The 71,909-nt window shown below is 35.2% G+C and overlaps 6 protein-coding genes and 1 long non-coding RNA gene across 12 annotated transcripts; 5 read left to right on the forward strand and 2 right to left on the reverse strand.

The window, feature by feature from the left end:
- Window positions 1-2,808: 2,808 nt before the first annotated feature.
- On the forward strand, window positions 2,809-5,266 carry LOC145011091 (ACT domain-containing protein ACR9-like). Its single transcript, XM_078969720.1, has 6 exons — window positions 2,809-3,272; window positions 3,521-3,739; window positions 3,819-3,924; window positions 4,004-4,355; window positions 4,433-4,717; window positions 4,961-5,266. Exons 1-6 carry the CDS (start codon window positions 3,119-3,121, stop codon window positions 5,105-5,107), a joined length of 1,263 nt encoding a protein of 420 aa, XP_078825846.1. The 5' UTR covers window positions 2,809-3,118; the 3' UTR covers window positions 5,108-5,266.
- Window positions 5,267-6,350: 1,084 nt separating this feature from the next.
- On the forward strand, window positions 6,351-11,584 carry LOC145008286 (uncharacterized). Of its 3 annotated transcripts, none has more exons than XR_013663339.1 (5): window positions 6,351-6,464; window positions 7,098-10,729; window positions 10,807-10,950; window positions 11,161-11,285; window positions 11,387-11,584. XR_013663339.1 is itself a non-coding variant. In XM_078966910.1 (3 exons), the coding sequence occupies exon 2, from the start codon at window positions 7,250-7,252 to the stop codon at window positions 10,694-10,696; it is 3,447 nt and encodes a 1,148-aa protein (XP_078823036.1). In that variant the 5' UTR covers window positions 6,351-6,464; window positions 7,098-7,249; the 3' UTR covers window positions 10,697-10,729; window positions 10,807-11,116. The 3 variants fall into 3 exon arrangements, 1 of the variants encoding a protein (XP_078823036.1); XR_013663340.1 differs by having other exon boundaries at window positions 11,181-11,285; XM_078966910.1 differs by lacking the exons at window positions 11,161-11,285; window positions 11,387-11,584 and having other exon boundaries at window positions 10,807-11,116.
- An 11,049-nt stretch (window positions 11,585-22,633) lies between these two features.
- Window positions 22,634-29,926, forward strand: LOC145011863 (uncharacterized). 2 transcript variants are annotated; one of them, XM_078970613.1, is made up of 5 exons: window positions 22,634-22,763; window positions 23,599-27,688; window positions 28,500-28,935; window positions 29,053-29,121; window positions 29,496-29,926. In XM_078970613.1, exon 2 carries the CDS (start codon window positions 23,765-23,767, stop codon window positions 27,626-27,628), a length of 3,864 nt encoding a protein of 1,287 aa, XP_078826739.1. In that variant the 5' UTR covers window positions 22,634-22,763; window positions 23,599-23,764; the 3' UTR covers window positions 27,629-27,688; window positions 28,500-28,935; window positions 29,053-29,121; window positions 29,496-29,926. The 2 variants fall into 2 exon arrangements, with proteins under 2 accessions (XP_078826739.1, XP_078826738.1); XM_078970612.1 differs by having other exon boundaries at window positions 29,499-29,926.
- A 2,848-nt stretch (window positions 29,927-32,774) lies between these two features.
- Window positions 32,775-35,878, reverse strand: LOC145008466 (uncharacterized). 3 transcript variants are annotated; one of them, XR_013663465.1, is made up of 7 exons: window positions 35,670-35,878; window positions 35,466-35,602; window positions 35,081-35,376; window positions 34,920-35,008; window positions 33,384-33,906; window positions 33,259-33,294; window positions 32,775-33,131 (listed from the first exon to the last, which is right to left on the reverse strand). It is a non-coding gene; the product is annotated as an uncharacterized LOC145008466 (long non-coding RNA). The 3 variants fall into 3 exon arrangements; XR_013663464.1 differs by having other exon boundaries at window positions 35,466-35,878; XR_013663466.1 differs by having other exon boundaries at window positions 33,370-33,906; window positions 35,466-35,878.
- A 1,943-nt stretch (window positions 35,879-37,821) lies between these two features.
- Window positions 37,822-43,180, forward strand: LOC145010988 (uncharacterized). The gene is made up of 3 exons (XM_078969589.1): window positions 37,822-37,983; window positions 38,557-42,193; window positions 42,980-43,180. Exon 2 carries the CDS (start codon window positions 38,723-38,725, stop codon window positions 42,158-42,160), a length of 3,438 nt encoding a protein of 1,145 aa, XP_078825715.1. The 5' UTR covers window positions 37,822-37,983; window positions 38,557-38,722; the 3' UTR covers window positions 42,161-42,193; window positions 42,980-43,180.
- A 1,144-nt stretch (window positions 43,181-44,324) lies between these two features.
- Window positions 44,325-46,652, forward strand: LOC145010989 (uncharacterized). The gene is made up of 4 exons (XM_078969590.1): window positions 44,325-44,478; window positions 45,116-45,237; window positions 45,323-45,415; window positions 45,947-46,652. Exons 2-4 carry the CDS (start codon window positions 45,125-45,127, stop codon window positions 46,515-46,517), a joined length of 777 nt encoding a protein of 258 aa, XP_078825716.1. The 5' UTR covers window positions 44,325-44,478; window positions 45,116-45,124; the 3' UTR covers window positions 46,518-46,652.
- Window positions 46,653-56,202: 9,550 nt separating this feature from the next.
- Window positions 56,203-57,476, reverse strand: LOC145013096 (ER membrane protein complex subunit-like protein). Its single transcript, XM_078971896.1, has 2 exons — window positions 57,335-57,476; window positions 56,203-56,857 (listed from the first exon to the last, which is right to left on the reverse strand). The coding sequence occupies exon 2, from the start codon at window positions 56,855-56,857 to the stop codon at window positions 56,318-56,320; it is 540 nt and encodes a 179-aa protein (XP_078828022.1). The 5' UTR covers window positions 57,335-57,476; the 3' UTR covers window positions 56,203-56,317.
- Window positions 57,477-71,909: the final 14,433 nt, after the last annotated feature.

The raw sequence follows: 71,909 nt of genomic DNA on the forward strand, positions 1-71,909 counted from the left end.
GGTGTCACACTTGGGGCACTAGGCACTCAAGCTTCATGAAGACAAGCACTATCTAAGAGGTATGTATTCTATCTTGTTATATCTATTATTTTGTATGCTAGATTAGGATAATACCTTGGATGTTCGTATTTGCATGTATAATAGAGAAAACATAGATCCAAGGTATTTAGGGTTGCATGTACACTTAGGAGTGTTAGAATGGATTTTATCACGAGTGATAATTCTGGAAGGACCATATTGACATAATCTGTAAGGAGGCAACTCTTGTTCAGAAGTGATAGTCGAAATGGAATTTGGAAATGTTTCAAAGTTAGAATTTTCAATCTGTGTAAGATTAAGGAAACTTAATGCAAGAAGGATGGTTCCAAGGACTTGATCTCCTTTGGAATGCTCTGTAATGATTGTTGTTAAGTCTCTCTGACTTTGTGCATAATCATTACAAGAGGATCGATGCATATAAGTTTAGAATCTAACAGATTTCAGTAAATGACATGAATTCGGAATTCTTGCATTTGCAGTAAGGATTTGGGAGTGTGAAAAGAGAATCATTGAAGTTATGTTCAATTGATCTAGTTCACAAAGTAAAGATCATAGACAAACATAGTGTGCATACTTGGTGTATGGCATGACTAGTGTTTAGAAACACATAGTGTACATGCTTGGAGCATGGGACAACTATTGTTTTAAATTCAAGAATAAAGTTGATAGTTGAAACAGTATACAATGAATAATGTGTAATCATATGGTGATAAATAAAAAGTGTTTTATTTATATTCATAAGTTCTGAGACCATATTGGATTCAATTATTATTGTGTTTCACTTTGCATGTTTTGACTTCCCGAATAAACTAGGTTATTCTTCCGGAATGACTAAGTTATTCAAACCATCCACAGTCGGTCATATGTTGGAAGTAGATATGAATTAAGACTGTCATGGGTTGGCTTGTAGAGGTCTAAGTTGTTGGACAAATGGCTACAACACTCATGAGTGCTCATAAGTTCTGAGTATTGGATTCAACTCGCACTCATTGGAATCACTTCATGGATTTTATCACGAGTGATCATGAGATGATAATATCTTATATTCTTCAAACCTAGAGATATGAGTTGTTACTATGAGTTGGTTGTACATTGATTGCACGAAACTGCATTTGGTAACTCGGTGCTATAAAACGTGTCTTTGTGTATGATTCAACAAGTAGTAGAACAAGCCATATGAGTCGAAGTTTATCCATTCCTTTTACCTTCGGGATAAAAGTGATATCTGTGGGCCCCTCGATGATTTGATGATGACAAATGGAAGTGCTCGGCCGGGCCAGGACTGATTTGATTTGTTCAATTAGTCAGTCGTCATAAATCGGAAATCGGGAAACAACAAATGGACAGAGAGAATGATTATAATCCATGTCTCAGTCCATATGATATCTAGAATGGAGGAATATATGATCCCTTATCTAATGGACAAGTCATTGACAAGATCAGAGTTCATCTACAAGGTCAGAGTTCGACAAAAGCTTTTGAGAGCTACGATTGCCAGTTGGTTCCTGAAGTCATACGCAATAATAGTTTTAGACTTATCCAAGTGGGAGACTGTTGGATTAATGTCTAAGTCCATAACTATAATTGGTAAGACTTGACCCGACCCGGCATGGTCCATTTGGGTTGCATGGCATCATGCACTTGGATAGACTAAAATGAGAGAAATAACACTTAAGGTTTGTTAATATATTATAAGTTCTAATATATTAATAAGGTTATTTAATTAGTATTGATCAAGAATTAATTTGGAATTAATTAAGTGATCAAAAGAAGACTAATTAAATATATGGGTTGATTGTGTAAATCATTCATTCTTATATATGTGGGCTTGTGATCCAAGATTCCTTATGTTGGACTAAGTCCATGGGGTGACCCATGGATACTCCATGGAGGTTAAAATCCATGGACCATAAGGAATGGGTAAAGTCATGAGTTACATGGTGTAACCCTAATAGCCACCATATAAAAGAAACCCATGGCTAAAAGAAATCGACAATGTGTGTGTATGAGGGCTAGACGATTTCATGAAGTGTTCTAATTTCTCTCTAAGTTATTCCAAGTGCTTATGGTGTTGTGTGAACCATTTGAGGTGTCACACTTGGGGCACTAGGCACTCAAGCTTCATGAAGACAAGCACTATCTAAGAGGTATGTATTCTATCTTGTTATATCCATTATTTTGTATGCTAGATTAGGATAATACCTTGGATGTTCATATTTGCATGTATAATAGAGAAAACATAGATCCAAGGTATTTAGGGTTGCATGTACACTTAGGAGTGTTAGAATGCTCAAACCCAACACATGCTTGTATACAATAGTCTCTCTCTAAACTACTCATTTATACACAATGAGAAATCTCTCAACCTATAAAGAATACCAAACTAATATAGTAGTATTTATAGACAAGTTCAACCATAAAGCCTTCAAATGAGAAGTCTTCCACCTTCTCAAAGACCTTCGATACCGAATAAGGAAAAACCTTCTAAATCAACATTTCATAGAGAATTTTGCACCCCAACAATAATAAAACAAATTATAAAAAGAATAACAATAGACAAAAACCGATTTAAAAACAATATGGATGTGATATATCAATTTCTTTTTAAAATTGAATTGAAGTTGCAAATTTGTACAAACCATACCGACCATTGCTTTAATTTACTCTTGATAAAATTTAAAAAAACATAAATACTAGTATTATACAAATATGTAACTTTCGTTGATAAAAATAAAATAAATTTAACAATAATATTACGTGGGCAAAACATACGTATCCACAAATTCGTGACCCTCAACGGGCGAAGATAGGCTGCCGCCGTTCGAGCCCATCGTTTACATACCCCGTTTTTTTCTTTTCAATTTCCATTTAATGCAGATACAGAAGAAGACGGGGGTCGGAGAGCGGGAGAGAGCTCAGGGAGCCACAGGAAGGGGGGAAATCATGGCAATTCTCGCTATAAATCATGCCGGTAACACCCACTCTCCTCCTACGGCGGATCCCTTTTAGTCTCCGGCGACGTTAAATCGGAGGAGTAACCAATTTATAATATTAATATACACACGCATCGAGGGCCAGAATGGGGATGTCGTGGGAAGACGTGGTATTGATTGAGGAAAGTAAGAATTCCGGCCACCCAACCGTAGTGACGGTGAACTGCCCGGACAAGGCCGGACTCGGATGCGACCTGTTAAGAATTGTCCTCGAATTCGGACTGTATGTTACCCGTGGAGGTCAGCAATATCTCTTCGATAAGTTCATCGATTCTATTCTAGTATTCTACTGCTATTTTCGTCTTTAGGTGTTAAGATCTAGGTTCCTATTCAAATTCAATGCTAAATTTCACATCTACATATGAATCTTATAAACTAAATCCATAATTATTACGGATCGTACAAAATTAGGTGAAAGAGATAAATATGCAATTACATAAATACACTTGATGTCGATGATGAATGTTTCATTTGCTTTCTGCCACTAGATTTCTCTACCGATGGAAAATGGTGTTACGTAATTTTGTGGGTTGTCCCACGCCCAATCTCACTAAAAATCGATTGGGAGAGCTTGAAGAAACGTCTCGTATCTTGTTGTCCATCGTTTTTACCTGCATTTTACATCGATCAGTTCTCCGGTAGCTCAAAATCACCTCCACTCTACCTGTTGAAGGTTTTCTCGTTGGATCGAAAAGGGTTAATACACGGTTAGTACTTCAAATTTCAATCTATTTTCTCCCTGCTTGAATCTTCACCATCTTCTCATCCAAATTATAATCACTGTAGATGTCACAAAACTCCTATGCGAGCTTGAACTAACAATTCAACGATTAAAAGTGATGACAACACCAGATGGAAAAGTTGTGGATCTCTTTTTCATCACAGACAGCGTGTAAGTCCTTTTCTTCTTTTTGATTACAGTATACACTCATCGATATACCAAACTACTAATTTGTAATGATTCTCAATAGGAACTTATTGCACACAAAATTTGGACGTGAAGAAACATGTGAACACCTTAGTGTTGTGTTAGGAGAGTGTTGCATTAGCTGTGAACTTGAATTAGCGGGACCCGAATATGAATGTCAACAAGGGCTTTCCTCTATTCCTGAAACAATTGCAGAAAAATTATTCAGCTGTGAGTTTTCATCCATGGAAGATGGTTCACAAGCAATTATCTCTGATACATCAAGAATCAAGAAAGCTAGTGTAGTGATTGATAATTTATTGAGCCCAGTGCATTCCTTGCTTCAAATCCAATGCCATGATCAAAAAGGCCTCATCTATGACATTTTAAGAATTTCCAAAGATTGTGGTATCCAGGTATTGCTTTAATTTTACTAATCCATCATTTTTTATTCCATTCCAATTTTCCATAATAACTTTAAGTTCATATTCAGATTGCATATGGAAGAGTCTCTCCTAGTGTTAATGGAAACCGAAGTTTGGATTTATTTATCCAAAATGAAAATGGGAAAAAGATTGTTGATCATGAAAACCAAGTGGCTTTATGTTCCCGTTTAAAGGAGGAGATGTTACATCCATTAAGAGTCATCATCACCAACCGGGGCCCGGATACACAGCTTTTGGTTGCTAATCCCGTTGAGATATCCGGGAAGGGAAGACCTCGTGTTGTATATGATGTCACTTTGGCATTAAAAACACTCGATATATGCATCTTCTCAGTAAGTAGTTTCAAATCTCATTTCCACCACAAAAAGAAACCTTAATGATTTATGATTGAGTCAATGTCTGAATGTCGGACCGAGTCAGACCTAGCCTCTTATCAGAGTCAGTTAGAGGTGTATCACAGTCTGAATATAACCGAGTCAGAGTCAGAGTCATACTAGACCCAGTAAGAGGCATATCAAACAACCCCTGAAATATAGCTTATGAGATTAAATATGCTTTTGCATTGTTGTGTGTAGGCTGAGATTGGAAGACATTCGACATTAGATCGCGAGTGGGAAGTGTACAAATTCCTGTTGGATGAGAATCAAGGATTTTCTCTAACAAGCAAACAAGCCAAACAAAATATTGTTGATAAAGTTAGAAGAACCCTCATGGGATGGTAAAAATTAATTGTGTTTTGTTTTTTAAATCAAGAACATTGTGGTAGCATGTTTACTAATTTTAGTGTTTTTTTTTTGGTATTTAATTATTTATGTAAACAGTTGGTAGCAATAATAAGTATTTATGTTCTTGGAAGTATCAAGAACATTGTGTTGGTTCCATTTCAATGTATCAGATTTAGCTTTCTCGGTTTTGTACTTATCAAAATTCTATAGTTTTAAGTGGGATTTAGTTATGACTTGAAAATAAATGAAATTGAAAAATAAATTATCAGTTTATCACAATATGAAAAGGAAAGGAACACGTTCTTAAAAGATGTTTATCATGTAATTTAAGCTTACAAAATGACATTCTTGTTTGATAAGATTTAAAAACTTCTTTAGAGATTTTGGAAGGTATTCTCATGCTATTCAATTATTTATGTTGACAAACATTCATTTTGAGCTTATTTTGAATTAATTGGTCATGATTGATGAATCGTTTGCAACTAATTAATTATAATGTTTTTAGGTATTTCATCGGTTGTTTTGGTAAAAATTTGCCAACTTACATGATATGCTGGTGATTATTATTATTATTATTATAATTTTTATCCTAAACTTGAAAGTATTGAATCGTGGTAACTTTAATCTGGCTAATACTAAACAACAAATAATTAGATACTAAGTATCCCCAATTAGAATTGGATAACTAAATGATTAACAGTGAGCTCTTTTAGCGGCAAGAAATAACATCGAAAATCCTTGCTGTCATTATCAAACCTTAAACACAGATTGTTTTATCTCAAACTCCGAACATATCATTTTAGAATAGTTTGTAGGTGTATATTTTTTATTTTTTTTATTTTTTATTTTATTTGTGTTTCTCTCATCAAAAAACACTTTAAAATAGTGAAAATAATTCTTGATATGGCCTTGTGTTAAGTTCAATAATTAGGGTTCGAACAATTCAATTGCAAATTTGACTTTGTAAGGCAAATTATTTTATATTTAAGTTTTTTGAAATTGAATTTTGTATTTTATGACATTTTATCATATGCTTTGCATGCAGAATAAAAAAGATACACATAAACTTAGAAAGAACATGTTGGTTCAAATAAGATGATTTAAGACGTTAGTGCGATTGATAATTATCGAACTCTTTGATTGAATAGAATTGGATTACAAGTGTAGGGACTCAAATGTAAATTAATAAATATTATGGACTACAATGCACATAACCCTTTCTACTTACTAGTCTACCAGTAGCTCGTCCGTCCACTTCGATTATTATCCCCAATTCTTTCAAATATTAGGGTTTCCGCTTTCCACCTGGCCCTTCAATTTCAGTCGAAATTTACGTAAGAAACGACAGATCAAGGTTAGTTAATGATCACCTCAACAACATGATTACAATATTATGTCACGCGTTTTTATTTGATAAAAACGTCTGTCACTGTGCCCACTCGTTCGTTCCCATTGATTTACTTGTGAGCTGAATCTAAACTTTTGTTCTCGTTTTTTGAGTTGAACTTTTCAATATATCAACCCGTTAAATGACAATAGATTTGGATTCTGATACCATTTAACGTCAACATTTCACTTAGCTTGCGTTATTTTTCTTTGTAAGAATTAATGCAGTCACTAAAGATTGCTTGCCATTTCTGAACTGGAAAATAGTCGATTAAACCTGAAATAAGAAATTTACCTCCTGATTTAAATGATGCGAGCATTTGGTTTACTGATCTAATTGCATTCTCTTTGAGGAAGAAAATTTCTGCAAAAAGTGTGTTGTATTAGAGATCTAGATCACCATCTTTCTCTTTTTAGCACTTACATCTCTTCCTTGAGTTACAATTTACAACAATCTGTTTTTGTGTCAGTATATCCAGTTCCATTTTGAGAACCAACTCCTTAGTTGATTTCTGATTTGATGATTACTCGCTGCTTGGATTCTCCTCTGCTATATTATAGTTTCCTGAACATTTTACATTTAACTACTTTTGGTGCCCAGTGTCCAATATGGAGCCGAGACAGATGCAGAAGTCCTGGTTTATCCAAGTGGTTCAGAAGCAGAGGCGAATCTTCGTACCATGATACACCTAAGTTTTGTCTGAACGGTTTGAATATTTCACCTTGTTCTCTCGTTCTTTCTAAAATTCAGTCATGGTGAAATCCAAGAAAGCATCTTCTCCCCATTCTGCAGTAACCTCAATGCCTTCTTCCCAAGAAGTTGCACTTCGTGTGGCTTCTTGCAATCTTCGGGCAGACCTTTGCCTGGAGACGTTTGACCCTACTCTCCATATAATGATTGAGTTTTTAAAGAGTCATCCTATTCATAAACCCTTAACTAAATCAGTCAAGTTTCCTTTAAGCATCATTCATATGGCATACTGCACTGCTGTTTATAACTCTAAGGAAGAGTACATTGAGTTCAACATCAGTAAAGATCACACTACGAAACTCTGTAAGGCTGAGTTCCTGAAAGCCATTGGCCTTCCAGAGAGCAAGGAAAAAAAGACGTTATATGAACCCACAAACGAAGAACTCTTTGATGTATTTGATCAAATGGGTTATTTACCTCCAAGGCTTGAAATGACCCCAAACTTCAAGAAAGGTAAGCTTCCAGCCATGTGGCAATTTCTGGTGCACATCATTTTGCGATGCCTTACAGGAAAGACTGGAGGAACTGACACACTAAGTAGGGTTTTACTTGTCTTTCTTTTTGGTCTTTACACTGGGAAAGAAGTGGACTTTGGAACCACTATCTGGAAGGATTTTGCTAGTTATGTGTTTCCAAAGAAGAAGGATATTCCCTGTGCAAGGTTTTGGGCACTTGCACTCCAAAGGGGTTACAAGAAGCTGAAGTTCCCATTACCTGAAGGAGACGAGATGTTCTCTCCTCGCGCCTTATCAAGGTATGCTATCCCAGATCAATCTGAATTTGGGAAGGTTGCTCGTCTTCCCGAAGCAATGCTTCAGTTTATTGAAAAGAATTCCAAAGTTCTCATCAGACATATAAAGGAAACGGGTCCTCCAGAACCTGAACGCCCTACCCAATCCTCACAACATACTCCCAGTCCTACAAAACAAAAGAAAAATGCCTTGAAAGTAAAGAAGACTACTGGTAAAAGAAAAGGCGAGGCCATTCCTGCCCCTCAAGCCAAAAGAAAACCCCCAAAATCCATCCCAACCTCTCAAAAGGTGAATGATGTTGAAAAAAGATCTACCGTTGGGTCACAATCTCCCATCTCTTCATCCTCTCAAGAAGATAACGTCTCACAAAAACATTGGGATATAACACATACACAACCCCTTTACTCTCACAATGACAATGGGGGTGTTGAAAAAAGTCAAGATCATCCCCCAGGGACACACTCACATATCAAAGATCAAGGACCCCGAGGAAGACCAGCACACCGATCCTTGCAAAATGGGGGCTTTGGAGCAGCTAATGGTGAGGCAGAGGTGAGAACATCAGAGAATGAGAGTGTAAGGCAAACACGAGAGCAGAGTGAAAGAAAAATGTTAAGTGAGGCTGAGTCAAAGAAAGAAAAGGAGCGAAAGGAATTAGTGAGAATGTTGTGGGAGGAGCAACAAAAGAGGGAGGAGGAAGAGTGGGCCCGGACTTCTGCCAAACTTCTTGAGCAGGCCATGTCTTTGGGGGCCTTTACAAATACTGGTGAGGAATATGCTGAAGACATGGAAGAGGAGTTAATGTTCACTATGGATGATGGACTCATCCAAGACTCTGAATCACCATCCATCACAGAGCCAGTCAAACCTTGTAACTCTAAAGTATTCTTGGGAACTTCGGACACAGAAAGTGAACATATTGAGGAAGTTCCCAATGGAGAGATCAACACTCTTCCTACTAAATGGAAGAAGAAGAAGTCCAAATCTATCTCCAGGGTGGGATATAATTCCCTCAACCAGAAGCTATCTGAGGTTCTAGAGGCTGTGAAGAATATCCCTCAATCTGAGGAGGAATTTGTCAGCAAGGAAGAGTTTGGGGAAATGCAAAAGATTGTGACATCTTTAGCTCAGAGTGTTCCTAATCTTGAGGCAAGGGAAGAGACTCTTTGGGAATCAATTGTAAACTCTACTGTGGATGCTTTGAGGGACATGGAGCAGAAGAGGAATGCTGACACTTTTAAATATTTAGATCAAATGGATGAGATGGAGAAAACAGTGAAGGAAATTCAACAGTCGTATGATGACCTCACCAACACCATGGGCCACCAACATGGAGATGAGATTGTCCGTATAAGTGAGCAGCTCTGTGACTATCGCAACAAAAATATAATTCTTCAGGCTGTTTTGGTTAAAGTAATGCAGTTTGCACAGCAACTGCCAAGACCCTGCAACGTAAGATTTGATGAAGTCCACTTTGCCATGCAGAAAGTTCAAAATTCTGTGGATATACTTCCAAAGACTCTATGCAATGATGAGCTAAGCAAACAGGTTCAACAATCGTTCTTAAAAGTGTTTGAGCTTATAGAGGACTTAAAAGGTTCAAGGGTCGAGGATGAAGCTGGATTTTCCTCAACAAAATGGGGAGAAGATAATAACGTGGTGATAACAGAAACTTCTGAGGAAACACATCCTCCTCCTCCTCCTCAGATAGATGAGGTATCCAAACCTCGACCACCTTCAAAGATCACAATTCCTGAAACGAGTCTTTTGAAGACCTTTCCAGTGTCTGAGGAAGAGAAGAAGCAAACGGAGTTGGAACATGAACTCCTTGCCAAGCAGATACCTGAGGATCAGCAACATGCTTTATCCCCTTTGGTCTATGTTATCAGACAATTGAGGGATAATGAGCTTGTGCCCAAACAAACTACGGCTCCTCACTCCTCCGATGAATATCAGTGGGATATACCCATGTCTCCATATGCACGCTATTATTCAGTTTTCCCACCACTACATCCACACCTCTCAAGGGAAATGCAAATCCCAATTGAGCTGAACCGACTAGAGGAGTTTTTCAAGGCTCATGCTCAGCCCCCAAAAGATGTATGGTCTCTCCGGAGGATCATAAGAGTTGTGGGATGTAAGAAGAAGTCTTTTCAGAAGGAAGACTACTTCAGTTTCGAAGTGATGCGAAGCGATAACAAAAAATATTTCTTCTCTGAAGCCGATTTTCCTAACCTCAATCCTAACGACTTATACGTGATTGCCAAACACTTCCAGACCAAACTCCTCACTCATCAACCTTCCCGATTTCCCTTTCTCCAAATCCAGAGATTTCTAAGGTCTCTGACCTATGATCTTGGCAGCATTGATGCAGAACGGTTTGATAGCTTTGTGGATAATCCACCCGAAGAGATGAACCAATATCTTGAAGGAATTGAAAACAGACATCGAGGACCTACCGAGGATCCTGAACTGGGGATAATCTTCTCTAATGAAAAGGATAGTCCGAGGCTCTTTTTTAGATTAAAACAGAAGCATCGATGCACAACAGAGTTCCTTGAAAAGATGATAAATCTTACCTTAAGGTCCAATGCCTCTGCAGCTTTAAAGGTGAAGATCATTGAAGAACTAGAGTGGTGGGTAGCAGTTCGTAAGTGGATCAAGAGAGCAACAGACCTCGTGAAAAACAAGATCTGAACATGAATGTCTTTTTTGCATTGAAAACTCTCGGTAAGTAATTTAATTATATATATTATTAATTATATAGGTTATGAGATCAAATCAGTTTCTGACATTGTTGTGTGTAGGCTTGCTGAGATCGGAAGATATTGAACATGATATCGTGAGTTGGAAGTGTACAACAGATTCATGTTGATGAAGTTTGAAGAAGAGTGGTGAAATATGAAAGCTTCCCAAAAAACCACAACATTATGTTCTTCTCACAAATTACTGTGAGTATCAAAAATTCCCAAGAAATCACAACCCTTAGATATAATTATATTCATAGCCCTTTAAATTAAGTATTTTCAAAGTTATCGTTAAGTGTACTGTTTTTCTTGGAAGTTCATATCTGTACTTTTCAAAGCTGATTGTGAAGTCATATAAAAGTTGATGCTACATGTTTATTTGGGTTGTGAATTGTGATATACTGATATTGATAGGTATGGATGTAATTGATAAGGAAAAACTGCAAAGGATCATCATGTTTTGAAAATGAGGAAAGTCGCAGGTTGCAATCAAGAAGATGAAGAGAAATGTATTATGTATGAAATTGCACGAAGTTAAGGTATTTTATGTTTCTTTTTCATTAATATTTAATTCTGCTGTTTTCTCAAATTAATATAAAACAAAACATAATTAAAAGCTAATTCCCTGTTTTCCTCATAGTCCCTGTGGAAATTTGAATCATCTCAACATCATAAAGCTCAAGGAGATTCTCAGGGAATTCTTCATATTTGAATCCATGGTATTCTTTATATATTTATAATTAAAACTATGATGATTAAAAAATATTTTATCTTGAATCTTGTATTAAGATCCAGCATTCTTGTTTTTATAGTAGTCACGTATCAAGCTACGTCGTAATTTTTTTTTTTTTTTTTTTTTCTATATTTAATTTTTGTGTTTCTCTCGATAAAAACCCAATCAATGTGCTTCCCCAACCATATTATCACATGTAGATATTTTTATAGTATTTTTTTTGACTGCATGGAAGAAATATTGATCGAATTGAAGGAAATACAAACCTTACTTTAAAAAACAAAATCACACCAGTTCTCTCTTCTATCCATATAAAAAAACATCAAAACTCTCAATTTTACAACAAAGGGATCCCTCATGAAAAACACCATCATGCCCTAACGCACTAGTTTATGATATTTTCTAAACCGAATCACAACAATATTACCCACGTATCCAATCGCCTCCACATTAATATGTTTTAACCCCATGGGGTACACAATTTACTTGCCAACATAAAATAATTTCCAAATCCCCTGGGAATCCCAATCCCTATAAAATGACCTTTCACCCTATCCCATCCTCAAGTGTCAACCATATCGTCACCTCTACTTCAAACACAATATAGTGAAGATGTGATGGTACATTGGTACTTGAAACACTAATGGAACAACCGGATGGTAGGGGAAAATAGAAATTAAGATAAAAAATCGAAAGCGAACCGGAATGGTCAGCTCATCCTAGAAAGTGATCTCCAAAAGAGGAGGCGTTGGCAACCGCCAACATTGACTCTAATGAGGATTAAAAAGAGGGGAAAGCCAAAAGCAGATAAATTTATCGGAACACCCTTGAAAAAAAATTCTATGAAGTCATGGAAACCGAACATATTGATTGGAACATCAAATGAGTACAAAGTGGAAAATTTTGAACTAAACATGTCAGTTTTATAGCATCCACAACCATTTATCGTTGAGTTGAAAAAGAGCGGATAAAATAACAACGTGATCATCAAGGCTCAAGAGGAAAAGCAATATGTTGTCTTTTTTGCAAATAGAACCATGCGATATCATATTTTCATTTATAAATTAATTTTAATTATTTTAACATATATAAGTTCAATAAGAAAAATGAAAAGTGTGGACATGTGATAATGTAAGCTTTGAAAATTGGTGCGTGCTAAGGAGAGGTTGAGATATGAGGATGGAATGCATGTATATCTATAGCATAATTACCTAATACTACATAAAGCGACATGACATCACTTAGATAATTGTTGAGGCGTACTTGGTGTGTAAGTAGATTTTTTTATATTGTTTTTTTTTATTTGATTGTTATTTTTATATGTGCAATGTTTTTTATTACTGAAATAATGGAATATTTCTTTTTTATTATATTAAATATTATATAGATATTAAATTATAACTTAATATTATATTTACAATTAGATTAAAAATATGTTCCATAAAAAACAGTACTTTTACTCTATTGGACAAATTTTCTTTTCCTTTTTTTTCCTGCTCGGATGCTTCTCGGTTCTTCTCCACCGCTTTATCTCCCCTTCGACTTATCCATAACACTATTTTTTTCATCTGCCCACTGCAACATCATTACCCTCTAGTATTTCGATCCTCTGATCCTCCTAATTCTTCACTTCTGGAAATGAATTTATCTCCAAAAAAGCAGCGATCAATCCGGCAACGACCCTCACTGTTCTTTCTCCAAACTTTTTCTTTTACTTTGTTTTAACTTTGATTTCGTCGGTGTTGCCCCCACTGATTGACGAAGTCGATGCTCACCAAACGTCTATTTGGGTTGTGTTCAATCAATTGGAAGGAAAATGGCCAACGCTTGACTTCTCGCCGCCGATTATGGTTGTGCATCCTCCTACATCAACCAGATATGGTTTTAAGTAAGAAGCCCTCTCTATCTCCCACATCTTACTCCTCCCACTGCCTCTATGATAATTTTCACCGTGTGCGCCGAGTCAGATGCCAGAGAAGAGAAAGAAGTTGAACGATACATGTGGGACAGAGTCATTCCGATGCCAGTACGACTCCGCTGTAACTACTCTAGCACCGACGCTGACATATCTGGTATCTTTTACACACCCTTCATCTATTTTTTAAGTAACCGTGTGACCTTATTTATATGTTTGCCTCCATTTATTGAGGTGCAAAGCCGATAGCCTCGATCTTACTTGCTTCCATGAAAACCAACCAACTCCATTAGACCTTGTTTGTGTTCGTGGCTAGGCAAGAGAATACCATCGCTCTACCCTCTTCGATCGCAACCAAATCACATTTCCAAAACTTATTTGTAATTATCTACAAGTGGAATTCGATCCTATTTAATGTCTACAAGATGATGACACTGATTCCACCACCAATACTCCTCCGGTACAAATTTCCTTTTTCTTTTAGTAAGTTTTAACATAATTCAATGTTTTCATAGGATTTTGATTTAGAGAAATTTCTTCTACAACATCACTACCACGTTACCAGCATTCCATGGTATCACCACGACCGTCCGACGTCGTCAAAAACGTTGTAATTACCATCTTTATGTAATTTTCTAAGCTCTATGTGTCATAATATATTTTTTTTTAAAATAGACCGGCGTTCGGAAGTTCAATTACTTTATGACTAAAATGGAAATGTAGCAACTTCACATAGTCGTCATTGTAGTGTTCAAACGCGACGTGAAAAGGTAGTATGATAAATTGATAATGAAACTCTATCTTTTATTTGAATTTTAATATATTTGTTTTGAATATTATTGTGGAATGACCAATAATTATAACTCCAAATGATAGAATAAAGAAGTTGGAGCAAGGTGCAAGAAGATTAGCTAAACCAATGAATTATGTTGAAGCTGCAATTGTAGAGTATTTGTATAGTATGAAAATTGGGGATTATTACTTTTTGGAGCTCAATCCATGTTTACAAGTGAAAATATTTAATTCTTAAATAGTGAATAAATGTTTACATCAAGGAGTTATCAAAGATTTAATGATACACATATACCCTTTTAGGGAATTTCTACATTTTTTTAGGTTGACCATCCTGTTACCGAGTGGATAGCAGAAATTAATCTACATGCTACACACGTTGCAGTTGGTTGAATTCAATACAGTTATATTTGGTTGTTTTTGTGAGTACGTGAAAGACCCCAACTTTCGTATTTATGAAAGACCCAAACTTTCATACTATTTCAAAAGATTTCTTAAGTTACTTCATCAAAACATACTACATGCATATTTATAAAACAATATTTTATATATTGATAAAGTGATTACAAAGGATTGGATACAAACCGACTAAGTTTTATTATATTTCATGTCTACCCAGGAATCTACTATTCATATACATACATGAACATTAAAAATACAGAGAAATATTATTAACTATTCTAAATCTTTCAGCAGTATAAAGCTATATTGGAATACTCATCACTTGCAATTGTTAAATATTGAGAGGAATAAGCGATAACGCTTAGTGAATTCAATAAATAGATACAATATAATCTTATGCCTTACATATACCAATATGACAGAAGCAGAAGGGAACAAGAAGACATATGTGAAATCATGTGATAAGCGTTCATATCAATCAAAGACTTTATTCAAATATATACTTTTCAATGAGACATAACGATTTCAGTACTTGATATGCATCAATAAAGCTTTGACCCAAATGGCACAGAAGACATATAATTTCTGATTATCAATTTGATAGATTTCAGGTTTTCACACACCGTTTAGCATTTCAGTAGATTTCAGGTTTTCACGCCCTGTTTAATCATTTCGGTAGATTTCAGGTTTTCACGCATTGTTTAACCATTTGCTAATACCATAGAATAGAGTTCAATTCCCTTACAGAGTCATGCTCTACATGGTCGGAGGCTACATACCATTTCTATCTAACTTTCTGCCAATGCCATAGAATAAAAGTCATTCTCTTACGGAGACATGTTCTACATAGCCAGAGGATACGTACCAGTACCAATGTGAATCTAAATCCTTTCACTGATCACATGGTCAAAGGTATTATATTTGCTATAAACATAGAGAATAAAATAACACGGGAGAATAACTCAGAATAATAACACTGAGAAGCACATAGCACATATAACACATAACATACAATTGTTCCTATATATTGAACTCACCTTAAGTTAACCGGGGTTAAAATAGTAATTTGGATAACATTTCGGCTTTAAATATGACTTTCTATGTTGAAAATCGGGAGCTTAATTGAAAACCAGGCTCTGCGAAGGTAGGGCTTCAAAACCGAAAAGATAAAATTTTCGGGCTTCTCGGGGCACTTCGGGATGTATTCCGGGTTTTAAAAATAATATCGGGGCTTTGGGGAAAGTCAAAATAATAAAAATATGGTAAGAGGGGTGAAAAATGGCAAAAATCCATTTTTTCTCGGCAAGTCTCGCAACCCATGTATTTATAGGGTGAGATGCGAGGCCGGATCAGAAGGGCGTGTCAGCAGCAACAACTAGGTGGCAGCGAGGGAGGAAGACACGCGGCGGTAGCAGGAGCGAAGGCGCCAGGTGGCTCGGACGTGAGATGACACGCGTCGGATGCGAGGGCTCGCCACTGAGGCCACACGCGTCACCTGACGATTGGACCGAAGCTCGGACCCGGGAAGAATGCAACACGCATCGGATGTTGCGCGGATGACTCATCAACGTCGGACAGGGGGCGCTTCGCTAGAGCAGGTGACGTGGCCGAACACCAACCATGCGAAATTCTCGGAAATTGAACCCAAAACTTCTAAAATCCGTAACTTTCGCATACGAGCTCCGTTTTTGACGTTCTTTATATGCACGTGTAGCTAAAATTACGCTCTACAACTTTCGTTTAGACTTTGTTGGCTAATTTTGACTTTAATTTTAATATTATTATTCTTAACAGACCGGGACAGGAAAATCCATTTAAAATTCATAACTTCTTCATTCGACCTCTGTTTTCGTCAGACTTTTTACCGTTGTACTACAAATGACGAGACCTTCGATTCTCGTTTAGGATGTATTTTTCAAATATCGCTCGATCTAAAATTCGAGTTTTTAGCTGTCAACTGCTAAGTTGAAACTTCGAAAAATCATAACTTCCTCATACGAAGTCAGATTTTGGCGTTCTTTTATCGAATTTATCGTTTTAACGAATACTATGACTTTCATTTAGATTTCTAAGGCTAAAAAAGTAGTTTATCAAAAACTCACTTTTTACGTCATTCGGCGCCGTGCCGATTTTATCGCGGATCTTCGGTTGGTCATAACTTCTTCGTTATAACTCAGATTTCGACGAGGTTTTCGCCTACAAGTTTCTAACGAGATGATTTACAACATCAAATAATAAAATTTTACTTATTTCAAGTTTTATATTTTCGCTAAATTTCACTATTTGGCTATTAATTGGAATCTCATAAGGTTTCCAATATTTTATGAGTGATTCTAAACATAGTTTTACTTCATTTCTAGTAAAAATTAGCTGTTAGAACTCAACACTCAATTTTATTCACTTTTAATAATAACAATACACCATTTCAGAACGTGTATGTTACAGTAGGTTTCCAACTATTTCTTTCCATTTTTTAGTAAATCAAATTATAAATCTAAAGATTTAAATATGTCATGTTTTTTCTTGACAAGAAATGGAATGGAATTTAATCCAAAAGACTGTGTTTTAACAAATTGTAGTGTCATTGATTTTTTTTTTCTATGACTTCTACAGGGTTTAGAACATGAAGTATATTTATGATAGCTGTTTGATATGTAAGAAAAGTAATGACACTACAATTTGTTAAAACACAGTCTTTTGGATAACATTGGTAACATTGATTATATGTATAAAAAAAATTGCTATTTATAATACACAAATAAATAAAAGTAGTTTGGTATTTATTGCAGAATGTTATGGACAAAGAGTTGCAAAACTTAAAAGAAGTTGTAATGAAACATGATGATAGAGGAGAGTCAAAAGGAAAGTTTGAGCCCTAAAAGCAATTACCTGTTACAGTCAATGAGCAACAAGTGAAAAATTTACTTAATATACCCTTATGGGATTTGCAATTTTTCCTATTCCTTCTATTAGATTGATTTCCACTTAAGGGATGTTTGGATAGGAGAAAAAAGTGCTTATTGCTTATTCTCACAAGAAGCTAATTTGAGTGTTTGGATAAAATCCAACTTATTAAGCTAAATAAGCTAATTTTTGATAAGCATCTCTCCCCATGCTTATTGCTTCTTGTTTATTCTCACCACAAATACGCAATAAACAATAAGCTAATCCAAACACCCCTTAAATCTTTGAGTTTAGTTGTACCAAATACACAGATCCTTCACTAGTTTAAATAAAAAATAAAAGGATGTGCCTCGGGCCGGAACCGACCTGAACCCGAACCACCCGAAACCCGAATTGGATGAAAAGTGGGAACCGAAACCCAGACCGATTATATTAATACGGGACCGGTCTGGTTCGGGTAATACGAGTTTCGGTTCGGGTATTTACCCGAAAGGACCGAAATAACCCAAATAAACATCAACATTATGTTTTTGACCCGAATAACCCAAATCAATCGAAATGATCCAAATAACCCGAATAACCCAAATAAAAAAAATTATATATATCTAGTTCAAGAAAAAAAACTAAACATTCATAATTCATATTCCAAAAATCCATAATACATAGTCCAAAAATCCATAATTCATAGTTCAAAAATCCATAATTCATGATTAAACATTAAACATTAAACATTAAACATCCAAATTATAATATGAATCTTTAGTTTTTTGCAAAATAACAATGACCAAATTCGTAGTCCAAAAATCCATAATTCATAGTTCAAAAATCCATAATTCATGATTAAAAATTAAACATTAAAAATCCAAATTAAAATATGAATCTTTAGTTTTTTGCAAAATAACAATGACCAAATACAAATTAACTATTCCGGAATATTGATTGATTGTTTTCCCTTTCCACCTCCATTGTTTATCGCGTTTTCCAACTCTTTCGCGACGTCATCATCTTTCAAAACTTCATCAATGTTGTCCACAATTGGCTTCCTAAATTTCCTTACCCAATCTTGGTGCAAATCAATGCCTCTAATATATTAGCGGACAAATTTGTTCGATATGAATATAATATTCGTCCACTTGTACTAAAAGCCGCCTTGGACGCCAAAATAGAAATTTCTAGTCCTAAAATATCTATCAACATAAACAAAGAAAGTGTTAAAATATAATTACAAAAAAAGTATACAAATAAATAAAGTTATACCTTTCGCCATACGAGCTAGAATAAGGTAAAGAGATGCATTTTGTTTCCACCAAAGTAGAATGTCAAAAATTTTATTGTATTTAAGTGACCGCTCGTTTAGGTATCGTGTCAACTCCGTTTCTGTAGATGCCGATGGGTAATCCGCTTGTACTATTAAATCACCCATGAAGTCATTCTCATCATCAAGCATAACTACATCTTCATGAACACGTGTTTGACTTTGAGAAGACTCGGTATTGTCGAACTTTTCTTTGTAGAAATTAACCAAATTTCTCAAAAAAAATTTCAATGTCCCGTATTAAGGTCTTAGCCTTCAAAGTGACCTCCGAATTTAATATGGGAGGTGCTCCAGTATTCTTCAACTTAATCAACTTATCAAAGGCTTGTTGAAGAAACTCAAACTTCAACCGTGGATCTAATACGATCACAAAGTACAAAAAGTCATTTAATTTTTCAAGGTCGGCCCAATACTTTTCATATTTGTCAATCATATCCTTCCCGTTCAAGCAAAATTGAGGAGTTGACACCCAATCTCTAATGTGCTTGTACACATCGCATATTTCTGCAAAAAAACGATGTGCCATAGGTTTTGTTGACGTCGATATTATGTCGTTTTTTACCTTGAATTTCTCGAGAAATCCAACCATTGCTCTACAAATTCTGAAATCTTCTTCTACGGGGGACACAACAATTCGAACATATGTAGGATCTATTAAAATAAAATAAGTGTTGGTTTAAAAAAAAAACACAACTTTAATACCTCCTGTTTAAGGGCCTATATCTCATTGAATATACAACCAAAAATAGAATAAAAATAGTGTAAATTGAATGTTAAATTGTGATTTACATGCTGGAAAAAAATTAGGCAAATTGAACAGGTAATGAATAAGATATGACAGTTTGAAGTGGACATAAAAATCTACAAACATGCTGAATCGGAAAAAACAGCTTAAATACACTATGTTTAAGGGCCTATATCTCATTGAATAACCAAATATAGCATAAAAATAGTGTAAACTGAATGTTAAATTGTGATCTACATGCTGGAAAAAAAATTAGACAAATTGGACAGGTAATGAAGAAGATATGACTGGTCAAAGTGGACATAAAAATCTACAAACATGCTGATTTTAAAAAAAAAAAACAAAAAACAATTGAATGGAACAGAATGAAATATGGAATTACCTTTAACTTCAAACTTTCCAAAAACCTTCTCCAACTCCACCGCAATCTTCAATAACTCGTATGTGGAGTTCCATAGGTTAGGGAATCATTGCACAAAAACTTATTGGATTCCACATTTAACTCTGTCATGCATTCTTTGAACCTTTGAATCCGTTGAGTGGAATTCCTAATATATCTAACGGCCTTTTGCATGAACTTAATACTAGATTGGTGTTCATCAAACCCATCCTTAACAATAAGGTTTAGGATGTGGGCCATACACCTTACGTGTAATTGTTTCCTCCCATCGTATAAGTTCGATAGTTTTTTCATTAGATATTTAATTACTTTATCATTTGAAATAGCATTATCTACGGTTATGATCATTACATTATTGATACCCCACTCTTCTAGACAAGTCAACAACGTGCGCCCATTGTCTTCTCCCCTATGACTATCTAAAGATTTAAAGTTGATAACTCTTTTGTGTATGATCCAATCTTTATCAATAAAGTTGGCCGTGACCACCATATAGCTCGATCGTTGACATGAACTTGTCCAACAATCGATGGTCAAATGCACATTTGTTTGGGGATTACTAAAGAACTTATTCAACTTTGCCTTTTCTTTAACATAGTAATCAACAACTCTTTTTGAAACTGTGGTTCTACATGGCAAAACCACTTTCCCGTTCAATGCATCAGTATACTCAATAAATGCTTCATTCTCTCCAAACTTGAACGGTAATTCTCCGACTACAAATAAGTTTAACAAAGTTTTTTTTTATATTCTTTTCTCATCATGCTTCCAAGTGCCAATACTATCCTCCCCATTTTCATTTTTTTTTTAATTTAAAGTGGTTTGCTTTTTTAAATTTGCTTCTAAATTTTTTGGGTTATGTTTACATCTTTTTGAATGTCTAATCATACTAAATGTACCGTTTTCGCCGGACTCAGTTTTGAGCAACATCTCACACCATTTGCATTTGCTATGTTGAACGTTGTTAACCTCAACTTCATCATAATCGGCCCAACAAGCCGCTCTTTTGGCATATTTTTTCTTCTTCTTTGTTGTTTGATATTTTTCGTCTTTGTTGTCAATTTGAGTGTTATCAACAAAAACATCTTCATCATCAATCTAAAACACAATAACAAAATGATTTTAATATCATAAAATAGAAAAATATATTCTTTAACATTGTTCATCCTGAAAATTTATATTTTTATATCCATCAAGTTAATTATTAGCTAATGACTACCCATCTTTTTTGCAGGAGAATTAGTGACATACTTGGTCCAACTCAACTATTTCCTCCCTTTAACAGTACCACGACATTAACAAGATTGTATGTGTTATTTGGTTAATTTCCCTTACTTGTTTCTCATTAATTAAATATAGATAAATATAATTACAACAAAATTGTTCCCTAAAGGAAAATGGAAAAGTGAGAAAGAGGGTACAATTTTCAACTATTATTATGCAAATAAACTGAAGCTGAAAAACAGACAACTTAAGTAATTTAGTTTTGTATCATACTCATAACTTATAAAAAACAGATGCATCATGCATTAAGAAAACATGTAAGTGTGTCTATAAAATATACTACACCTTGAAAAAATTGTGTACTCATGAGGTGGAACAAGTAGAGGCAAAACCAACATACTGCACAATTTGGTGTTGAATATCAAACCTTTCACAAGTTCGGGGTTTAAGAAAAAGAAATACCAATTATGAAGTAAACTATATATATATATATATATATATATATATATATATATATATATATATATATATATATATATATATATATATATATATATATATATATATTTACTTTATGAAAAACACTGGCCACCATATCCATATCCAAAACAGTAGGCCCCATAATCTTCAAAAGTAGAGATTTATCAGGAAAGAAATGTATAAGATGATGATTGTTTATCGCTTCTAAATACAAAGGCAAAGACATACTAAAATCGTCTGAATGTATACAATAGATTAAAAGAATAACAGTAGCTTACTTGAGTTTGTTGACTTGGAACCCAATTGTCCATGATTTAGAATGACTCCTTGGAGATTAAGATTGGAATTCGATTTCTTGATACTAGAGTATATGTCGATTCCTTGGAGATTAAGATTGAAATTCGATTTTTTTGTGATCGATTTCTTGACTTGATAGTACAGTGAACGATCGAAGGTGTAACTGGGAAGTGGGAACGATTGATCACAGCAACTCAGCAAGTCAGCAAAGTCGATGAATCAGGGAACAGGGAACGATTGATGAGTCGATGGAAACAGGGAACGATCGATGCCAACAAGGGTGAAACAATGGTCGACTAGGGCAAACTCGTTTTTTTTTTTTTTTTTTTGAAACTTCGATGATAGCGGGATACGCTGATAGCAAGATCGATCACCGAAGGGTCTTTTGCACGATCACACCAGAGTGAACATTTATATTCCGGGTTGGTCTTTTTGGCCCGATTAAGTCTTTATTCGGGTAACCCCGACCGAATAACCCGAAACCCGAATTGGGCGAAAATAAATACCCGTGAACCGACCCTAATAACTTATTCGGTCCTAATTCGGGTTGATCCGGTCCGGGTTTCGGTTTCGGTTCGGGTATTCAGTCTACACGCATCCCTAGCTCACACCCTTGGCCGTACTAGCACTCTACCAGCGAGTCAGCACGCCTCGTTCAATTATTATGCACGCCGTTCAATTATTGGGCGAAAATAAATACCCGTGAACCGACCCTAATAACTCTTCGTCTTCCCCAATTCTTTCAAATGTTAGGGTTTTAACTTCCGCTTCAATTTCAGTTGAAATTTACCTAAGAAACGACGTATTCAGGTCAGTTCATGATCAATTCAACAACATGATTATATTATTATGTCATGCGCTTTAGATGTCGTAAAAAGAAAGTTCGTCACTGTTCTCTTCCTGATTGAAAATATAATTTTTACAGATCGGAATTCGTTCGTTCTCTTCGATTCACTCATGAGTTAATTTAGATTGCTGTTCTGTTCTTTGAATTTTTCAAGAAACCCCCGTCAAATCATAATGTATTTGGATCCTAATACGAATTTAACATCAACATTTCTCTTAGCTTGCATTGTATTTCTTTTTAAGTGCTCGTCAATCCTGAACTTGAAATTAGATTAAACCTCAAATAAAAATGTACCTCCTGTGTTTGAATGATGTGAGCATTTGGCTTACTGAATAAGCGAGAGATAACTTATTATTCAAAGTGTTTCCAACTATGAAACTATTTGTTTAAATACTTAAAAGGAGAACTAGGAAAAATATAATTCATGATTTTAATAATCAGATATTTTTATCATTCATATATTTCGAACTATATATTAATTATTTAGTTGATAGTCATTTTACTATAAGATAAATATTATGTATGAGGGTATAATGGACATTTATTCATACCCAGACAGTTTTTTTAATTTCAGAAAAGAAACAAGCTTACTGTATACAATCAGATATCATTATAATTTCAGTCACGTTATCCATTCAGGACTTAATATATATAAAAAAAGAAACAACCCCTTACATGTCTTCCTTGAGTTGCAACAAACTGTTGATTTCTGACTGTATGATTACTGTCTGCTTGTATTCTCCACTGCTGTATTATAGTGTTCTGAACATTTTACATATGAGTACTTTTGGTGCCCAGTGTTCAATATGGAGCAGAGACAGAAGCAGAAGTCCTGGTTTAGCCAAGTCATTCAGAAGCAAAGCCCTGTCTTCTTAACCATCAGCACCTAATTTCTCTCTCCAACAGTTCAGATATTTCACTCTGTTCTCTCGTGTGTTCATTCCATTTGCTCTAAAATCCAATCATGGTGATGACCAGGACAGGGCCTTCTTTCCAAGAAGTCGCACTGCGTGTGGGTTCCTGCAATCTTAAGGCAGACCTTGACCTTGAAAAGTTTGACCCTACCCTCCATATAATTATTGAGTTTCTAAAAAGTCACCCTATTCACAAACCCTTGACTAAATCAATCGAGTTTCCTTTAAGCATCATTCACACAGCATACTCCAGTGCCATTTATGACTCTGATGAAGAGTACATCGAGTTCGACATCAGTAAAGATAACACTATCAAACTCTGGAAGGCTGAGTTCCTGGAGGCCATTGGGCTTCCAGAGAGAAAGGAAAAAAAGACATTCTATGAACCCACAAATGAAGAACTCTTTGATGTATTGGATCAAATGGGGTATTTACCTCCAAGGCTTGAATGGGCCAGAAACTTCTTGAAAGGTAAGCTTCCAGGCATTTGGCATTTTTTGGTGCACATTATTGTGCGGTGTCTTACAGGAAAGGTTGGAGGAACTAGCACACTAAGTAGGGCTTTTCTTGTACTTCTTTTTGGTATTTACACTGGGAAGGAAGTGGACTTTGGAACCATTATCTGGAATGATTTTGCTGGTTGTGTGTTTCCAAGGAAGAAGGAGATTCCTTGTGCAAGGTTTTGGGCACTTGCACTCCAAAAGTTGCATACCAAACTGAATGTTTCATTACCTGAAGGAGAAGAGATGTTCACTACTGGTACTGTATCCGGATATGCTATCCCAGATCAAGCTGAATTCGGGAAGGTTGCTCGTCTCCCTGAAGCAATGCTTCAATATATTGAAAAGAACTCTGAAGTTCTCATTAGACATATAGAGGAAACAGATCCTCCAGAAACTGGACACCCTATCCAATTCGCACAACCAGTTAGGCCTACTGAAGGACATACTTCAAGTCCTGCACGTAAAAAGCAAATTGCTTTGAATGTAAAGAAGACTACTGGTCTTGGAACCAAAAGAAAATGTGAGAACATTATTTCCCCTCAAGCCAAAAGACCTACCATTGGGTCACAATCATCTACCTCTAACATCTCTTTATCCTCTGAAGAAGAAGATGATGTCTCACAAAAAAATGGGGATATAGCACATACACCACCCCCTTCCTCTCAAAAGCAGACCCCAGGGATACACTCACATATCAATCTTGAGGCTACAGAGACAAGTTCTTCTTTCCACACTATCCAACTTGAGAAGAACTTATGGGGATCTCCTGGACATAATACTAAGGATCAAGGACCCCAAGGAAGAGTTTTTGAGCCTATGCTGAAATCAAGCTCAAACCCAGGCCAAGAGTCTAGTTCTATGGCACACCAACCCTTGCAAACAGGGTTCTTTGGAATTTCCATTGGTGAGGCAGAGGTGAGAGCGTCAGAGAGTGAGAGTGTAAGGCAAGCAAGAGATGAACAAGAGAGGCAAAAAAGAGAGCAGAGTGAAAGAGAGGAGATATTGAGTGCTGAGCAAGAGAGATTTTCTCAGATATACTACTATAATATATATCCGTATGAGCAAATGCTAAGAGAGCAGAGAATAAGAGACGAGATGGAAAAGGAAGAATCGAAGAAAGTGAAAGCTGCGAAACATGCAGAATATAGAAAGAAAAGAAAAGAGATTTTAATGCAGAATAAGAGGAAAGAGGATGAGCTAAAGGCTAAGATGCAGAGAGAGCAAGAGGAACGAGAGAAAACTGAAGCTCTAAGAGAGGCCGAGGCTAAGAAACAAGAGGAGCGAAAGAAATTAGTAAGAATTTTGCGGGATGAGCAGCTAAAGAGGGAAGAGGAAGAGTGGGCCCGGACTTCTGTCAAACTTCTTAAGCATGCCATGTCTTTGGACCCATCCACAAAGACTGGTATGGAGTCTGCTCAAGACATGGAAAAAGACTTTGTGTTTGCTGCTGATGATGGACTCATCCAAGACTCTGATTCACACTCCATTATGGAGACACTCAAACCCTCCAAATCTACTCTTTTCTTGGCAACTTCAGAAACTGAAAGTCAGGAACTTCCCAACACTCTTCCTACCACAACTGTGGGTACATCCACACCTCGCAGACGCACTAAATGGAAGAAGAAGAAGAAGAAGAAATCCAAATATATCTCCAGGGTGGAGTTTAATTCCCTCAACCAGAAGCTGTCTCAGGTTCTAGAGGTTGTAAACAAGATCCCTCCATCTAAGGATAAATTTGTGAGCAAGGAAGAGTTTGGGGAAATGCAGAAGATTGTGACATCCTTAGCCCAAAGGGTTCCTAATCTTGAGACAAGGGAAAAGACGCTTCGGGAATCAGTTGTCAAATCTACTGCAGATGCTCTGAAGAAAATGGAGCAGAAGAGGACCAATGACACATTTAAGTATTTGGATCGGATGGATGAGATGTTGAAAATGGTGAAGGAAATTCAACAGTCGTATGACCACCTCACCAACACTGTGGGCCACCAACATGGAGATGAGATTGTCCGTTTAAGTGAGCAGCTCTGTGATTATCGCAACAAAAATATAATTCTTCAGGCTGTTTTGGTTAAAGTAATACAGTCTGTACAACAACTGCTAAGACCCTGTAATTTAAGATTTGATGAAATCGTATTTGCCATCCAGAAAGTTCAAAATTCTGTGGATGTCCTTCCAAAGACTCTGTCCAATGATGAGCTAAGCAAACAGGTTCCTCAATCGTTCCAAAAAGTGTTTGACCTGATAGACGACTTAAAAGGTTCAAGGTTCGTAGATGAAGCTGGAGAAGATGATAACGTGGTGATTACAGAAACTTATCCTTCTCCCAAGATAGATGTGGTATCCAAACCTCAACCACCTCCTCCACCTCCAAACACCACAATTCCTCCCACTGAATGTGAGATTCACGAATCACCAAAGATTCCATCTTCTCCCACTTCATTTGTCATGCCTCGTGTCCAAATCACACCAGAGTTCCCTGAAACCCCCAAAGCTCCCATCAATGATAAAGGCAAAATGCCTTTGGAGATTTCTCAAATGAGTCCGATGAAAACCTTTCCAGTGTGTGAGAAAGAGATGAAGGAACACACTATAACTCTGTGGGTCGATGACATCAGACAATTGAAGGATGATGAACTTGTACCCAAACAAACTACAGCTCCTCCCTCCTCCGATGAATATCAGTGGGATATACCCATGTCTCCAAATGCACGCTATTATTCAGTTTTCCCACCACTGCATCCTCACCTCTCAAGGGAAATGCAAATCCCAATTGAGCTGAACCGACTAGAGGAGTTTTTCAAGGCTCATGCTCAGCCCCCAAAAGACGTATGGTCTCTTCGGAGGATCATAAGAGTTGTGGGATATAAGAAGAGGTCTTTTCAGAAGGAAGACTACTTCAGTTTCGACGTGGTGCGAAGCGATAACAAAAAATATTTCTTCTCCGAAGCCGATTTTCCTAACCTCAATCCTAATGACTTATACGTGATTGCCAAACACTTCCAGACCAAACTCCTCACTCATCAACCTTCCCGATTTCCTTTTCTCCAAATCCAGAGATTTCTAAGGTCTCTGACCTATGATCTTGGCAGCATTGATGCAGAGCGATTTGATAGCTTCGTGGATAATCCACCCGAATATCTTGAAGGAATTGAAAACAGACATCGAGGACCTACCGAGGATCCTGAACTGGGGATCATCTTCTCTAATGAAAAGGATAGTCCGAGGCTCTTTTTTAGATTAAAACAGAAGCATCGATGCAAAACGGAGTTCCTTGAAAAGATGATAAATCTTACCTTAAGGTCCAATGCCTCTGCAGCTTTAAAGGTGAAGATCATTGAAGAATTAGAGTGGTGGGTAGCTGTTCGTAAGTGGATCAAGAGAGTAACGTACCTCGTGAAAAACAAGATCTGAACATGGTCCAACAGAATGTCTTTTTTTGCATTGAAAACACTAGATATACGTATCTTATCGGTGAGTAATTTAAAACCTCATTTCATTGACTTTCTGCATTAAGTCGTTCTTTTTGCATCAAGTGAGAAATCAGGGATAATCACTAAAATAATCAAAATTGTATGGTCGTTTAACAAATTGACAACTTTTTTCCTCTTTAAACAAAATGACCATCAAATTTGGCAATTGGGCCAATTGCAAATTGCTTTATTAATGGTCCCATGAAAACAAAAAAAAACTTTAAAAAATAACTAAGAATAAATTACATTTTTGGTCCCTGAGTATAGCGTAACTGATTTTTGCAATTTTATTCCAAGAAGTTATCTTACAATTTTGGTCCTTATTGAGTTACTCCCGTTCTTGTAACGTTTTCGGTCCTATTCCAAATAAAGTGCCTATATTTGGTCCAGAGTGTAGCTAATTTTTGCACTTTTGTACCAAAAATATTGTCGTTTTATTTGCAATAGAGACAAAAAAGACATTACAGAAACATTCAAGTACCAAAATTGCAATAGAATTCTTTTTGAACAAAGTTAAAAAAAAAAAAAAAAACAGCTATACACAGGGACCAAAAATGTAAATTACTTAATAAATAAGTATCTACAAAAAAATCATATTTTGTAACTGACAGTTTGCAAAAGAATTTTTTTTTTTGGCTGCCTTTGCCAGTAAAAGTAATTGGCGGTATTTTTGTTTAAAAGGGTAAAAACGTGGTCAGTTTGTTAAATGAGACCCAACTATGGTGATCATTTTTTGTGATTATCCAAAAAAATAAGCACCAACATATGTATATATATTATAGCTTATGAGATTAAAATATTGTTGTGTGTAGGCTGAGATTGGAAGGCATTCGACCTCACATCATGAGTGGGAAGTATACAGAATCAAGGATTTCGACTAACAAGTGAAACAGAATATTGTTGATAAAGTTAGAAGAAGTCGTCTCATGGGGGTGTAGTAATGGTGTTTTGTTCTTGAATCAAGAACATGGTGATGGTGGTATCCTGTTTACTAATTTTAGTGTTGTTTCTCTTTTGCTACTATTAAGTAGTCTTTTTGCTCTCTGTCTGGTACAATAGCAAAAGAGTAAACATTCTTTGATGGGAGTGGTTCATTTCTTGTGGTGTGGTCATATATGTGTGTATGGGGGTGGGTAATCATGGGTTGTTATTGGTTCAGCAACAGTTGGTGTGGTGGTGGTTGTTACAATAATGCAAATTGTACAGCCCTGGATTCTATTGGATTTGTCTCCCTCCATATCTGTAACTGTAAGTAAACATGTTTGACTTTAGTTGATCATGTTGTTTTATTAGTAAGTTCAATTGTGAGACATAATTTTAAGCTTCTTCTTTCAAATACAAATACAAATACAACTACAAATACAGGGTGGGATGTCTAATGAGTTATACAACACAATCACGCATGTGACAGCCTGACAGGTGGAATCTATGAAGGTACCTGACCTCCTATATATAACAATAATTATTTAGTTGTATATATTTCTCAAGGGGATGTTTCTTTTTGGTTTGATGTGTAAGCACTTAATCTGGACAGCTATGCGGACTGTTTTTTTTTTTTTTTTTACTTAACCTGGATAGAATGACTTAATGAGTTAAGTAAAAAAAACCTGGCTTAATGTATTAAGACACCAACCCTTTTACTTCTAATAGCAATGTACTTAATTTTTTTTTAATGATAATAACAATATGTAACTCAGAATACCAATGTAGGTACATTTTCTTTATACATTATTGCAATTTTCCCTTTCCAAAGTTTTGAAGGGTAATAAATATCATAATTCCTGCTTAATCTTTTATTTACCAAAAAGTAGGGAGGAGAGCCAAAAGTGGTGGTGAAATGGAGTCTGCACAAGCTAAAAATGAAGCAAGCACTCAAAGATGCTGCCTGGAGCTGTGGTCCCCACTTGATTTGAAACCTCTGGATCAAGGGAAACAACATATGAGAAATTGGTGATAATCTACGTGGCAATTTAATTTTGATGAATCGTGTCTTTTATGTTATGTGACATCATTCCTACATGGCTGGCAACTTGGAGTTGAACAAAAACTAAAACTTCAGGGACCAAGAATTCATCTTCAACATCACTATTCACTAGAGTGTAGAGGTGGTGGACGTAAATAATGATGTATGTGTTTGAGCTCACTCAACCAAAACCAGTTAGTTACTATTTTCTTTTCTTGCAAGTGGAGCTTGCTGTTACGGCTTACAATATGGCATGAAAGTAGCCCACTTATCTCATCGATTGTCATTACTTATTGCCATTTGGGATGTTTTCATAGGGATCAAGGAATATAAATAGTCGCAGGAGTTATAATTTAGAATCAATAAAAAATATTTCGTCAATCTTAATCAAAACATGTTGAAATGAATTTTTCAGAATTAGAATATCAAGTTGATTTTGATTAACTTAAATGATATTGAATATTATAAAGAATACAATAATCAGAAAGGAGCTTGACACGAAGAAATTTTTTCATATTACTTAAGATTTTTTTTATTTGGGTTATGTTTAATCAAATAAAATTTACTTTTTATTTTTTCAATGGTTTGAATTAATTTATGTCCATAAACATGATATAAATTATCCATTTAAAAATGATTCTATCATCCCTATTTTAGAGAAAAATAAAATACAAATACATTACTTCTAATTCACAAATTATTGTTGATTTTCCATCGAAAAAAGAGATTATTATTGATGATATGTTTATTGTCACTCCTTTAGTCCAAGCCCCAAATCAATTAAAGGGTCTTTAAAAAACTATTTACCAAAATAATTATTTAAACATAACTTTATATAATATTATTGAGCATTTAGTTAAATTAAAGAAAAAATTAACAAAGATAAAAATGTGAATATTCAAGATATAACAAGCATCGGCAATATAAGTTTCATGTTGAAGTTTAGATCTAAGGTAATAATCCTGACTTCAGCAATTACATATAACTTTAAATCAAGTGAAACCTACAATCAAAAATGGATGTAATTACCACTTTTATCTTACAAATACCAATTATATATAATTTAAGTATTTCAATTAAGCTACTTTAAAATGAAAATTGCTAAACATTACTAATTTTATATATAATTTAAGTGTTTAAATGAAGCTACTTTACAATGATGGTTGCTAAACATTATATCAATAAGCATTACTTTCAATTCATCGATTGGTTTTTTTCGACGGACAATTTAATGTATTAGGCCATGTTTGATATGGGTCTGACCGAGTTGGGTCAGACAATTTTGGTTGACTCGGTTAGCTAAATCCGTTTGACTGTCGACGATTTGTGCCTCTGCCCCCCACCGATCGACTCTTTCTCTACTTCTCATCAGGTACGCCTCCAATTCTTCTTATCTGATTTTAAAGTTCCAATTTTTCTCATCAAAGTTCTGATTCTTCTCATTAAAGTACCGATTTTGCTGCTCTGTTTATGTTTCTCTTTATGTTTGTTGTTCTCAATTGGGTTTTTGCTGTTATGAGGTCATACTTCCTATGATTTGTGTTAAAGCTTATTAATTTTGTAGATTATGTAATTATGGCATGCCTCTGATTGCTTTTCATATGAGAAGAAGTTAACAACATTTGTTCAACCAATATCATAACCTAGGGTTAATTTGGTGATGATTTGTTTTTATTTCTATTTTATTTGATTTTTGATTTTGATGTTGATGGCCTGTTAAGAAGCTCTCTGCTCATTGCTATGCTTTCACTCTATAGATGGATAAAAGCTCCATATGTTTTGTATAGTTATTATGTGTATATAAATTACCAGGTTTTTAACTTTGTATTTTGCTTGTGGTTTAATATTTTCTTTAATTAGATGTTTTCACTCTTGATTTTCATCTTCATTGAAAAAGGTCTTGTTTGACCATAAAAACTCAACATATTCCCGATTTTGAAGTAAGAGAGTTTACCCAACTGATTGAGAGGTCACTGTTCATGGAAGAATCTTAATCGGGTCATCCATATTAGCAGCTGCCTGTGGAGCAAGTGTTGCAAAGGTGGCATTGTCTTCCAAGTTGAAGATTTATTTGAAATATCTACATCAAGAGGAAATTGATTCAATGAATGGTCTTGGATTGCTAATTGGTGTATTGTTGATTTGTTTTGTTATTTATGACATTTTCATGAGTAGGGGTATTTTGGGTACAAAAATATTAGATGTATGGTTTGTTCTAAATGTTGAATCAAATTTATGCTTAAAATGTATGTTTTTATAACTCTTCAACAACTTCATCTGTAGAGGAGAGCAGTAGGGTAAAATGATCATTTTTCATTAGTTGGTACATTTAGTCAGATATACAATCAAACAACATGGTTTCTTACTCAGTCAATATTTCTTATCCAGACAGACCTTTCCAGTCAGCACTTTCGCACTTAACAACTATCAAACGGGACCTTAGTCTTTTTTGTGTATGTTGGATAAGTGTTTTTATATGTTGCATCCATTGTCGAAAATAGACCGTTTCTAATTCATGATAACACATTTAAAAAAATCTTTTTCTTCATTAATGTAATCATGTCCCCCATAGTTGTCGAATAATTTCTTTTAAAAACATGTCATATTCTAAAGAACACATCCATTGTTTTGTCCGCAACCAATTCAATGATTTGTTTTTCAATGTTTAAATCTGTTCAAATCACAACAAATCGGAATGGATAGTAAAAAATGAAAATTGTTTTTTGATCGAATACTATTCAAAATTGGACAATCGATTTTTTGTTATGCATTATGTTTATATTCTTTAGGAATTGGGTAGATGAAAAATAGAATTTAATGTTATTTTTCTATAACATTTCTTTTCCTTTTATTATATTGTATTCCTTCAATTTGGTTTCCTATTAAACACCATTTGGAGATGGCCCAAATTTCGTTTATTTCTAATTAAATAACTTTTACGATTGATTTTAGGTTATGACTTAACACTTATTTGTACTATGTTTTAATTTTGATATTTTTGGCCATTTATTCAAAAAGTCTAATAAGGATATTTGTTTGCAACATTAAACGCATTAAATACTATTATCTAATGTCATTTATAAACATAAACAATGATTCTTATTTTACTTAGTTATGTCTAAGTATTTATCCACAATTTATTTTAAATAATAAATCTCTTGAAAGTTGTCAATAAAATTTGGGACAGAGTACAAATAAAAAAGAAATAGAAAGTTAAACCGAACTACAAAAGGAAGCAAAGCGGCCATCATATGTCCAGGTGGATAATATCTAAAGTTCATAAGGTGGATGATATCTAAAGACTATAAAATACTGAAGTGTGAAGAGATGATGTATGTTGATTAACAACAACACTAATACTTATAGTAGAAAACCATTAGTCTGACTTGAGTTTTCCATGCTTTATATTCTCAAGGTTTGATCTTCAATTATTGGTAAATTTTGGAGAGCTCTTGTATGTAGATTACTTCATATAGATTGTCTACATCAGAAAAAAATGAGTACTAAAAACCTGAAAGAGAGATATAGCTAAACCAATAATTATCAAATTTAAATGGCAACCATAGTTGGGAAACCAAACCAACACAAAATAAAGAAAATAGACTTACCCAATTGACGATTGGATTGTTGAAACTTCGTTAAACCTGCAACCAAACCAAACAAAGAAATCAGTGAAAACTAAAACCAACAGTCCATTTAGGACTTGTAAACATACATACCAAGTTTCACATACAGTTAAAGAGATGGAGAAACTCAGCAGTCATGTTGGTTCTTTTTAGAGAAACTCACATGTGGCAGTAGTGATGAGGTTTTTAGGGAGACAGAGAGAGATAGGGTACGTGACAGTGGAAAATAGTGGTACGGTGGTGGAGGCTAGAGTTTTTTTATTGAGAGACACTGTTTTATGTTATATATTTGGTTAGTTCAGTGTTATTACTGGTTATCTATTGCTGATGGTCTAATGTATGCTCGAAGACTTTGGAATAGTTTGATGCAATTTTTTGGAATAGCCCCATAATGACATTGTCGTCATGCATAGGAGGAGCGTATTCCTCTTTGCTGGGGCAATACACTTTGTGGTCTGATGTATGCTTGAAGACTTTGGAATATTCTGAAGCTATTGTTGGTATAACCCCATAAGTACATTGCCTTTACAGAGGGGTTGCTTGAAAATTTTGGAATTATCCCTATAAGTGCAGTGTCTTCATTTCCGGTTGCTGTTGTCCTCACATAGTACACCAGGAAGGTCATAACCCCTAAAAAAGATTACAAACAATCATGTCTACCAGTACAAATAAATGAAAGTATGTTGTTATTCCATGCATTTAGCGCTTTTTCCTTTTTCCTTTTGCATTTTTCAATATCATTACTTGACTACCAAGCCGATGTCAAAAACCAATGCATATTGATTCTCAGTAACCGAAATAAAAATCCCAACCAAATCATCGCTTTGTGGGCCCCTATAAGACTCCTCATCCTACATATCCACACTCGAAAACTTAATTGTGTATCCACAACCACTTGTTAAAGCTTCAACACCATTACTTTTTGTTTCTTGAACTTAGGAAAACCTTTATTTTTTGAATTTCAACCAAAGTAATTATAAAACCTTAAATATCTATTTTTCACATCCAGCCTAAGTAATTACAAAATGTTGGGTATCTTTTTCTGTTGCTCGTACTAAACATTAGAAAAAACTCTGTTTATACCAATTTAACTTTTTATTAAACAATTCTCATATTTTTTCTTCATTTTGAGATAGGACCCACCGTTTATAGCTTTAAATGACATTGAAGGGCATAATGTTCATTACTCTAGAAGTTTTTTTTTTAACATCAACAGCAGCACCCAAGAAGATCAAGAAGGGGCCTCGGATAAGGTCGACAGTGGTGCTAGTTCTTTTTAAAGAGAAGGATCAAGTATCTGTTGCAACACAACAGGAAAAGAGGCGTCCCCATTGAGTTTTAACTTTTTATAAATTTACCCTAATTTATCTAATATAACACAAATGAAAAAAGTGATGTTAGTATTGATGTTACCATATCATCCAGTGTGATGGATGCATTATATGAATATAAAACTTTAGATGTGAAGCTAAGCATGAGTTCCTTTAAATAAGCATTCAATGTGTTTGTATCCAGCTTGTCAAAATGATCTTCATTACCCTTCTTCCCTTATTTATGCAATTAATCCCAAAAGGACGTTAACGCCGTCCTCATCCCTATCATCAAAAAAGCAAAAATGCCCTATAATGAAGGCTGATACTCACATGTTCGAAATTGTTGATTGCTTTGAAGACAGTGGCTCAACTTCAACCTCGTTTTGGTATCTTATTAAATCTTTACCAAGAAAGTCAAACTGGAAAAAACATCAAAAGTCAAAATTACCCTTTTTTTTTTCATTTTTAGAATATTTTCATGCATAAGTTACCTTGAGGATATTTGGAGGTTGTGGCTCAATGTTTTCTACTTTCAATGTGCAACAATCAACTGTATCAGCTTCATCATCATCTCATAAGCATAAATGTGAAATCCATCAAATATGGATTTTAAGGTGGAATGGAATCTTGAATTCCATTCTCTCATAGATAGCAATACTACCTTCTCGATTCCTGCTCTAAGTGCTAATTTATCAATGAGATATGTAGCCATTGCCACTTGTTTCTTTGTCAAACCCTTATTTGTAAAATATTTAGTGTAAACTTGTCTGATGCCTCGTATGTATCCCTATAATAGTGTAGGTAATGGATGAGATATGGATATTAGGAATAAAATGACATTTTTGTAAAATTAACATTCATGTGATTGACACTGACCTTCAACAACCTTGCCTTTTCTTATTTTTCTTTGTCATTTTGACCATTGAGGGCACTGTTGGCAACTAAAAAAACATACTTGAAGTCCTTTCCATTTATAGCATTATTCTATTGAAATTCCCCTGTATGTTGAATACCTAAAAGAACAATACATTCAACACAATGCAATAATTACCTTGTTCCATGATCAGAAGAGAATGGAACCTGATGACGACGAAGAATCACGGAGCTGAGAGGAAACAAAGAAGCATCTAATGATGATATAGGTTGTGAGAAGGAGAGGTGCATGAGTGGTAGCGGAGATGTTCTGTGCCGGAACAAAGGTCCCAGTAACTGATTCCAGATGATGATTTTAACAAAAAAATAATTACAGATTTCAAGTAATGAGTAAATGAACAAAAAGAGAGAGTTGGTAGAGATCTGATTCAGAACAAAAAAATTATTTTGTATTCACGTTCCTACTCCTGGTATCTAATCAAATGCTGAAAGCTTATATATATATATATATATATATATATATATATATATATATATATATATATATATATATATATATATATATATATATATATATTCTGGTTTTGGATGTTCTCAGATTTCCCGATACTTGACTTTATATCTTCTACCTACTTTTTAGATTTTTTACTAAAGAAGGTAATATTTTTTTTGTTGATATATGATTCAGAATTCAAAACTTTAAATCCAATTCTAATTTTCAGATGTTTGATTGTTTGTTTCTGATTTTAATTTGCAGTTGCACATTGATTTAAATTGAATATGATATTAGGCTTCTACAACTTTGAGACATAAATCATATACCAAAAATCAGATGTAATATTTTCCCATAATTAGATAGTGTTTAACTATTTACAATCTACAATGTTTTCCAAAAAACATTTTTTTGGAAGCTAGAAAAAGAAGAAACAAATTTTTTTTGACGTCTTCAATTAAATCTATAAAGGATCTATGCATATTTTTTTCAAACCATTAAGTTTGTCTAGTTTGCAAGATGTTTGGACCGGCCCTGCTTAGGGTTTTCTGATCTTGAAAAAGATTGAGATGGTGAGTGGTTGAAGGAAATGTCGTGTTGACTGAGATGAGAGAGAATATGCAATATATAGCGTATTTCATGTTGACCGATTCAATTGGCTGAATGTGCGGAAATAATGTTGGCAGATTTATAATTTAGAAGAGTTTGTTAGCTTACGACCCGCCCCTTAGCTTTGACCTTTTCAATTGTTTGACCGGATTATTTACTCTGCAATGCCTTGTTGTATATGATGGCTTAAGGGGTGTACCTCTTAAAATTCAACATTTGAGGCTAAATGCTTGTTAAGATATATATATATATATATATATATATATATATATATATATATATATATATATATATATATATATATATATTACATTTAAAAAAAATATATACTTAGTTATTAATGAAATTTAATTTTCTTCTGTATTCGTAATATTTCGTATCATTGTATTCATTTTGTATTGGTATAATCATGTGACTAGTTTTTTGTGGTCGATGACGAAGAACGCATCCACCAGACCACCATTGGTCGATGACCGCTCCTTACGTCCTCACACTGTCACCTGCTCATTGATTTGCCGATCACTTACTAGCCCACATGATGTCAGCTCATCGGCTACTCAGCTCGCACTGTCGCATACCACCAAATGACGAGAGAAAAATCGGAAAACACATAAATCGACCACTATCTTTATCACTCGCTCCTGCTTCGACCCTAAATCGACCCACCTCCGTCGACCGGTGATTAACAATGCATCAACTACCATATACCCACTATGAAATTTCTTCCTAAATAGGTAATTCCCTACTGTGAATCTGTGATTTTAAACTGAAATTGAACTTTTTGATGATCATGAAGAAGTTAGTGTTGGAGGAAGAAGTAAGAATTATAGCATGAATGAACTATCAAATTGGTTTTTAGATATTTTTGAAGAGTTGCAGTTTGTATGAATGTTTTTATTTTTCAAATTTATTTGAATGTGAATGACTTTATGATTTTATGTTGAAAAAATTTATTTTTTGAAAATATGTTGCTTATTTATTAAATGGGTTATACGGATTGGGTTCGACCCACTAACCTATGAATCTACGAACCTATATATACTTAAATGGGTTATATGAGTTGGGTTGGGATTTTCAGTCAGTCAATCCGTGACCCGCCAACCCATATATTATATGGGTTGGGTTGAGTTTATGTTTTTTAAATCGTCAACCCGAACCCAACTTGATTGTAAAGCCTACCTAAATGTATAGAGGGTAAAATGTTATTTAATAAAAGTATATGATCTAAAATGAACATAAGCGTTTCCAGTACATACCACGGGTCCACGGCACTCTATCAGTGAGCTCATCTATTTGTCCTCGACATACTACTGTTCTCTTGTTCCCAATTCTTTCAAATGTATGCGAATCTAGGGTTTCAGATTTCGGTGTGGCGCTTTAATTTCAGTTGAAGTGTACCTAAGACAACGACAAATTAAGGTTAGTCCATGATCAAATGAACGACATGATTACATTATTGTGTCACGCGCTTTAGATTTGATAAAAAAAAGTTCGTCACTGTTCTCTTACTCGGAATTCGTCCGTTCTTTTGAGTCACTCTTGAGCTGATTCAAAATGCTGTTCTGTTCTTTGAATTTTTGAATATACCCTCCGCTAAATCAGAATGGATTTGGATCCTTATACCAATTTAACATCAACATTTCTATTAGTTTGCATTGTTTTTCTTTGCACGATTTAGTGAAGTTATCTGATTTCTTCATGAGTTGTAAACAGTGGTCATCAATTCTGAACTTGAAATTAGTCGATTATACCTCAAATAAAAAATGTACCTCCTGTGTTTGAATGATGTGCGCGCTTGATTGCTTCATGAGTCGTAAACAGTGGTCACCATCTGCCTGTTTATAGCACTTACATGACTTCCTTGAATTATAAAAAACTGTTTTTGTGTTAATATTTGAAGATCCTTTTTGAGAACCGACTCCTTACTTGTATTCTCCACTGCTAAATTGTAGCTTTCTGAACATTTTACATTTGAATACTTTTGTTGCCCAGCGTTCAATATGGAGCCGAGACAGAAGCAGAAGTCCTGGTTTAGCCAAGTCATTCAGAAGCAAAGCCCTGTCTTCTTAACCTGATGCACCTAATTTCTCTCTCCAACAGTTCTGATATTTCACTCTGTTCTCTCGTGTGTTCATTCCATTTGCTCTAAAATCCAATCATGGTGATGACCAGGACGGGACCTTCTTCCCAAGAAGTCGCAATGCATGTTGGTTCCTGCAATCTTAAGGCAGACCTTGACCTTGAAAAGTTTGACCCTACCCTCCATATAATGATTGAGTTTCTAAAAAGTCACCCTATTCACAAACCCTTGACTAAATCAATCGAGTTTCCTTTAAGCATCATTCATAAGGCATACTCCACTGCTGTCTATAACTCTGAGGAAGACTACATTGAGTTCAACATCAATAAAGATAAGACCACCAAACTGTCTAAGGTTGAGTTCCTGGAGGCTATTGGCCTTCCAGAGAGCAAGGAAAAAAAGACGTTATATGAACCCACAAATGAAGAAATCTTTGATGTATTTGATCAAATGGGGTATTTACCTCCAAAGCTTGAGTCGTTTTCAAACTTCAGGAAAGGCAAGCTTCCAGGCATGTGGCATTTTTTGTTTCACATCATTCTGCGGTGCCTCTCAGGAAGGGTTGCAGGAACTGACATGCTAAGTAGGCAGCTTCTTGTACTTATTTTTGGTATGTACACTGGGAAGGAAGTGGACTTTGGAACCACTATCTGGAGTGATTTTACTAGTTATGTCTTTCCAAAGAAGAAGGCAATTCCTTGTGCAAGGTTTTGGGCACTTGCACTCCAAAGTGTGTATAACAAGCTGAAGATCCCATTACCTAAAGAAGAGGAGATGTTCACTCCTCGTGCCTTATCCAGGCATACTATCCCAAATCAATCTGCATTTGTGAAGGTTGCTCGTCTCCCCGAAGCAATGCTTCAATATATTGAAAAGAACTCCAAAGTTCTCATCAGACATATAGAGGAAACGGGTCCTCCAGAACCTGAACTCCCTACCCAACCCTCACAACATACTTCCAGTCCTACAAAACAAAAGAAAAATGCCTTGAAAGTAAAGAAGACTACTGGTAAAAGAAAAGGTGACACCATTCCTTCTCCTCAAGCCAAAAGACAACCCACAAAATCTCAAAAGGTGAAGGATGCTGAAAAAAGATCTACCGTTGGGTCACAGTCATCTACCTCTTCATCCACTCACGAAGATGATGTCTCACAAAAACATTGGAATATAACACATACACAACCCCCTTCCTCTCAAAAGGAAGATGTGAGTGTCGAAAAAAGTCATGATCTAATAAACAATGATGAAAGTATACAAGGGCTGGAGAAGAATGCTTCTGAGAAAGAACAAGTTGCCACCAACCAATTGCAACAGGTTCTTAGTGAATTAAGAGAGGCTGGGGAAAAGAAAGAAGAGGAGCGAATGGAATTAGTGGGAATGTTGCTTGAGGAGCAACAACAGAGGGAAGAGGAAGATAGGGTCCCGACCACGGATAAACTTATTGAGCTTGCCATCCATTGTGAGGAGTCTTTGGACCCATTCACAAAGACTGGTATGGAGTCTGCTCAAGACATGGAAAAGGACTTTGTGTTTGCTGCTGATGATGGACTCATCCAAGACTCTGATTCACACTCCATTATGGAGACAATCAAACCCTCCAAATCTACTCTTTTCTTGGCAACTTCAGAAACTGAAAGTCAGGAACTTCCCAAACGAGACACCAGCACTCTTCCAACCACCACTGTCAGACGCACTAAACTGAAGAAGAAGAAGAAGTCCAAATATGTCTCCAGGGTGGAATTTAATTCCCTCAACCAGAAGTTGTCTGAGGTTCTTGAGCTTGTAAACAAGATCCCTCCATCTAAGGAGAAGTTTGTGAACAAGGAAGAGTTTGTGGAAATGCAGAAGGTTGTGACATCCTTAGCCCAAAGGGTTCCTAATCTTGAGACAAGGGAAAAGACGCTTCGGGAATCAATTGTCAAATCTACTGCAGATGCTCTGAAGAAAATGGAGCAGAAGAGGACCAATGACACATTTAAGTATTTGGATCGGATGGATGAGATGTTGAAAATGGTGAAGGAAATTCAACAGTCGTATGACCACCTCACCAACACTGTGGGCCACCAACATGGAGATGAGATTGTCCGTTTAAGTGAGCAGCTCTGTGATTATCGCAACAAAAATATAATTCTTCAGGCTGTTTTGGTTAAAGTAATACAGTCTGCACAACAACTGCTAAGACCCCGTAATGTAAGATTTGATGAAATCCTCTTTGCCATCCAGAAAATTCAAAATTCTGTGGATGTACTTCCAAAGACTCTGTCCAATGAGGAGCTAAGCAAACAGGTTCCTCAATCGTTCCAAAAAGTGTTTGACCTGATAGAGAACTTAAAAGGTTCAAAATCGGTGGTTGAAGCTGGAGAAGATGAAAATGTGGTGATAACAGAAACTTCTCCTTCTCCCAAGATAGATGAGGTATCCCGACGTCAACCACCTCCAAAGACCACAATTCCTCCGCCATCTCCTCCCACTTCATTTGTCATGCCTCCTACCCAAATAGCTCTGATGTTACCTGAAACCCAAAAAGCTTCCAGTAAAGGTAAAGGCAAAAGGCCTTTGGAGGTTCCTGAAGTGAGTCGGAATCAGATGAAGTCCTTTCGAGTGTCTGAGGAAGATAAGAAACATGAGGTGGCAGCAGCACATTTCTTTCAGGCGAACTCAAGTAAGGAGGAGCAACACGCTTTATCTCCTTTGGTCTATGTTATCAAACAATTGAAGGATGATGAACTCGTGCCTAAACAAACTGCAGCTCCTCCTGCCTCCGATGAATATCAGTGGGATATACCCATGTCTCCAAATGCACGCTATTATTCAGTTTTCCCACCACTGCATCCACACCTCTCAAGGGAAATGCAAATCCCAATTGAGCTGAACCGACTAGAGGAGTTTTTCAAGGCTCATGCTCAGCCCCCAAAAGATGTATGGTCTCTTCGGAGGATCATAAGAGTTGTGGGATATAAGAAGAGGTCTTTTCAGAAGGAAGACTACTTCAGTTTCGAAGTGGTGCGAAGCGATAACAAAAAATATTTCTTCTCCGAAGCCGATTTTCCAAACCTCAATCCCAACGACCTATACATGATTGCCAAACACTTCCAGACCAAACTCCTCACTCATCAACCTTCCCGATTTCCCTTTCTCCAAATCCAGAGATTTCTAAGGTCTTTGACCTATGATCTTGGCAGCATTGATGCAGAACGATTTGATAGCTTTGTGGATAATCCACCCAAAGAGATGAACCAATATCTTGAAGGAATTGAAAACAGACACCGAGGACCAACTGAGGATCCTGAACTGGGGATCATTTTCTCTAATGAAAAGGATAGTCCGAGGCTCTTTTTTAGATTAAATCAGAAGCATCTCTGCACAACGAAGTTCCTTGAAAAGATGATAAATCTTACCTTAAGGTCCAATGCCTCTGCAGCTTTAAAGGTGAAGATCATCGAAGAACTAGAGTGGTGGGTAGCAGTTCGTAAGTGGATCAAGAGAGCAACGGACCTCGTGAAAAACAAGATCTGAACATGAATGTCTTTTTTGCATTGAAGACTCTTGGTAAGTAATTTAAAACCTCATTTCCTTGACTTTCTGTATTAAGCTGTTCTATGTGCATCAAGTCAAAAATCAGGAATAATACTACTAAAATAATCAAAATAGTATGGTTGTCTTAACAAAGTGACAGCTTTTTTTTCCCTTTAAACAAAATAACCATCAAATTTGGCAAATAGGGTTGATTAAGAATTGTAAATTGCTTTATGAATGGTGCCCAAAGAACTAAAAATCTTTGAAAAATAACCAAATGTTACTTACATTTTTGGTCCCCTGAGTATAGTTTAGCTGATTTTTGCAATTTATGTTGAAAAGGTTATCTTTGCAATTTATGGTCCTTATTTGAGGTTCTTCTTTATTGCAACGTTTTTGGTCCCAAAAAATAATGTTGCTTTACTTGGAATAGAGACAAAAAAAATGTTACATAAACCTCAAATAAGTACCAAAACTGCAAGAGATCTTTTTGACTAAATATGAAAGAGCCAGCTGTGCTCAGGGACCAATAATGTAAATTATTCTTTAAGTAAATAATTAAAAAAAATTGTAAGTATATACAAAAAATAAAAAGTAAAAATTAAAGCTTTTTGCAACCTTTGTCGGTAAAAGTAATTTTGCAATTTGTGGAGTTGGTGGTACTTTTGTTTAAAGGGTAAAATGGTGGTGAGTTTGTTGAATGAGACCCAACAATTGTGGTCAGTTTTTGTTATTATCTTAAAAAATAAACACCAATATATTATATTATATTATATAGCTTCTCAGATTAGATCTGTTTTCTGAAATTGTTGTGTGTAGGCCAAGATTGGAAGATATTCAACATCAGATGGCAAGTAGGAAGTGTACATGTTCTTGTTGGATGAGAATAGAATATTGTATACAAAGTAGATGGTGGTAACCTGCTTACTAATTTTAGTGTGTTTTAGTATTTATGTATAAACTATTTCAACAGATTGTTGCCTCATATTTCTACTGCAAAGCTGTAACATTCATTGAAAAGATTTTTTTTTTTTTTTTTTTTTTTTTTGGGTATGTGAATGGGGGTAATCATGGGTTGGGGTGAGTTCTTTTGGTTATAGCTGAAGGTGTTCCTGAAATCTGATACCAAAGACTTGATTTCCTATGCAAGGCCGAACAATAAAATAAGGACGATAATACCCTTCTGTGGCTACTTGCATTGCAACTTTAATCTTAATTAAGTTGGATTTGTCTCCAAATACATCACAATAACAATAATAATTGAGTTGTATATATTTCTCAAGGTGTGGTGCTTGTGTTGTGGGGCACCTTGACTTTGTTTTTGAGGTGAATTCTTTATCTTTTCTTACTTACATGAGTACATCCCAACCCAATTCAGCCATTAGTTGTAACATCTAAATCTATGCTGCAACCAAGCTAACTTGCATACAATTTTCCTAGATAAACAAAAAGAATATCAGATAAATTAAACATTAAAAATTACTAGCTTCTTTTCCGTTCATCCATCTTTTCAACAATCAAGATTTATGACTTTGTTCAGATAAATCAAGCATTTGACATTGGTCTATCTGGCATTTGTTTACCAATACACATGGACGACTTATGGCTATGAGACGAAACCCAGGCTGTAATCAGAACATTGTGTTGGTTCAATATCAGTGAACCAGATTCAACATTCTTGTTTTTATAGTCAAGTATCAAGATTCCATTGTCAAACCTCGCAAACATTTATTTGATCCTAAACCAGACGAGCTACATTTTTTTTTATATATTTAAATGTTTATGTTTCTTGCATTAAAAGCATTTTAAAACAGTGGAAATGATTCTTGAGATTGTCTCGTGAAAAATTAAATAGCAGTAACACTTCAATTGCGATGCAAACTATTTGTATTTAGGTATGTGGAAATTTTTACGAGGTTGTATCTTATTCTTTGCATCTACAAACAAAATGATACACAAAAGATTAAAAGAAAATGGTATTCACTATTTTTGGGTTTTCACCAACATGTTTGCTCAAATAAGATTTATTTAAGACGATAATGTGATTCATAACTGATCCGACTCTTGATTGATAATTAATACGAGGCGTGTAAGTATAGAGGCTAAAATGTAAATTAATAAAAGTATATGGACTAATATGCGCATAACCCTTTCTAATACATACTTGTACCAGTGAGCTCATGCTCATCTATTTGTCCGTTCATAGATTTGTTCTTCGTGTTCCCCAATTCTTTTAAATGTATGCGAATCTAGGGTTTCAGCTTTCCACCTGGCGCTTCAATTTCAGTTAAAATTCACCTGAGAAACGACAAAATAAGGTTAGTTCATGATGAATTTCAATAACATTGATTATGGTGTTATCTCATGCGCTTTAGATTTGATTAAAAAACGTCCGTCACTGTTCTCTCACTGATCGCAATTCGTTCGTTCTTTTTGATTTACTTGTGAGCTGAATCTAAATCTCTGTTCTGTTCTGTTTGATTTGAATTTTTCGATGTATCCCCCCCGTTCAATCAAAAGCGATTTGGATTTTGATACCACACATCAACATTTCTCTTAGCTTGCATTCTATTTCTTTGTAAGATTTAGTTTAGTTATCTGATTTTTCCGAGAATCGTAGACAATGCTGGTCAATTCTGAACTTGAAATTAGTCGATTAAACCTCAAATTAGAAATGTACCTATTGTAAATTGTGTTTGAGAATGATGTGAGCATTCAATTTACTAATCCAATCGCAATCTGCTTAAGAGAAGAAAATTTGAGTTGAAAGTGTTTGGGTTAACGATCTAGATCACCATCTTCCTCTCTATAGCACTTTCAGGTCTTCCTTGAATTACTGCGAACTGTTTTTATTGTTAGTTTTTCTAGATCCATTTAGAGAATCGACTCTTCAGGTGATTTCTTCTCTATGATGGTTTTCTGTACATTTTACATTTGAGTACTTTTGATGTGCAGTGATTCAATATGAGCCGAGACAGAAGCAGAAGCAGAAGCCCTGGTCTTGCCAAGCGATTCAGAAGCAGAGACAGATCTTCTTATCGTGATGCACCTTACAAAAGAGATAGACCTTCATATCGGTATGATTCTAGATATAAATTTACAAATGTTCATTCATAACTTTTATCCAATAGTTGAATCACAACTTTTCCTTTTGATAAAAAGGCAAGATTACCTCTGCAACAAATGTAAACGCCCTGGACACTTTGCAAGAGAATGTCCAAATGTAACTGTCTGCAACAACTGTGGACTTCCAGGGTACTAATTCTTTTATAACAACCATCTTTCAGTAATTAAAGATTTTAAAATATTTCAATTCCTAAAAGGGTTGATGTCATAAAATGACAACCAATAGTATACAATTTGCTCTTTAGGTCACTCATTTAATTGTACTCAGTAGACCAATAAACTTCTTTTTGGGTTCTCCACTTCTCATTACACCAATGGAGTGGATTTCAATCATATAAACTCATACTGAATCCTATGTGGTGTCCCCTGTGGCTTCCAACATGGCAAATTTCGTTCACTCATGTTCATGTGTGCTGACATGGTATCCACATAGACTTTATTTATTTATTTATTTATTTTTATGAATGCTAAAATAATTTTATGACGCCATGTAGGATTCAATACCAGTTTACAGTGTAAAGAGAAACTAAAAAAAAAATTATTGGCATATTGAATACAATTGAAAGATGAGGGACCTAAAGAGCAAACTGAATACTATTGGTTTTCATTTTATGACATTAACCCATTCCTAAAATGTTAAAAAAAAATGTTTATTTGTAGTCATATTGCAGCCGAGTGTACATCAACTACCATGTGTTGGAACTGTAAAAAATCCGGGCACCTCTCGAGTGACTGCCCGAACGACCCGGTCTGCCACATGTGCGGTAAAATCGGACATTTAGCTCGTGATTGTTATAACCCGAGTGTGTCTTCTTATGATGCCCGGCTTTGTAGCAACTGTTACAAACCCGGCCACATTGCTGCTGACTGTACCAATGAGAAGGCGTGTAATAACTGTAGAAAAACCGGTCACCTTGCCCGTGACTGCCTGAATGACCCGGTGTGCAATGTTTGTAGCATATCGGGCCATGTGGCACGCCAGTGTCCCAAAGCGGGCGGGTCGAATATGAACGTGGTTAGGTCGGGCGGGTCGTCAATGGTGGATGACCCGTTTAGGGATATGATGTGTAAGAATTGTGGGCGGGCGGGTCATATTAGTCGGGATTGTGTGCGTTTGGTTATTTGTGGGAATTGTGGTGGGCGGGGGCACTTGGAATTTGAGTGCCCGTCTGCCCGGATGTGTGACCCGTTTGATCGGGTCTTTCTTGACCCGCAGTTTCGTAGGTACTGAGTCAACCCTGGTGGGTTTTGACTTTTGACTGCCTTTTTTTTGGGTTAAAAGGGAATATGGTGAAATGCAAAAAGAAATGAGACAATCACTTGAACTTTGAAGTCATTTTCTATATATTCTATATGTTTTGGGTTTTTTCGCTTCTGAATTTTTTCTGGTGAATTTGTTTTGGTGAGATTATTTTTGTACTCTTTATAGGAGGGTTTTTTTTATAGATGGTTAACTTCACCTAGAATCAGTGGGTATATGAGGTGGTTGTATTAAACGTAAACATAAACTCTAACAGGTTAACTGGTTCTTTTATCAGTTTGATTATCTAAGTTAACCGTTTACTAGTTAAGAAAAAGTCGGGAAAAAAAAAAAGAAGAAAAAAACTTTAGTTTGACCGATTTGACCCAGTATAAAGCTAACAGCTATTAGCCTATTTTTGCGCTGCAAAAATAATAGCTTCCGACTACTACCTATCAGCCTCCAACTTATAATTAGTTATCAAACTTTTAGTTTTGCCAAACACACCTTATAATTAGTTTTCACATAATTAGATTTTTCACATAATTAGATTTCAAAAGGAGCATAATTTTACATAATTTTTTCTAGGACAAAATGAGAAATTTAAATTTAAAAGTTTACAAACACTGGATTTTTTTTAGAAAGGGCAGGATCGCCTAGTAAGAAATTAGCCAACCAAACGAAACATCAAAAAGAAATAGTTAACTGGATGTTTTTGGAGCCAATCAACCTAGTTTTAAGTAATAGATATTGTTGCATTATGGCTTTGTAATTGGGTAAATTATACTATTCATCCCTCATGCATATGTTAGAAAGCGTATTTAGTCTCTATTTTTAAAAATTAACCCGGATCATCCCTATATTTGTTTTTTCTTGCGCACTCAATCCCTATTGACATGAAATGACTGTCTTCAATTCTCCCTTGTTCTTACCTCCTTCATAGTAGCCCAACACCACCACTAAGCCAAAAACACCATCGCCACCTTGATCTAAAATTTTGTTGGCAACTTCCGACGGTGGCGTACAGGTGAAGAATGAGACTGACAACTTCTGACAAAGCACCACCATCATATATCCGCTCATTCACCTTCTCATATCTTCTGCAACTATGCCGACAACCAGACACCTAGAAATCGGGTCTGTAAGAGAAAAACGGTGCAAAATCGGAGGGGTTTTTTGTTGCTCATCGGAGAAGACGAAGGGTTTACAAATATGAGATGATGAGGTTAGGGTAAGAAATCAATTCAATCGAGGTCAATATGATGTACCATCCACAAATTTTCGAAGACGGATGTTCAAGGGTTTAGTTAGAGCATAAGAAGGAGAATAGTGCACCTATTTTTCTCTACAAATCGCAACCACCACCACAACCTCCGGTTCGGATTTTGCGTGTTTATACCACAACAAGTCTCAACACAAATACAACCTTATTCTTCTCCTTCTAATCGATCACCAGATGCGTCTCTTTCTTCTTATGAAGTGAAAAAGACAACGAATTAGAGGTTAAATGGTAAGAAATTAATGAACAAAGAATTAGACGAAGTACATGTTTACAACCCCCTCTTGCCATCTCCCTGGTATCAAATCATATTTAGAGGTTCACTGAATCAGATCTGCTTTTAAGAACTCTAAATCCTTTACTGATTTCAAATTAAACATTTCCATGCCATGCTTCTTCCTTCCTGATTTGCCCTGATTATTCTTTCTAGATTTATGGGTGGGTTTCTCGATAGAGGTTGTGGTGGTGTTAAAAGTAAATGGCTTGTTCGGTGAATGAGGTGGTGGTTTGTGGTTATTTTCAGTGAAATATTCGAATTTTGAAAGAAGGAGTGAGTGGGATGAAGTGAGGGTGGCAGTGGTGCTCCATTTTCTGGTGAGGGGTCGTAGTGGTGATTCATTTTCCGGTGGTGGTGTAGATTACTGGTGGTGGTCAAGTGTTATTCGGCAAAATAGAATAATAATCGAAATAATTTTTAATAACTAAAAATATAAAAAAAAAATGTTCAAAATAAATGAAAAAGAAAAAGAAAAGGGTATTATAGTCTTTTTATGTATCACAATGGATGAAACGTGCAAATTTAAACTAACGATAGATGAAGCATTCAACTTTTAACAAAATGAGGGACGGTCTGGGTTAAAATTTGAAAATAGGGACTAAACACACTTTTTGGGATGTTCACAATGGTGTAATTTACCCTTTGTAATTTAAGGGATTTTCGGCATAATCTTTTCTTATAGTTTCATGAGGCTTAGTGGCTTACGACTTAAACATCGATCAATTTAATTTTTAATTGAATTATTGTTTTTTTTTAAATAAAGAGAATTTGAAAATGTAACCCTCTCTGATAAATGAATGTTTTTTTTACCATTTATCATTTTGTATTATTTTGAAAAAAAATTTCGACATGGCATTTTATATGTTTTTTTTTATTTTATTAAATTCCACATAATATTTTAATATAATAATTGCAATAAATATAGTACTATATAGATATTAATTTCATTAATAAACTTACTTTTTAATTTAAAATTTTCCGAAATTAAAGTTTATTAGAGTTTTTTCATTATTCAGATTATTTGTTTAAATTTTAAAAAAATATTTTCATTATAATAATTCATTATTTTGTTTTTAATTTTCTTATAAATTTAAAATTTTCAAATATTTTAACCTTTTATATATATATATATATATATATATATATATATATATATATATATATATATATATATATATATACATAAGTCTCACTTATTAATATACTTATTGGTTTCTTTAGGAAAAATATTTTAACCTTATATATATATATATATATATATATATATATATATATATATATATATATATATATATATATATATATATATATATATATATATATACACACATAAGTCTCACTTATTAATATACTTATTGGTTTCTTTAGGAAAAATTTGACAAAAGCCATTTCATTCAGTTTTTTGAAAAAAGCTATAGAGGAATCAATTAACATTTAGAAATGTTATAATGTAGCTATTTTTAACATACAAAAATCGGTTAACCGTAATTTCTTTCTCTATGTATCTGTGAGCAGGGCCGGTCCAAACGTATATGGGGCCCGGGGCAAAAGGAAAAAAAATAGCCCTTAAAAGACAAATATAATAAAGATTAAAAAAAAATATCATTTATTCTTCACTATGAACATGTTCAATTAGCAATAACAAACAAGTCAAATTATTTATCTTTTATGTTAGTTTGAGTTTGAACCAACTTTAGGCCATAAAAATCATTTTGGTAATAATTGGATTATATATCTACGCTACATAGCCCATAAATTTTGAGCCCCTTGGAGTCGTGGGCCCTGGGCGGTCGCCCGGGTTGCCCATCGTCTGGACCGGTCCTGTCTGTGAGAGTATGGCATGGTAGGGCTGTATGCCATTGGGTTAACAGACCAAGGGACTTGTAATATTAAAGACGAATAATATAAGAAAAGCAAGAAGGGTTTCATTTGTAAACAAACGTTAGCCGACATAAATACAGAATTCATAAATCAATATTGATTACAATTCTTTTATCAAGTTAACTTCTTCTTTTTTATTTTTTTTATTTTTATTTTTTTATTATTATTATTATTTTTGTAAAAAAAATAAGTAAACAGAAAACAAAATCAGTGCCAAACAACATCTAAGGATATCTGTAGTTTCTTGCATGAATTTGGTCCAAAAAACGTTGCAAACATTCAATGATTCAATCAATAATTCTTCTTTAATATATTATATTATTACTTTTTATTAAACTGGAGGGTGTGGAAGGAAAACTTCTTTCACTTTTGGTGGGCCATACCATTTTTCCCTCACTTTCCTTTCCCTCATCTAAAAGCCAAGAATGGGTGAGAAGCTCTTCTCTCACTTTTTTTTAATATATTTCATACATATATTATACTCATTTTGTAGGGAATTAAAAACCATAAATTTTGATATATTTTTTATATTTTTATAGTAGTTATATAATTTATAAATATTAAAATAAAATTAAAAAAAAAAAAAAAAAAAAAAAAGAACTGGTCAATAACGTGAGGAGAGAGAGTGCGGCACCCCCTCCCCCGGCCTTTTTTCCCGCGGTTCTTTTCCTCACCCACGGAGTGGTGTACAGAAGTGAGGGAAACTTCTCTCACTACTTTTTCGCATCCACTCCGTCTAGTCTTATGTAGATCTAGTACTGCGTTTATGTATTTATTTATTTATTTGGTAAGTTGAATTTACATATTTTGTGTTTTCACGATAAGTAAATGAAATTATATTATTACACTAACCAAATTAAACTATTATTTGATAAGTAATTCTGAATTAAACTTTCTAATCAGCAAAAGCAAATGCTTTGTTATATAACAAAATTACATTTTTTACAAATAAAAAGTAAAAACCATTTACATCGTGGGGATATTACATATTTTCAAGTGAATGTATAACAATTTTTTTCTCATATGAAAGACCTCTTTCATACTTAACATTATTAATCCAAGTTACTCCAAAACATGCTAGATGCATATTTATAAAATAATATTTTACATTGATAGTTTAATTACATAAGACTGGATACAAACCGACTAAGATTTAGTATATTACATAACTACCCAGGAAATTATAATTTTATACATACATGATCACTAAATACAAAAATAATATTATTAACTATTCTAAATCTTCCAACAGTATGTGTCTATACTGGACGTTTATTACCTGCAATAGTTAAACACTGAGAGGGATAAGCGGCAACGATTAATGAGTTCAGTAACAAATACTATATAACGTTATGTCATATATATACCAATATGACAAAAGCAAATATGAACAATGAACAATAAAGACATATGTGAATCATGCGACAAACTTTCTATTTTAATCAATAAATTGATTAAAAGATTTACAATCAATGAGACATAACACTTTCAACTTAATATACATCAATAAAGCTTCAGCCCAAGTGACACAGAAAATATACAATTTCTGATTATCATTTTGCTAGAATATACAGACTTTCAGCCCTAAATAGTCCTATGTCAATAACATAAGTGATACGAGTCATGCTCTACATGGCCAAAGACACAAAGTCGATACAAAAGTTATACGAGTCATGCTCTACATAACCAAAGACATAATACTAATATCATAAGTGATACGAGACATGCTCTACATGGTTAAAGGCACATTGCCAATACCAGAAGTTATACGAGACATGTTCTACATGGCCAAATGTATAAATCCATACTCAGGATAACACGGGAAAGCATATTACACATATAACACAACACATAACGTACAATTGTTTCTATATATTGAACTTACCGTGAAATAACCGAAAGTTAAAATGGTAATTTGGGCAGCACTTCGTTTCTATAAATAACTTTCTTCAATGAAAATCGGGAGCTTTATTGAAAACCGGGCCTTGCGAGGGTTGAGTTTAAAACCGAAAAGATAAATTTCTCGGGATCTTCGGGCACTACAGGGCATTCTTCGGGTGTTAGGTTGGTTCCCGGGGCTTCATGAGATGTTGGAATAGCTTAAAAATGGATTTGGGGGTAAAAAGTGTGAAACTTACAAACAAAACCAGGAGAATTCGCACCTCCCTATATATAGGGAAAGGCTTCGGCAGAAGGAGAGGAAGGAGGGACACGCGGCAGCAGCGAGGGCCAGGGGGAGGGGCACACAGCCGCATGCGAGGGGTCAGGCGTCGGATCTCGGGCTTGCCACCGATGCAACACATGTCAGCAGCTGGTTAGGTCGCACTTCAGACTCGAGAAGAATGCGACGCGCGTCGGACACAGGGCACCTGCGAGGAGCGGGTGACATGGCCGAAGCTTGGCCTAGTCCTTGCGAAAATTCTCGTGTTTTTCCCCCGATTTTCAAAAATTCATAACTTTCTCATACGAGCTCCGTTTTCGACGTTCTTTATATGCACGTGTAGGCGAAATTATACTCTACAACTTTCGTTTAAACTTCGTTGGCTAATTTTGAATTTATTTTTAATATTATTATTTTTAACAGACCACGATAGGGAAATCCGTTAAAAATTCATAACTTCTTCATCCGACGTCCGTTTTCGTCTGTCTTTTACCATTGTACTACTATTGACGAGACCTTCGATTGTCCTTTAGGTTGTGTTGGCTTAAAATCATTCGATCTTTATTTCAAGTTTTTAATTGTATACTGCTATACTTAAACTTAGAAAAATCATAACTTCCTAATACGAAGTCAGATTTTGACATTCTTTTTATGAAAATTCTCAGTTTAACGAATACTATGACTTTCATTTATATAACTAAAGCTAAAAAGTAGTTTATTGAAAACTCACTTTTTACGCTAAATAGTGTTTTGCCGGTTTTGTCGTAAATATTCGATTGGTCATAACTTCTTCGTTATAACTCAGATTTCGACGAAGTTTTCGTCTAAATGTTTCTAACGAGATAAGCTACAACTTTCAATAACGTTATTTTTATTTATTTACAACTTTATATCTTCGTTAATTTCAATAGTTAAATTTTGATCGGAATCTCATAAGACTTTCAATACTTTCCGAATGATTATAAACATAGTTTTACTTCAAATCTCATAAAAACTATCTTGTTAGAACCCAACACTTAAAATCATATAGTTTTAATAATATTATTCATTTTTAAGTTAACAAGCTTACAAAACACAATAATTAAACTAGGTTAATAATGTGTATGTTAAAACAAAACACCGTTGTTCTAAATTAAGATTATAATCAACTGAAACATTGTATGCACAAAATACTAACATTTTTCAATGATATGTCTTGAAAAACAGCTTTTTTATTCATTATATATATATATATATATATATATATATATATATATATATATATATATATATATATATATATATATATATATATATATATATATATATATATATGGAAAAGTTCAATAGAGAACCATAATTATTAGTTGTCCAATAAACCAATTTTTTTTAAGTTCTAGAACTTATTCTTTATCGGAAACAAAAAAAAAAAAAAAAAAAAAAAAAAATCATAACTTAACATTGTGAATGTTAAATATATTTTTCGGATTCACCGTGTGCTTTTAGATTCAAATTGTGAATTTTCAAAGATTCACGTTGTGGATTTGACGAAATTTTTTTTTATCGAATTTGATATTATTGGAAAAATGATAAAAAGTTATGAATTTCCGTATTTTTAGTTTTTTTTATAAAAAAATAAGTTCTAAAAGTTAAAAAAAATATGGATTTCTTAGCTCCTTGGTTAATTATGGTTCGCTATTGAACATCACCATATATATATATATATATATATATATATATATATATATATATATATATATATATATATATATATATACATATATATATACATATATATATATACATATATATATATATATATATATATATATATATATATATATATATATATATATATATATATATATATATCGTTATCTATTTCTGACATTAAGGGGCTATTTGGTAGCCTTTTAATTGACAAATTAAGAGGCAAACTCTTAATTTTTCAGATTAAGAGTGTTTGATAGCATATGATTAAAAGCCACTTAATTTTCTAAAAGCCTCTTAAAGTTTCAGACTTTGGTCCGTATCTGAAAAAAAATCACGCGTCCTTCCCTCTTTTACCCTCATGCGCTACTGATATGCCCACCTCCAAAGCAAAACACCCACGTTCATATCTTCTCTTCCGTCTCCTCCCACCTCCGACCTTGTAGAGCGTCGATCATCTCCTCCAACCTCCTCCCGTCGTCGACATCCCTTAAATCGACTCCATCAGCCGACCACTGCCTTTACTTGCGCTGCCATTTCCACCGGTAATGAACCCCTCCATCTTCCACAAATTCGCCGACCGTGGTAAGTTTTTTTTCTCCTGAAATTCATGTGATTCAAAATTTCAAAATCGTCGACTATGGTAATGAACCCCTCTACCACCTCTGTGTGATTTTTCATTCCCCCTCAATTTTATTTACATTTCTTATTCTAGATTATATAATCCAAAGTTTCATTCAATCAATTTGTAATTACGCAGTCAATTTCCTAGGAGTTCACTCATTACAGCTCTTATATCCGCCAACTGTTTGTGCAAAGTCTTGTTGCATCCTCACAAATCGAAGCTCATACGCCTCCTCAGGTATGTGATATGCTCTTCCTTTTTTTGATAAAATTTGTTGTTTAGCTGTTAAATTGTTTGTTTGCTGAAATTGTTTGTTTATCTCCTTTACATCCGATGAAATTGTGTGTTTATATGCTAAAATCATGAAATTGAGATGTAGTATTTACATAGGTTAGAGTTGTAGGGGAGAAGAAGATGGAGTGATTTCTTTATTTATTTTTTTTTCATGATTTCTTTTACTTGTAATTGTTTATTAGGGTTTGATTGATTGGTATTTTGATCTACATGATGTAACATGAATATGGCTTATATAACTTGTAGTTGTTCAGTATGGTTGGAACCTCACATTCATCCAATTCGTGTTGTAGAAACCTATTGGATTGCTTCAAAGATTGATGTTGATCATATGCAACGAATCTCACACATGAAGAAATCCAATATAGGAAAGGCATCAAAACGGAAGGATAGGGTTCATTTAATTTTAGAAAGAACAAATTGGAATAGTCTTTGTGTCGTGTTTGAAAATATTTATGTTTGGATTTTATTTGAATTTTAGTATTATTTGGTGGATTTCAAAATACTTTTGTTTGATTTGCATTATATATTGTGTTTATATATTTTTTTTATAATTATTCAAAGAGTTTGTTCACTTATTTTTTAAAACAAAAACATTGAAATAAACAAAAATTATACATAATAGTAAAATTGTTATTTTGATCATTCAACATAGCAAATCAGATTTATTCAAATATTCCAACAAACAGTATGTTATAAATTTAGATCTTAAAAATTTAAAAACTCAAACATCTTAAAAATTTAGATCTTAAAAGTTTAAACTCTACCAATCAGCCTAACCTTATATCTTTTTCCATCAAGAACTATAAACTCAAATCATATTCATCCTTAATTGTGTTGTTATGGAACATAAGTTGAAAACACTAGAATTGCATCAATTACAACTTCAAGATTAACACAAAATTAATTTATTAAAATGTGATAACAATAAAATACAATAATCCATAAACCTCAACATTTGCAATCCATAATCCATAAAAAGCACTATAGTTTTTCTGAGTTTTGTTTAACCATCATAATTATTTAACCAATGCGAGTTTGTCGTAGAAAAAAAATCTACTACAAGGGTTTCTTGTTAATGAATGTCAAAAAACCACCAGAAGAAAGAAAAAAAAATCCTTTTTTTTTTTTTTTTTGTAAATTCAAAGTTTCAATGGTTTTCTAATAAAAAAATGGCGAGTGGTTAAACCGATCAAATTTCAAACAATAGCGGATTGTCATAGACTTCGAAGTTTAGTTTTATGTAGTGATCTTCGAAAAAAATATTAAAATCTGGGTGTTAAGCCGAAAACTTTCCAAACTACAATGGCTTTTATGGAATTTGGTCAATATGAAAACCCTAACAAAATGATAATGATAGTAATTAGTGTTAAATCAAATTGGGTGTTGTGGTATTCATAAAAGTACATTAGTGTAAATAATTCATAGGCCAATTATTGCTGCTTTCAAAGCTAGAATCACACCAGAAACTGAATCAAAATGCATAATCACTAAAAGGAGAAGAAAATCTGAAGCAGTTCTTATATATTAAAAACTAGAAGAAAAAAAAAAAAAAATCCAAAATCCGATAGATAAATAGTTGTTATTAGAACAAAGCAATACCTCCACCAGAATACTCAACTTCATGTGCAGGTGGCAAAGAAGAAACCCAATCAGAAGCATGTGTAGGAAGAAGCCCCAAAGTGTTCAACTTCCAGACACCAAGCAACATACCCCCCAAATTAAGAGCAATAAACAGCAACTTAGGGGCATTTAGGTCCACTTTGCTATCTTTATAAGGCTCAAAAACCTTCCCAACTCCTTGAAGAGCACTTAATGGTTGCCAAAGAGCTGAAAATGTTATACCGATGCTAAACAAATGGACTGTACTTCCAGCCATCCACATCATGAACCCCATCATAAGAAGGTTCTTGAAGGGTGCTTGAGCTACCTCCCATGCTTTTTGTGATTTCCAATTTGCTTCTGCATCTTTCTTTTGGCGACTTAATGTGGAATCATCTTGATCATGGGTAGCTCGTGTGAAGCCAGGTGGATCTGGAATGTCTCGGGAGGAAGGTGTTGATGAGTTGTCTGTGAATTCAACTGCCCATTTCCGACTTCCCATCACTCCTTTCCCTTTATCCATCTAGTTTCATAAAAAAAAATAACATAAAATTCATGATAGATGATTAGATGCCATTGAAGATGTATATCAGAACCTAGCAGTGATATGTGGTGAAGAGAAGATGTTTAATTGTTTAACAAAATAGCAAGGAGATCTGTAAACTACGCAAAACCTGATGTTAACGATCGAATTCTAAATACGAAACCTAGAACTCGATTCGGTGGATAAACAGGTCATACATACGTTTTAGATCTAGAAAAAAAAAAAAAAAAAAAAAAAAAAAAAAAAAAAAAACCTTTTCAAAATTGAAAATCAATTCAAAACATGCTTTAGCTTTAAACGATTGCAAATTGATAATCGAAATCAAGAGAAACTGGTAGTTTGAGAACGTAACACTCTGATTTTCCACTGACGATTAAACCAATGATAACCGCAATTATAATAAGAAGACGAGAGATACTATATATGAAGATCACGAGATAGCAAGATTGGACATACCAATATCAGTAGAAAGAAAAATCCCGATTTCGAGTTCAAAGTGTGATATTTGATCGACAAAAGGTTGGGAATTGAAACCCTTCGCTTCCTGTGATGCGAGATTGATGGAGAGTTGGATTGGGAACTTTAGTTATAGCCTTATAGGGCTTGTTTGATTGTTGATAATAAGTTTAAAGCATTGGCAAAAATAACCCTAAGTTTAAAAGTTTCTTGCAGTTTAGTGCTAGAATGCAAGGAAAATGACATATTAGCAATGTTTTAAAATCCGGGTTTTTAGTTGATCCGGTGTGACGACCGGTTCACGGGTCAACCGGTTCAACCGGTTGAACCGCCGGGTCAACCCAGTTTATGATCTTTTTCTATTTTTATAAATTTTTACTTTGCTGCATAATGCATAAACATATAAAACCAATAATTTGATGTACACAAAGTTTAAATATTAAAAAACATTAAAGAAACCGCAAATGACTCGTTGTTTTGGTGTTCTCTACTTGTATCAAACTATCCAAACTCTATTAAAACGGGTCAACCCGGTTTTAACCGGTTCAACAAAAGCGGTCGAATCGCGGTTCAGGGGAAAACCGGCCGGTTCGATCTGGTCCGTATTTTTACAAAAAAACCGTTCTCAATTGATCCGCCTTCTACCCCGGGTCATGGTCCAACCGGTTGAACCGACCGGGTCAACTCAGGTTTCAAAACATTGCATATTAGCCTTATTATGTATTTTGACTTTGCCCATTCAGACCTTAAAGTTTTTTTCGAGCTTTTAAGGGAACAAACTGTTTTTCGTCGAGTTGATTTGGTCATTTTGTAATATTTGAAAGGGACAGCCAGTTACCTCTTTATCATATAGACTTTGACTTTGAAAACCCTCACATAACCCATCGTTTCTCCTTCAAACCCATGACCCGATTCACCCCTTCCACCACTTGTGTCTTTTTCTTCTTCTTCCTCCCTCCTTATACCATATGAAGTGTATCTTTCTTCCTCACCCAAGTCAAAATTTATTCCTTAATTAATAACACAATTTCTTAATTACAGCAACGGGTACCAAAATATCGCAAAAACCCAGCATTGAAATGAAATCTTACATGAATCCACCATGTTGAGAAGTGTCATTGACGAAGAGAAGCAAAGACGGATACCATTTGATCTCAAGATTCGAAGCTACTTTCGGTTACCTCTCAGCATTAATTTTCACCATTAAAACAGGGCTCTTTATTTCATTTAAAGAACTAGCAGCCTCTACAAATCTAGGCATGATGTTCAGCACTTTTAACGCACCAGGGCTGTTTATTTCATTTAAAGAACTAGAATGGGGTTTTGGAGCAAACATGATCGATATTTGACCTAATTTCACAGGTGGAAAGTTGGTATTGTTCAGAAGAAAATCCCAACTGCTCAAGATGAAGTCATTCATAGAAGATTCATATGCTCATCTTGATGCTGTGAATAAATTGAAGATTAAAGCTGAAGCCAAGCTCCCATTAAAGATTGACAAGAAAAGTCAGCTACATTTTTCAGGGGGAGTCTGTTAGTTCAATTAGAAAATAAAGCTACAAACCAAGGGGCGGATTGTTAGATCAAAAATATGGTTTATACTTTACTTTTCTAGGCAATTGTAATTTTCCATCTAGGACCGAAAACGGTTCACGGCCCAGGTGGTGTTTACGGCCATGAGCTGGTTCACGGTCGTGAACCTGTTCACGGACCATGTCCTCCATATAAATAGATGTAAAGGGTGAGGAGTGTGAAATGAGTTTACGGATTAAAGGAACTGAGGAGCTTAAGTGTGTGAAATACAAGGTGTTTTAGAGAGAGAAGAACTAGTATGTGTGTGTGTGTACCATGTGTATGAAGCATCATTATATTCATTGAAACATCATAGATTCACTTGTTCTTCTTATTCTTCTCTTCTATTTTGATCTGGCATCATCCGTTTGATTGAGATTTTTCACCATCAAACGGATTTGATTGATACACAAGTAGATTTTGGACTTACAATAAGATATATTTTAGGGCTTAAACTATGCATGTTATGGTCTTTTGAGGCTCTTTATGAGTTTGAGACACTCAAAGAGCCTAGGATTATGAATCTTGACTTTTTTGAGTTGGATTTGACATAAAGTTGGATTCTTGATGCATTAAGTTCTCCCATGCTTGGGTTATTGGTCACTTGGTGAAGTTTGAGTGCTTAAAATCATGATTGGACCTTTTTAAGCCATGCAAATGCTTAAAGCCTTCGACTTTATGGATTAAGTCACCAAGGTTATGATATTCTGAATTTTGGATGTCTCGGCTTAAGGGATTAAGACGTTATCTAGGTTGGTTGTGGGCAGGGTCAGTACGCGTGGCGTACTTAATCAGGAAGGATTTTGTATATTGGGCTTCGTGTTAGGTTTCCTTTTTGGGCTTGGGTGTTTGAGTTCTTAATGGGCCATCTGAGTATAAGTGTCTTAGACTAGGAATTTTGGTTTGGCTTTAGGGTAAGGCCCATGTAAGGGGTTTGGGTCCAATTTGAAAATTGGGCCATTTTTGGGCCTTGGTTGGCTATTTGGCTTTTGGGCCTTCTGGGTCATGAGTTTGGGCCTTGGTCTTGAACCAAGCTTGGTTAGGGGTAAAATGGTCTTTTTAGCTCGAGAATGGATTTATGGTTATGGTTTGGAACCCAATGGATAATTGGGTGTTGTTTTGATTTTGACAGTTCGAGGAATCTATCAGCCAACAGCAGGGATCGTCTGTGTGTTTCGGCAGTGCGAGGTGTGTTTCCTCACTAGGTTTAGCGGGTCGAAGACACCAATGACGACCCATGGTTTTTATGTTAGAGTGCTAGATGATTCCGTAAATCTTCCATGCATTATGAGATGGTATGCTTAACGGGCGAGGCCCGATGCCAGGCGGGGTCTGATGAGTATATTGTATGTTAGTTATTAGTATATGTTTTTATGCTTACTGGGTAAAGCCAGATGTCGGTCGGGGCTCGATGATGGTATGATATGCTATAGTCTTTGTGATATTGCATGTGTTAGTAAGGTATATGTTTATATGATTATGTGTGTATCGGGCGAGGCCCAATGGGCTTAGTGATTGACAAATCTGTAATCCGATCAGGGCTTGATGCCGGGCGGGGCTCAATGTCAGGCAGGACTCGAGACTGGGTGAGGCCCGATGGAGGTCGGGGGCCCAGTATATGATTTATGTATGCGTGTTGTGTGGTATGTGGTTATCTTGGGGAACTCACTAAGCTTTGTGCTCACAGTTTTCAGTTTATGTTTCACATACTTCGGTTTTCAAATGAAAGGGATCGGGATGATTACAGAGCACACACCACATGTTTCCGCATTCTGTGAGTTATTCTGATTTAATGATGTTTTGCTAAATCTCGATTACCTTGGTTTTATGAAAATAATATGTATTACTATTTATTAATTTAAAAACGAAATTTTATGACATTATTTTTGGGTCATTACAAGTTACGAAAGATTTTACTCAAACCCCAGTGGTTGACTATGACGAGACTCTCACCGGTAGCCAAGATAAAATCTATTAGGGTAATGCTAGAAATAGTTGCATTTCATGATAATGAAATTTGGCAGATGGATGTCAAAACCACTTTCCTTAATGAGAAGTTGGATGAGGATGTTTACATGAGTTGGCCAAAGGGTTTTGTGGATGAAAAGTATCCAAATAGAGTGTGTAAGATTTAGAAATCAATCTATGGATTGAAACAAGCTTCTCGCATATGGAATCTATGCTTTGACGATAAGGACAAAGAGTTTGGTTTCTTTAGAAGTGGTGATGAATATTGTGTATATGTCAAAGCTAGTGAGATTATAGTAACCTTCATGGTTTCGTATGTTGATGATATACTTCTTATAGTAAATAACATTCCAACTTTGCACGAGGTTAAGTGCTGGCTTGGAAAGTGTTTCGCTATGACGGATATAGGAGAGACTGCTTGTATTTTGGGGATAAGGATTTTGAGAGACAAGAGTAAACGGCCAATTAGACTTAGTCAAAGTATGTATTTGGAAAAGATACTAAAGGTTTAAGTATGGAGAATTCCAAGAGAACTGCCTATACAGAGTAATACCAAATTGAGTACGACTCAGAGTCTGAGTACTGATGCAGAGATAGAAGAAATGAGTCGAGTTCCATATGCTTATGTTGTTGGATCTATCGTGTATGCTACGACATGTACTCGTCCTGATGTGGCTTTTTCATTAAGCATGGTCAGTCGTTATCAGGGAAATACAGGTAGAACTCACTGTATAGTAGTTAAAAATATTATTAAGTATCTGTGAAGAACTAAGGACTAGGTCTACGTGCTTGGTGGTAGTGATAACTTAAGAGTAACCGGGTATAGTGACATCAACTTTCAGACAGATAGAGACAACTTTTGTTCTCAATCTGGATTGGTGTTTACCCTTAATGGAGGAGAGGTAACCGGGAAAAGTTCCAAACAGGAGACAATGGTTGATTCTACTTGTGAATCAGAGTACATAGTAGCAAGTGAAGCATCAAAGGAGGCTATTTGGTTGAAGAACTTCATCGGAGACCTTGGAGTTGTTCCAGCCATCAAGGAGCCAATGGAGATTTTATATGATAATGAAGGGGTGATTGCCTTAACAAAGGATCCAAGAGATCGTCATTGACCGATACATACCCACATAAAAAATACTATTTTATCAGACATAAAGTATAAGAAGGACACCTCGTTGTAAAGAGAGTATCATCAGAAGATAATCCTGCAGATCCCCACACAAAGGGTCTGAGTAGGGTCAAGCACATTCAACGTACTTGGAGCATTGGTCTGAATGATGATGTTAGTTTTAATAGTTTGATAGTTAGTTTCAAAACTTATAACGAAATAAATGTAATTAACTTTTGGTGATTAAGTAATGGACATTTATTTTTGAGTTAAATTACTACCTTCTGTTTATTGTTTATTTTGTGTTTCATTTTTTGCATGTTTTACTTCCCAAATAATTAGATTATTCAAACATCCACAGTCGATCATGCTTTTGGAAGTAAGTAGTGAATTAAGACTGTCATGAATTGGATTATATATTGTTTAAAGGATAACAATGGTATTGATGCAATATTTGTGAGTACTTTTAAATAGAGAATTTAAGTATTTGATTAACCCACACTCAAAGAATTACTTCATAAAATTTATCACGAGTAATTCGAAGATGATAATATCTTATAATCTTTAAACGGAGATATATGAGTCGTGGTTTACAAATAAATTGTGCATTGCTAATATGTAAATGCATTAGTAACTTGAGGTTATAAAACGTATTGTTGTGGGTGATTTGGTGAGTAAATATCACAAGCATATAAGTCAAAGTTTATCTATTCCTTTTTACCCTTAGGGGAAAAAAGCGATATCTTTGGGTCCCTGGATGATTTGATGTTGACTTATAGTGTCGGGCCCGACCATGACTAAATTGATGTGTTCGATTAGTAGTTCTTTGTCATTACAAATTAGAAGTCGGGAAACAAAGTGTTGACAATAAGATTGATTCTATTCCATGTCTTATATCCACATGATATCTGGCAGCACGGAGGATTATATGATCACTTATCTTAGGACACGTAGCTGACTAGGTCATAATTCGTTAGGAACTTTTGAGGGGTACAATTTGCTAATCAGTTTTAAAGAATATACTAGTAATTATAGTTATTATACTTTTCCAAGTGGGAGACTGTTAGATTAGGTGTCTAAGATCAGAACTATAATTGGTATGTACTTAAATTGATAGTAACACGGTCCTTTGGGGTTGCCCTCAAAACCAGCAACTCGACATGATGATTTTGGATAAAGAGGTTGATTTATTATTTGATTAATAAATTAGAAATAGTAATATTTAATCAAAATTAATTGGAATTAATTTTGGGATTAAAAGAATTAACTAAAAGTGCATGGACTGAAGTGCAATTGCTTAATAGTTGAGCAAGATGCAATCTAGAACCCTCCATATGCTTGGATGGTTTTCTTATGACCTAAGGGTTTCTAGAATATTCTTTGGTATATAAACAGGTGAGTGGATAACTACCCGATTTAAGATTATCTTGGATTATGGTTTATCTAGGGTTTCCTGAATGCACTATATAAACAACCTAAACCCCACAATTTTATGTTGCTTGTTCCTTGGGAGATCCATACGAAAATTTGAACCCTCTATCCTCCTTCTCAACCATCTTCAATTGCTAGTGTTGGGTGTGAACTAGAGGTGTGATACTTGCGACACTTGCTCTCAAGGCTTCATCAACATAAGGATTTTCATTGTTATTGTTACATAATAATAAATGTATGATTCTTATAACCCTTATTATGTATTCCGATCATATATTAGTATGATAGGGTTTTTCTATTTTTTTGTTCAAGTTGTATGTTTAATTAGAGAAAACATAGATCAAAATTTTTAGGCTTGCATGTACACATAGGATTACATGTTTTGCATAATACCCATCATTATGTACCCAATGTCTTAAGTCATAAATGACTTTAAGGTGTTATTAACCACTTCAATATGAACCTAATATCATTAAGATATTTCAACCCATGAATTAATCATACTTTAGAAGCTCTTATTCCAACTCAAGGTTATGAGTCCACCCTTATGATGTGATGCGAAATAAAAATTATGAAGTTGTGATCGTTCAAATCCTTATTGAATGTAGCAAACTCATATAAACATTTCTCCAAACCATCAAGGGTGGATCATTTGTAATTATGATAAATGTTTATTAATGTTTAAATAGTTTTCAAATATAAATTCCAATGGTATTACACCATTAAAATCACAAATTCCCATCACTAACTTCATTGAAATATCGTCATAACTAGAAATCATCACATGAATTTATTTCCTTGAAAATTAAACTATATTATTCATTTATGGACTCAATAGATACTTTATAGGCTACTGTACAAATTAACAAAATAATTGTACAACTCATTCAAAGGGTTAAGGTTGAAATTCACCCAAATCCATCGTTTAAAGTGAAATAAACCATCAATTAACCGAATATCAACCATTTGATGATCTAAATCATGAATCAATCGCTATAATCAATCAAGAAATATCAATTTTCTGACTAAATTAACTTTATATATTAAGCATGAACCACAATTCTTATTGATACAATCTGAAATAAGTAGGAATAAAACATCAAAAATAAAAAATAAAATAAAAATAATTGTGATCATATACAACAATAGACATAAATATCACGTGTAATGTCCCAAAATTTAAGACTAAAAATTTCTTTCAATAAAACATTACTTAAAGCAAAGTCATCATTCCAAAACATAATCAAAGTATTAATTTTCAAAACACATGTTAGTTACATGGTGTGTGTCATGCGATCACCCCGAGCTCTTCCCTGCGTTACCGGAAGTACCTGAAACCAAAACTGAAAACCATAAGCACGAAGTTTAGTGAGTTCCCCACCCTACCACATACCATACATAACCACATATTGCACATACTAGGCCATGTCCGCTATCTTGGGCCTCACCCGCTATACCGGCCTCGCCGCTCCAGGCCCCGCCTCGCTTCGAGCCCTGCTCGGATACAGATCTGTTTCACTTAGGTCTCGCCTGTCACATGGTCTCGCCCGCCAACAAATAATAACACATAAACATATCACAGGGCCTCGCCCGCCAACAAATAATAGCACATAAACATGTCACAACACATAAGTTAAACTCATACGACTGATCTTGTCCTAAGGCCTCGCCTATCCTGGGCCTCTCCCTTGTCCTACTACTAATGAGTCATGGAACCTCGTCAACGCTCCTACTGGTAGTGAGATACGGGCCTAACCCACTTTCACTCCTTCCCTAACTTGGGCCTCGCCCCTGTTCTGCTACTAATGAGATGTGGAACACCATCCACACTTTGCTATTGGTGAGATACGGGACCTCGCCTACACACACCTCCCTACCAGGCACATACATGTATCACACAGACAACAAGTATAAACTATCATATAAACAAATCCTTGGGCACCCGCCCGCTATTAATGGACCTCGTCCTGAATATCATACTAGCATATTGTGCCTAGGGCTAACCCTCGGGCCTTCTACTCATAACTACATGGGTCGGCATTGTGGCCTTAGACCCATTCACACAAAGGGAAACTTACCTGCACTGGCTGAACTTGCTGATGATCCCACTAGCCGCTGCCCGGCAACTCCCTGAACTCCTGCTCCACTCGCTCCCCGAGCTATCAATATCAAAGCAACACTTAGTCTAACTGACCCCAAAAGTCAACTAAGTCAACTATGGTTAAAGTCAAAGTCCTGGTCAAAGTCAACCTTCCAGGTCAACCCTACTCGCCGAGTCACCCTACTGACTCGCCGAGTTTATATGCTCAGATTCCTTCCTTTTCGCGACTTGACTCGCCGAGTCAGTCCATGACTCGCCGAGTCTACCGATTTCAGAGTCCTAACCTGTCCAACTCACCGAGTCTCCATTCGACTCACTGATTCGAGTCTCAACTCGAAGGGTTTAGGGTTTCGCGACCTGACTCGCCGAGTCCAAGAGCAGACTCGCCGAGTACAAGGCAATCTTCATCTGACTCGACGATCTGTTCATCCCACTCGTCGAGTTGCTCCTAATCTTCATACTACTCACCGAGTCCATTCAAATCTCCTTACATGCAGGGGACTTTTGAGTCATGTATGGACTCCAAACTGTAGATCTACCATTCCCAAGCCTATTCCTCACGTAAAGTTGCAGACTTTACGTGTAGAGAAGGAGATCTAGGCAAAATACACCATAAACTAGGGTTTAAGGCAAAGAGGCTCCATAATCAACTCAAGGGCAGATACTTTATTGTAACGCCCGTAGATCTGTTTAGTCAATTTAGAGGCAATAGAGGTCGAAAACGACTTTTCGACAAAAGATCATTTAGAATAAATAATCTTAACCAAGTTGTAGAATATGTATCAAGGTTTTCGTACATATAAAGAACACCGAAATCCGAGTTATAACGAAGAAGTTATGACCCATTGAAGTTTCGCGACGGAACCGGTACGATACCGGGAAGCGTAAATAGTGAATTTACGATAGAGCGAGATTTAGCCTTAGCGATCTAAACAAAAATTCGTAGAATGTGATAAACTAAGAACATCGATAAAAAGAACACCCAAATCTGACTTCGTATGAAGAAGTTATGATTTTTCGAAGTTTCGGATTAGCAGTGTACAACCCGAAATTCGAATGTTAGATTGAGCGGTTTTTATCCGACACGACCTAAACGAGAATCGAAGATCTCGATAAGATTATCGTAACGAGAAAAAGATGGGCGAAAACGGACATCGGATGAAGAAGTTATGAGAATTTAACGGATCAATCCTGTCCCGATCTGTTAATAATATAAAATTTAAAATCGATTCAAAATTAGCTGACGGAGTCTAAACGAAAGTTGTAGAGTACGTTCCCACCTTCGCGTGGATATAAAGAACGTCAAAAACGGAGTTCGTACGTGAAAGTTATGTATTTTTGAAGTTGTAACTTAAATTTGCGAAGGTGATTGCGAAGTTGATGACGTGGCGCGTTGTGGGCTGTCCACCACTGATCAAAGGACGCTTCGGATTCGGACACGCCTCCCTTCGCATTACGCCCCGCGTACGAGGTCCAGTACGCCCCACGTACCTCTGGCCTTATCCTTCCGAGTCCGAGTGCGAGCCAGCTGGTGCAAGCTGGCAACCACATCCGAGCTACGCCCAACGTAGCGCTGCTGGACGCCCAACGTACTTCCGAGGCTGCGGCCTATAAAAGGGGAGCGAAGGTTCTCAGAAATCTCACACCTTTCTCCATACTTTCTCTCACTACTTTCTCTCTCTAAGGGTTTTAACCCTCCCAAAAGTCTAGGTGAACCCCTAGCACCCTAAGGAAGCCCCGAGGCTCCCGGAGTCCCGAGAAAAAGTGTCTTTCGGTTTCGAAACGTTGCTCCAATTAAGTTTCGGTTTTCGATAAAATTCGCTGTTTTATCGAAGGAAATTGTTTTGAGAGTATCGAAACGTTGTTTGAGTACTAAGTCACAACCTTTCAAGTGAGTGCATGGTCCATTTCATCTTACACTTAGATATGAAGTATTTTATTATAAATTACGTGCTATGTGTGCATATTGTCTGAATACTTGTTGTCTATGCTGGTGAAAGATTTTTATACATGTTTTAAATGATGTAAACTGTATAAAGTATTTTATATCTACAAAATATGTTGGGTAAAACATGGGTAGATGAATGATGAGGGATAAAAGCTGAAATAGAGGAACATTAATAGCATGGACCTAGTGCCCTATAGGTATACATTGGCAGCAGTGGACCTAGTCTTGGATTAGTGTCTAAGTCCATAACTGTTTTGGTATGTACTTGACCCGATTATGAGCATGGTCCTTTTGGGTTGCCTTCACCATAGCAATATGTAGGATGATTTAAGGAGAGAAAGGTTTAAATATGATTTATTAATATATTATGAGAATAATATATTAAAGGAGAAATCATATTGTTTAATTAATATTGGTCAAGAATTAATTAAGAATTAATTTTGTGGTTAAAAGAGATTAATTAAACTTAGGGGACTGAAGTTGTAATTATAAGATAATTATAATTGGGCTATGGATCACCTAATAATATATAGGTTGAACGAATTCTATGGGAAGCCCATTAGAAATCGTCCAAGGGATATGTTTAAGGAGTCCATGGGCTGCTTAGGGCCTAAGCAGTCAGATTAGGGTTTCCTAGTTGTAAACCCTAATAGCCTACATGTATAAAAGGGACCCTTAAGCCCCAAAAACGTGAACAACACTTCCATTAGGGTTTCCAGCCGTTTTTGGTGCCTCCTTTTCTTCTCCTCTTCATCCAAGTTGCATATGGTGTTTGTGACTCCATTAGAGGTACTACACTTGTGGTACTTGCTTTCAAGAGCTAAGGAAATTCAAGGAACTAGTTGTTATTGCTATATAACAACAAAAGGTATGTATTCTAGCTTTATATATGAATTTCAAAAATTATAGTAGCATGCCAGGTTTCTTTTTGTGTTCATAAAGTTGTATAACTAATAGTGAAAACATAGATCCAATACTAGGGTTGCATGCACACATAGGATTGTTTGTATAAGACCCATCAGTGGTATCAGAGCCATTGGTTTTTGTTTTCAATTAGCTTTTATTCAAATTTGTGAACTTGACATATTAGGGTTTATGGCTAATAAACCCTAAAGGCTAGGTAATTTTCGCAATTAGGGTTGCAAAACCCTAGATGGCGATTTTTGCTAGGGTTTCCCAAATCCTTTCCTTAGCCTTCAAGATTTTGAAATCTAGGGTTATCCAACCCTTGGATTTCGAAATTACCTCCTTCCCCAAGGTTAGATCCTAAATTTTAGGGATTTGGATAATCCCATATCTTGTAATTATCTTTTAATTGTTAAATATCGTAATTAAAGATCTTGAATTATCCCATCCCTTATTTTCGAGATTTAGAGAGGGATTCAAGGGATTAGGATATCTTAGATGTATAATTGGTAATTATCCTCATGATCTAGATAATCCCTTGTGATTTAATAATTTAAATTAATTGTTTAATTTATGGTAATTATTAAATCAAGAGTTTTAATTTAAATGTCTTAAATTCGAAAATTTTAAGTGAGATTAAAACCTAATTGTTTTGAAGAGTTTCAAAACTTGCCCTCAAGTTTTGGAATTTAAATTGTTGATTAAAAGTTAATTTTGAAAGTCTAAAATCCAAAACCCTGATTTTGAAAAGTTCAAATTAAACCCTTATGGTTTTATTAAATTAATTAAGTGTATAATTAAAAGAGATTTAATAAATCCATAATGATTTTGGTTAATTAAAAGTATAATTTAAACCACCTAGTATTTTAAAAGTGTAAAATACACCCTTATACTATATATAACATTAAAAGTTTAATATTATATATGTATAACTAAAAATTCAGTCTTACCGTTAGTAGGCCTCATTCACGAAGCTAGTCTATAAGGGGTGTTTAAGGAAATTGCCTATAAAATGGCGATTGAATGGGTATCCACTCTTACCCACCGCACTCTTGACTAGTGGAGGGTCGTTAGCCGAACGGGTAGGATAGGACAGAAACCTTCCATTATAAGTATAATGAAGTACAAAGTAACTAAATGCTTTTTCAAATTCCCAAATCATAGTTAATTTAGGCAAAATGTGAAATTGTATGCTAACCCATGGAATTACACTTTTTACCCTTGTCAAACGTTAGTGGAGCGTGTGTGGTTAACCGGTACACTAATTTGGGGATGACATTGGTGGCAAAGGGTGGCTCGATGCTTATCATAGATCAATGGAGCGTATGTGGCTAACCGGCACATTGATTAGGTGATAGTAGCATTGGGTGCACCACGTGATTCGTATGGTTATTTACACCTTGTTTGTGATCCTCGGCATCCCAGTCATGAATTGTAGGGCATAATCGAGATTAAACATGCCATTGAAGAGTTCAATGAGTCTCAAAAGATCTAGGAGTTTCAATTCATTTAAAACTTAAACTTCTTTTTCGTTTTTCATGGTGGAAATTGGTAAATCGTCATTTACCTACCTTCAAATATTCTGCAACTAGATTACGGCATCCCTCTTCTAGGTTGTAGAGTATTGTGTTGGATCCTAGCTTGATGTTTCATTTGGGTGTTGCATCAAGAATTCTAATCAACTTAACTTGAATTTTCTCCCGTTTTGTAGATGTCTGAATCTTACAATGGTCTTCCCAAATCCTTTGGAACAAGCTTTCCAAATGAAGATGACGTTCCGAGATACGATCAAGGAAATGAGAGTCATGCTTCACTTCCTCCACCTCCTCCAATTATTCTCCCTGATCCACAAGTTCAAAGGTTTGAAAAGTTCAAGCTCACTCAAGCCCTTTTGGCAAGTAAACACGAAGATGGGAAACCTGTGTGTGCGCACGTCTTAGAGATGAAGTCATACATTGATAGGTTAAACATGTTGGGTGTCGAGATTTCAAGTGAGTTGGATGTTGACTGGGTTCTTCAGTCACTTCCTGAATTATATGGTGAGTTCGTTAGAGAGTACTATATGATGGACCACGACGTGACCCTAATTGATCTCACCTATTTGCTTATAGCTTCTGAATCAGCAATGATTTGGCGTGCTGGTCAAGGAAATTTGTCTAGTGAATCAAACTCCCAAACTTCAATGGACACTGGCAACATTGGAAGTCCAGAAAGAACTAAGTATGTGATTGTCCGATGTGTTGTGCCAAAGGAGTCTATTTGCTTTTATTGCCAAGAGAAGGGGCATTAGAGACGAAGCTGCCCTAATTACCTGAGAGATCTAAGAGATGGGAGAGTCAAGACGTATGGCTCTGCTTCAGGTAAAATCCATTAACTAACTCTTTTAAGTTCCTATTCTAGATTCTTAATACATGATGTGATAATATTACATTTTGATGTTTTATAGGATCGAAGAAAAGAGAGGAAGCTTGAGAAAAGAAGTGAGCTGAATCTGATCATGAAGAAATGGATTTCGATCGCATTACTTGAAGAATGGATTCTTGAGCTACAACTTGGAGTTAGAATAGATTGTTAACATAGTTTTTCAGTTGAATTGCATTGTAAGGACAAGTTTTTTCCGCAATAAAATAAATTTTGATTTTGTCTTATTTATTTATCCTTACAATGAAATATATGAAAAATTGATGTTCATGTACTTCTATTATTAGCAAAATGGATTTGATTCTTAATTATGGAAATGTCAAAAGTGTACCAAATAGGGAGACTTTCTCATCACCCAAGTTTCAATTGGACAGAAACTTGGAATCATGTAATGTGTATTGTATGATGAATGGAAAACTTTCACATTTGGGAAACTTAGACTAATTCTTTGGCAAAGTGTCAGTTGAAGGACTAGGAGATCAAGTACACTAGGTTGTGCGTTGATCAAGTCCACCACAAGAGTGACAAAGATATTCGTCATGATTTACTAAAGTTTAGTAAATGTGATTATACTTATAAGATTAAGTGTAATTCTGAGATTGATTGAAAGAGTTTCAATGAATAGTAGAACGAATAAAGAAGAATCGAGTAGGCAGAAAGATAAAAGTTTCTCTTTTCTAGGAAGAAGGGAGAGTACCTTTTATTGTGTTTTATGATAAGTCTTAAAGATTAAGAACCATGTCTCAATAGATCCTCTAAGTGAGTCTTAGTGCAATTGCATGTCTAAGAAGAGGAATCAAGTATTGTAGAAATGGTTAAATCAAGAAGTCAATCACACTTCGTTCCAATATCAAGTCTTAAAGTCAAGATTGTGACATTGAGTGAAAAGTTTTAAGTAGGTTTATAACACTCATCAAATATGGAACTTGGAAAAGTTTTCTTATTCTTGTACATTTGAGATTGGTAAGTTGTGATGTCTTGGATAAGACAAAGACCAACTAGGACCAACTTGTGAAGTGTTCTTGTCTTGATAATAACTGCACTGACTCTTGAATATTTGATTGTCAAGAAATGTTTCTTAACAAAGAGAATCATATATGTCAAGAGGTCAGTGGGA

Source organism: Lactuca saligna, chromosome 8, assembly GCF_052625555.1.
Source record: "Lactuca saligna cultivar CGN05327 chromosome 8, ASM5262555v1, whole genome shotgun sequence".
NCBI lineage: Eukaryota > Viridiplantae > Streptophyta > Magnoliopsida > Asterales > Asteraceae > Lactuca > Lactuca saligna.

What these genes read in the sequence shown, in the direction of transcription:
- LOC145010988 (XM_078969589.1), top strand. Translation starts at nt 38,723, where the DNA reads ATGGTGATGACCAGGACGGGACCTTCTTCCCAAGAAGTCGCAATGCAT.
- LOC145011863 (XM_078970613.1), top strand. Translation starts at nt 23,765, where the DNA reads ATGGTGATGACCAGGACAGGGCCTTCTTTCCAAGAAGTCGCACTGCGT.
- LOC145008286 (XM_078966910.1), top strand. Translation starts at nt 7,250, where the DNA reads ATGGTGAAATCCAAGAAAGCATCTTCTCCCCATTCTGCAGTAACCTCA.
- LOC145010989 (XM_078969590.1), top strand. Translation starts at nt 45,125, where the DNA reads ATGAGCCGAGACAGAAGCAGAAGCAGAAGCCCTGGTCTTGCCAAGCGA. An exon ending in AGAGATAGACCTTCATATCG is followed by an intron (nt 45,238 to 45,322) that starts GTATGATTCTAG and finishes TTTGATAAAAAG; the next exon opens with GCAAGATTACCTCTGCAACA. An exon ending in AACAACTGTGGACTTCCAGG is followed by an intron (nt 45,416 to 45,946) that starts GTACTAATTCTT and finishes GTTTATTTGTAG; the next exon opens with TCATATTGCAGCCGAGTGTA.
- LOC145013096 (XM_078971896.1), bottom strand. Translation starts at nt 56,857, where the DNA reads ATGGATAAAGGGAAAGGAGTGATGGGAAGTCGGAAATGGGCAGTTGAA.
- LOC145011091 (XM_078969720.1), top strand. Translation starts at nt 3,119, where the DNA reads ATGGGGATGTCGTGGGAAGACGTGGTATTGATTGAGGAAAGTAAGAAT. An exon ending in TCGAAAAGGGTTAATACACG is followed by an intron (nt 3,740 to 3,818) that starts GTTAGTACTTCA and finishes TAATCACTGTAG; the next exon opens with ATGTCACAAAACTCCTATGC. An exon ending in TCGATATATGCATCTTCTCA is followed by an intron (nt 4,718 to 4,960) that starts GTAAGTAGTTTC and finishes TGTTGTGTGTAG; the next exon opens with GCTGAGATTGGAAGACATTC.